This window comes from Pongo abelii, chromosome 3 (assembly GCF_028885655.2).
Source record: "Pongo abelii isolate AG06213 chromosome 3, NHGRI_mPonAbe1-v2.0_pri, whole genome shotgun sequence".
Classification (NCBI taxonomy): domain Eukaryota; kingdom Metazoa; phylum Chordata; class Mammalia; order Primates; family Hominidae; genus Pongo; species Pongo abelii.
In genome coordinates, this window is record NC_071988.2 from 52,377,126 (window position 1) to 52,449,214 (window position 72,089).

At 37.4% G+C, this 72,089-nt stretch overlaps 1 long non-coding RNA gene across 1 annotated transcript; it reads right to left on the reverse strand.

The window, feature by feature from the left end:
• Nucleotides 1–5,873: 5,873 nt before the first annotated feature.
• On the reverse strand, nucleotides 5,874–48,318 carry LOC112133091 (uncharacterized). The gene is made up of 3 exons (XR_002914758.3): nucleotides 48,038–48,318; nucleotides 20,514–20,694; nucleotides 5,874–15,997 (listed from the first exon to the last, which is right to left on the reverse strand). It is a non-coding gene; the product is annotated as an uncharacterized LOC112133091 (long non-coding RNA).
• Nucleotides 48,319–72,089: the final 23,771 nt, after the last annotated feature.

Here is a 72,089-nt window from a genome sequence, read left to right on the forward strand (position 1 = left end):
TTTCTCGATTTACTTCTAGACACTGGGCTTTGTTGATTGACAGGCAGTGAAATTATGTATCCTATTGTTTGTCAATGCAGGATTTGAAATATTTTCATGATAAAATATATTTTGGGTAATTTTTCTGCATAATTTCAAAGAAAAGGACTATGAAATAATAGCAATAAGACTATAATTGTGATTTTGAACAATTTTTTTTTACTCCTCTTTGTTAAGTGACATTAAATAGCATATTTAACCATTTGTACGTTTAATTTGCTTGTTTGTATAATATGAATAAATGTGTAATGTGTCAGAATACGTAGTATATCAGAGCCAATTATATATATTGTACACAAACATATTAATATATACATACAGCAAATAAAACAATTATTTATATATATTAGTAAGCTCATACACTGACACATGCACACCCACACACGCACACACACACGTGCGCACTTATACAACAAACCCGTACCACCTACTGCTTATATCATACTGTGTATGATTCTTTAAAAATTCCATCCATATATTATGTTTAGGGATATTAAAAATAATAGATCTTGTTTAAAATTCCCAGAAATATACCCATATTTTTCATAGTGTGATCTATGGGGATGGTCTACTGAAAATCCTGAGCCTGTTTTCCAACTGCTTGGGGAGATGCTAACGGATTATGTTTTGATCTTAGTGTTTGACCTACATGATTGACTCTTTCACTTCATGAATTTTTCTAAGGCAAAAGTAATAGCCTCAACCACCTGCTGTTTAAATTAGAGTACATTAAAAGGACACATGTTAAAACTTAAAACACGATTCTCAAGACCCCTTAACATGGGCTGAGGTCCCAGCTGTGAGAGCAGTGGATACCATCAGGGCCTTCCTGAGCAAACTCCTTCCTGTCACTGCTGTACACTCCTATTACCTAATGCATTCATGGGAAGGAAATCAGAAGATCTTGCTCTTCTGGGAGGCCACCTTTCCTAATGTCTCTTTCTTTGCAACCCTTTTATGTAATCATTCATTTATGAAAATAAAATATGCTCACTGGAGGCGTACTGTGTTCTTGGCAACATCTGAAGGCATCAGGAATAGAAAAAAAAAGTGGTTGCTTTTATGGATTATACTGTATCATAAGAGAGAACATCCAATATGACAGGAAGATGAGTAAAACAATTGGAATTTTTGATAAATTCTATGACAGAATCCAATTAAAGTATGAGACAAAATTATAGGGATGAGAGATACTGGAATAGATGTGGAATGGAGTAAACCAGGTATTTTGGATCTTTTCCTTGTTTCCGCAGAAATAAAAGCCTCCAACTCTAAGAGGGTTACTCAGTCATTCATTGGCCAATCTAACCATTGTCATATAGTGTAGGTGGACAGTGTGGCATCTCCTCAGCTATTGACTGGATCTTAGGGAAGGTCCGGAACAGTTTTCACCTGCAGCCTCTGAAATGGATGAGCTCAGGTGCCATGGGAGGCAATAGAGAATTGATTGCCAAAGAACACAAGGGTTAAGTAGTGGTACACAATGTGGATGGCATATTAGAATCACCTGAGGAGATTTTAAAATCCCAGGACACAGAAAAAAATGGTTCAAAATTCTCTCATTACTCAGGTATAAGGTAGGTTGAGTGTCAAGCCTTTATACTATCAAGTGACAAACCTAAACATATGTTTGTTTGTGTGTGTTTATGTATATGTGTACGTTTAGTGACAGCATATAATTTAGTCAATATGTTTTGAACAGTCAGACCAAAGTTCTTTGGAAAACTGACCTGTTTCAAGACGTAGAGGTAATTGCTGATTGGTGAATATAAAGGAGACTTATTGTTACCAAACTTTTGGGAAAAAATAATCTTTGAAGAAGCATTGAAAATGTTTTAACTTCTTAGTTACTATATTCAGAATGGAAAACAATATTTTCCAAATCTATTCTATCTATAATACATTTGGTTTTCATTAAAAATATGAAAATATGTGTAAGAGAATATGAATGTATTTATCCCATTTTCCTAAAATGTAAACATCTTTTTTTTTTTTCAAATGTGCAAGTGAAATGCAAGCTGTCATTGAGAGGAACATCCTTCTGAGGCACTAGCTAAAATGAAGAGCTCTGAATTTACTGATATTCATTCTCATTTTCTCTGACACATGTGTATTTTGTTATTATATTAAATCTTATTAATGGCTTTATATTTTTGTTATGATTACTCTTTATTGCTTTTCGAAGAAGATAATATCAAATGGACTTAGAAAATGTCAGATTTTTGCTATTATATCCAGAGTGTCCTTTAAAGTTTGTTACTAAAAGATTTTTGATAAAGATATATTGTCTAAGTCAGAGAATTTTAATGTGCTGATTTCAAATATGATTTTATGCATCTATGAGAATTGAGCCAAAGGACTATAGGCATTCTGAATACCAATATAATGTATTGTGTATCTTTTGGATTTTTTCACAGTTTCAGTTTATTTTCAGAATGCTGTAAGTCTTTGTTTTCATTCAATATTGCATTATAGGTGACTGATAGTAGCTATCAGAACATCTCTTTCTGAATATTCATGAAGCATTTTTTCATTTTCCCTGGCAAGAGAAAAAAAAGAGAAATACGCTATTGAAAAAGAGGCCTTGTTGAAATAGGTTAGGTGATTTAACAACAGTTTTCACAGACAAAGAATTTGCTATTCTCTTCAGTAACAAGAGAAAAATGTCACTGAAGACTTCTAGACCAAGAAATATGGTATGGAAAAGATAAGAGTACATCAGGGAGGCTTTGTTTTTCCTTAATTTCTGAGAAGCAACTTAGAATACTTGAAAAACTATTTTAAATACTTGATCTTTAAATAACACATACTTGGGTTGAAATTCATGCCTTAGCACTAATGAGATATGTGAACTCTGACAAATTATTCAATTTCTCTAAGTCCTTGTTTCCTCATTTGAACAATGGAAATAATGACATCAGCCTTTCAGGCTTGTTTTGAGGCTCTGAGAGAGCATCTGGCATATAGTTAGGATTAAGTAAATATTAGTTCCCTGCCTGCATGCTTTATTTAGTCCTTTGCCTGTTGATAAGAAAAATAGCTGAAAGCGATTGCAATAGTACCACCACCCTAGCAATGCTATTGTCAGTGAGGCAGAGGCATCTAAATCCCTGGTCATTAGCATCAATTTCTTGTTCTATGAATCCATAGAGTGTTGTAGAATTGCTTTAGCTACCTGCCTCATATGCTACATCCCTATATTCCTTCTGTTAACTTTATTTTCTCTGCCTCTTTAGCCTTAAGCAATAAGAGGAATGGGGAGAAGCTAAATTTTTATCTTGTAAAGAATGGTTCATTCTATCCACTTTTACACTCAGATTCACCACACGGGGAGTGAGGGATTGGAATTCTGTTCAGTTTTGTGTTTGAGAAAATTTAAAGGACAGAAATGATCTAATGAATGAAGCAAAGTCATATACTAAAATGATAGCAAACCAATCTTCTGCATAAGATAGTTAACATTTTGAAAACAATTTATCTGGCAGCACTACGGCATATAATCATAAACCAAGTCAAACAAGATGAACATATGCACATTGTTGAGCTGAGTGGTGGAATGGTTCTTCCAGCAGCAACACACCTGTGTAACAACATAATTGCCACATAAATAGCTGTTTTATAGCTAATTAGAATTGAGTTTGAGATACTGTTTTGAAGCTCCAGTCAAGGAGCACAGCTATTTGCACATCCTTGACTGAAGAATCATGTTCCTTAGAGTGGGAAAGGTCATTCTTGAATTGTCTTTTGTTGTCATCACACCTGCTGATAAAAAGAACAGTCATGGAAATAGTTGCCTTGACCCTCAGCAAATAGGGATGTTCAATATCACTACCAGATAGCCCCCCCATGGGCAGTCTCTTACTCAACTTTTCACAAAGAGAAATTCATTATTTAGTGTGCTAACTGTAGACTTTGAGCAAGGACTGGCATAATAGATTATAACATAAATTTACTCACTCTTCTTACTAAATACAATCCATGGGATAGTTTCTGAGCTACGAAGAAAGCAGTTATGAAACACTCATTCTACCTTTGATCTGAAGTCCTGATTCATGTGTACTTTCAGGGTTTGAACGAGAAATTTAAGGAGCAGTGAAAAAATAAGACAAGCAAAGGGGCTTTTAAGCACTATTGGTTTGAAATCAGTTGGCATTTAAATCTACTCCACAAAGAAACAGTACTTTTATCAAAGCAATGCTAGCTCAGAGATGAATCAGATGCAGTATGAATTAACTCTTGTTCTTTACGGTTTTCTTCACAAAGAGGATATACCAATGTTAGGGGAAAGAATGGGGGGAAAGTCAAAGGAACATCTCCAAGTATACCTCCTCAAACTCTTTGTTTAACATTTCAAACAACTGAGAGAGTAACTGAGAATATATTGGTTTCTGTCAATTATACTGCTTGGTTAATTAGTAACAAATTTGTAATGAGAATTCTTGTCTCCTCTTTTATACTGCAAAAGATCTTTCACACATTGCACTGCTAAACTTTTAAAGACAACAAAAGAATAAACATTTTTGGCCGGGTGTGGTGGCTCACGCCTGTAATCCCAGCACTTTGGGAGGCCAAGAAGGGTGGATCACCTGTGGTCAGGAGTTTGAGACCAGCCTGGCCAGCATGGCAAAACCCTGTCTCCACTAAAAAAATACAAAAATTAGCCAGGTGTGGTGGCGTGTGCCTGTAGTCCCAGCTACTCGGGAGGCTGAGGCTGGAGAATCGCTTGAACCCAGGAGGTAGAGGTTGCAGTGAGAAGAGATCGCATCACTGCATTCCAGCCTGGGTGACATGGTGAGACTCCGTCTCAAAGAAGAAAAACAAAAAACAAACAAACATTTTTTCTTAGTACATACCTTGTTAAATATTTTTAGCCAAGCACTTGAACAGAATGAAAGGCAAAACCTTTCACAGTCAGTACAAAAATAAGAGAAAATTTGGAGGATTATTCTAAAGAGAGGCTATTCTGTTCCCCAAAATTAAAGAATCTACGTATGGTTCAAGAGCATCCTGTTTTTATTCACAACTTCCACAGTGCACTATTCTTTGAAAACTGGTTACACCTGAAAAATATTACTTATCCAGACAAAATCATAATTACTCAAATAGCATGTTTTGCTTACTAATATATCATGGTTCATCTCCACTTATTTTTTATGTTGGTCCATCTTAAAACAGTTTTAAATACTTGTGGCTATAAAAATTACAGGTCGTAAATTCTGCCTTCAATTGACAGTCTCTAAAATTTGAATTTTAATAATGTAATGCTGACATAAGGGAAACAAAAACATATTACTGCTTTTATTGTGGGAAGACTACCCTCTTGTGGCTTTAATTGGTACTTCCACTGTCTGCTTTTTTCAGGTCTGGATTCCTACAATGAGACTTGGAATAGTCTTGACAGCTAAAAATTACCTTAACAACAGTCTTAGAAATGATCTACTAATATAGCTTCATTTTCCATACATTAAACTTGATTCCTGAGTGTTGAGTAACATTGGCTTACAACTCCATTGAGTTTTTGCTGCCTTAAAAAACAGAACACTACTTAATCTTTTAATATTTGGAGTTGTACATCATCTTCACTAACCTATTATAGCATTCATTAACTCTTAGATTTTAAAGCCATAAACTTATTGAGCATGCAACTTTACAACTTATGCCCACATTAGCCTCCTTATAGCTACAAAAACATCAATATTAGCAATTACTAATTTCAGCTGTTATAAACTGTTCAAAAGGTCACCAATTAAATTACAGATTTTATGTGAGTTGAAAATATAACATAAAATTATCTATTTTTCTGTTCAAATCCAATGATGCTTTAGAATACTTGGTGAATAACAGTTTCTTATTACTAAATGAAGAAATAATAACTAAGTCAGAATAAGTCAGGGAGTTCCTCAATATAAATTTAAACTATGCTGGGGCCTGGGCACATTGGGGACTCATTATATTATTCTATGTATGGATTAGTTTGGATATTTCCATAATAAAAAGGTTTTAAAGATTCAAAAAAAAAATTAAACTATGTTGCAAATTAAAAATTTGAGGCCTCTAGAACACCTAATTTGGACCAATTATTACACTGGTAAAGAAAAATGCTATGTTCTTGCAGTCTGTTCACTACTGAGAATGGGGCTGGTCTACTTGTGCGCCATCTTCTATTTGTGCCGGTGGCTATGGCTTCATGTGGTTGCTGCTGCTTCCCTTGTGGGTACAATCTATGTGCATTTACACTGATAAGAAAAACAATCAGAAGTAGTGAAGGTAGGATAAAAGGTACATATGGACTACCTTTAAGTGCCAAAGGATGCTCAAACTTTTATTTTTGTTCTCAGAACTATTCATGCATCCCCATGGGAGGAGTATACTTACTCAATCCTAGATATTGGGTTTCACAACATGAGTGACTTCAGATAACAGCACGTCTTCAGACACAGCAGGGATTAAATTTGCAACGTGCTTGTGAATGTTTGTAAGTTGGTCATTTTTGATAGTGACAATTTTCCTTTTCTGCGTGGTAGATGTCTGATTCACAGTCATAGAGAGGTAGTGTTTACATAGCAGTTCAACCAATTTCCTTCTTCAAAATCTTTATGAGGCTCACTATTTTGCTTTTTGAGATCAAATAAATGTCACTTTCTCAGAGTGCTCCTTCTGACTACTTGTCTAGAATATCCTTCACCAAATAAATACTTACATAATCCATTTGTTTATTGCCTTCCCAACAAGTAATATTTTTAATTGTCTTATTAATTTATCCATAAGGCCCAATCAGATATAAATTATGTGAAGGTAAGAATCTCATCTTTTTGATTCCTGCTACATCTCCAGTCTCCACTTCCTAGAATTCTCTCATTAAATATTTTTGAATGAACAAATGAATGATTCATTCAGTCTATTAATAGATCAATCAGTTCCATCATCTGATTTGGATAACTCCTACTTCAAACATCACCTTTTAAAAAAATAAGTCCTCATTAGTTTTAATTAACACTATAACTGTTCTTTAAATTCACCTGTGTGTCAACTGTCAACGATTCCTTAGTTAACTAATAACAAATTATTCTCATTTGACTTGCAGCTCCACGCTCTAGGTCAGGCAGTTTTATTCATATACTTTATGTGAGTTGAAAATATAACATAAAATTATCTATTTTTCTGAACATATATATATACATATATATACACATTCAATTTTTTTCAACTATTTCCATCACGATTATGTTCCTTCTCCATCTAATTATATTAAATGTATAAGGCAGGAATTCTCCTTAACCTTTACATCAAGCTTATATTTTTAAAATCAGAAACCTAAAATTATTTCATCATGATGTTCTGATATTCCTTACATGGGCTATTATGAGTCAGTCCTTATAGCAACGTGTGGATGACTTGAAGACAGAAAAAGTTCAGTTGCCAATATTTTGTATTTATTTACTTAACAGTGAATATTTATTATAGTAATGGATGTAACTATACATAAGACTCAGATCACATCCTCAAGACCTTGCAGCTTTCATAGGAGATAAGTACTGATTATTCTGAAGTGAAAAATTTGGAGGGGAGTTAAAGTAGGTCTTATGAAGAACATTACATAAGGGCAATAATTATGATTCAAACTTCTCTGGAGGTTTTCCTGATTCCATTGTTTAAAGGAAACTGTATTGCTGGAAGACTACATTAGCATTAGTTTTAGTAGTACTCTGGACAACAAATGAACACAATAACTAAGCAGAAGAAACTGTTACACAATCATTGGTTTGTAGACCAGAATTTAAATGAATGTTATTGTACCTGAGGGTGATAAAAAATTGTAATTTAGAGTTTTCTATTGCTATAATTATTATCACCAAAGCAATTGTTTTAAGTAGTATTTCCAGATAAATATAATAGCTAACCCTTATTTGTAATAGTAACAGACAAGAAAAACAGCATATGCTTTGAAAATATGTGTTCTCTACACCCTTTCCCCTGTATCTCTCAACATATTACATGTGAAGAAACAAGAAGAAGGTGACCATCTACAAGCCAAGGAGAGAGGCCCTTCGAAAAAGCCAACCTGCTAATACCTTGATCTTGGGTTTCTAGCCTCTGGAACTGTGAGGAAGTTAATTTGTTATGGTAGCCTTAGCAAAATAACATAATATTTAATAACTATGTTTCCAAAGTCATATTTTTAAACAAAGAACCAAAGTTAAACATTAGAGAATAGCTTTTCAGAACATATAATCCACCAGCATTCATTATGAATCTCTAAAAGATCAAGTACTATTTTTTAAAAATTTCTAAAATTTATTTAGCCATGCTACATTTTTTTTGTGTGTGTGATGAAACACTGGTTCACCTCTCACATGACAGAATGAACCTCTGAAAGTAATTAGGTAACTGTTTCTTCATAATTTTGTCTTGAATGGTGCCATTCCCATAAGTTTCCAAATATAATTTATGTTTTATAGACAACCAAATTCACATCCCTGTGATCTCTGTTTTGAACTCAAGAATTGGATATATTAATTCTTTAGTATTGCTTTCTACATATTGCTACTTGGATATGCTGCAGAAAAGTGTAATCTAAATTGAACTAATATTTTATTTTTTCCTGACATCTAACTCAAGCTTTCTTAAGTCTATGGAGAGTTAGTCGAACTGTGAAGTTATTGGCACAGTCCTCCAGATGGCCAAGTAAGTTCATGATGTCTGACTCTAACTTCAAGAAGTTGAGTTCCAACTATAAAGTCAGAGGGAAGGGTCCACATAAGATCACCCTATATTATGACACCAACTGTAAGTTCAAGAGTTTCCCCAAATCATTCTCAGGTTCAATAATTCTCATTACAAAGACTAATGAATTCTTCCAAAATTGATTAGTTCTGAAAGACAGGACTCACTAAAACCTATTAGACTAGTGGCTACACTTATTACAGGAAAAAGACACATTAAAAATCAGTCAAGAGGCTGGGGTAGTGGCTCACGCCTATAATCCTAGCACTTTGGGAGGCCGAAGCAGGTGGATCACAAGGTCAGGAGTTAGAGACCAGCCTGGCCAACATGTTGAAACCCCATCTCTACTAAAAATACAAAAATTAGCCGGGCATGGTGGCACAAGCCTGTAATCCAAGCTACTCAGGAGGCTGAGGCAGGAAAATTGCTTGAACCCAGGAGGTGGAGGTTGCAGTGATCTGAGATCACGCCATTACATTCCAGCATGGGAGACAGTGCAATACTCCGTCATGAGGAAAAAAAAAAAATCTCTGTCTCTTGAGGAAAAAAAAATCAGTCAAGGGAAGGAACACAAAGGGTGCAGTCTGGAAGGGTTCCCAAAGCAAAGGTTCCATCTTTCTGAAGATGTATTATCCTCCAGCCATTGATCTGAAATGATATGCATAAGACATTACAAACCTGTGCAGCTCACCTGAGCTTCGGTGTCTCAAGTTTTATTAAGAGTTTATTATCTCTCTATGATCAATTGATTTATTGTATATGTACTTGAACTCAATATTCAAAAACTCCTGTACAGAGATTGGACTGATATGATGTGGCTCCAGGAAACCCTGAGTCACCTGGTTAGCATCAACTACCTCCTGTGGTCCAAGGGGCCCACCATGAATAACAAAAACACTCTCTCACTTGGAAAATTCATGAGTTCTGAGGTTACCTTCCAGGAGCATGAATAATGGCATTATACCTCTTCTGGCAATTACACATTCCTGACTACACAATGCCCCATTTGGTGATATGGTGTTCACCTTGGCTGTCTGTTTAACTCATTAACCCACAGAAATGCCAAGAGGCTTGCTCAAATTGAGATATTTGCAACTGTCTTTATTTTACCTGTAAAATCTCAGTATTGCTAGTTAGCATAAGCTTTAATCCTGTCATGTTTAAAGATTTCCCAGACCCCTGACACATTACTTCATCTCGTTTTTTGTTGTTAACACATAACGTTAATCAAATTTTATAACCTTCCTAAGGCTCTTGTTTTCTCACCTGTTAAATGGAGATAACTACCTTTTGCGGGGGATAAACGCTTTATCAAAAGTTTTCAAACTTTGCTTCATTTCCTCTTTTTTAATAGATTCAGCGAAAAAATAACAAAAGAAATGCTGTAAAATTTCGCCAACTTAGCTTTCCTCCTACAAGTTATGGTACCATCTCAAATACCCTTTTTGACCCTTCTGGGAGAGAAGAGAAAAAGGGACTGTGTTTGTCAGCTCAGGCTGCAATTACAAAATGCTGCAGACTGAGTGTCTTAAACTACAGAAATTTATTTTCTCACAATTTTGGAAGCTGGAAATTCATTATCAGGGTGCTGGTCAATTCATTTCTGGCAAGGGTTCTTTTCTTGGCTTGTGGACATACACCTCCTTGTTATGGTTTTGCATGGACTTTCCTCAGTGTATGCACAGGGAGAGAGAAAGGAAGCTCTGTGGTGTCTTTTCTCATAGAGACACTAATTCTATCAGATCAGGGGCCCTCCCTTAAGGCCTCATTTAACTTTAATTGCTTCTGTAGAGTTCTCATCTCCAAATACAGCTACACTGGGTGCTAGGGCTTCGACACATGAATTTGAGGAGGCACATTTTTCCATAACGGGGGTCATGACACAGCAATATGTTCAGTAAAGATTCATCATATTATGGTCTACTGGTTGCAGAATTACAGAGTCAGTGATCTTCTAGCTGACCCCTCATGGTCAGAAGAGAAAAACAGTAAGGTTAAGGAAGAAATGCAACGTAGAGGACCCTTACTGCCTTTGCAAATATCTCGGCCTCCCATGCCCCTCATCTTCCCTTTTACTCAGTGATGAAAGCCCAATACTGTTTATACTGAGCCATCTGCTGATTCACATTGATCCACAGCAGCTGAACGGTACTGGAGAAAAATTACAGAGCTATGCTTGCTAATTTCACAGTAATACTGCTTGATATGAATCATATCACTGCTTCAGGAAATTCCCTTTCCCATTCTGAAGAATGACTACACATTTCAAAAAATGTCTTCCCCATTTAGTATCAGTGGATGAATTTGTTACATAATTCCTACAAAAATGCATACAATACCACATCAATTAATTAACTTAACGACAGTTTCATCTACCTGCTTGTACTCTGTCACCCCTTTTGTGATAATGAAGTGCTCCTGTTTCTACATGAGGCCTGGTTCCCATACGCTGTTGTACCCTAAAGGACTTCACTTCTTCAATTATCCCATTCTCTTCTACATGGTTAATTTATTCTTTTCTACCAATCACAGTTTGTAAACATGTCTCGGTATCACTAATTTTAAAGAAATACACTAATGAACAAATCAAACACTTTGCTTTTTTTTTTTAATCCTCCACTAATCTCCTGCTCAAATTACCTTCTCTCCTTTATAGGAAACATGTCGACAAAACTGTCTACACTTACTCTTTTTGCTTCCTCACTTTTCATTAACTTTTCAGCACACTCTTCTCAATTAGTAAATGTCACCAATAACCTACATCTTGCCCAAATCAATGATCATGCTTACATTTAATGTTCTTTTTTGTTTGTTTGTTTTTGTTTTTGAGACAGAGTCTCACTCTGTCACCCAGGCCTGAGTACAGTGGCGTGATCTTGGCTCACTGCAAACTCCGCCTCCCGGGTTCACGCCATTCTCCTGCCTCAGCCTCCCTAGTAGCTGGGACTACAGGTGCCCGCTACCACACCTGGCTAATTTTCTTTCTTTTTTTTTTTTTTTTCAGTAGAGTCGGTGTTTCACCGTGTTAGCCAGAATGGTCTGGATCTCCTGACCTCGTGATCTGCCCACCTCGGCCTCCCAAAGTTCTGGAATTACAGGCATGAGCCACTGTGCCCGGCCACATTTAGTGTTCTTAACTCCTCAGCAGTTTAGTGTTTGCCACTCTTTACCCCTGAAATGCAGAAATCTCTGGACTTTTTGATATTACCTAAAGCTTATTTTCTTTCTCCTTCACTTGCTTTTGTCACCGTCCTTGATTCTTTCTTTCTCCATTGCCTGGCCTCTAAATGTCAGATTACAACATGGCTTGGTTCTGAAACACTTTCTTGTCTAACATACTTTTTTCATCATAAATAATCACGTCAGTTTCCTTATTTTTAAATGCCATTTATTGGCCCATAAATCCTAACTAAAAAATTCTAATCTAGCATTTTCCCTTGACTTATAACCTTTAATAGCCTCTCCACCTAAAAGACATTCAATAATTTAACCGTCCAAAATGTAACTACTAATTTATCTCTCTACATTTGTTCTCCAAGTTTCCTTGCCACAGTAAATAGCATCAACATGCATTCCTACCTTAGCAGTCATCATAGTGTCATCTTTCCTCTTCACAACCTATAACCAATCTATTCATAAGTCGTCCATGTTCCATTGCTGAATTATATCCTGAATCCAACCATTTCTCACCAATTCCAGGCCTTTCGAGTTTCGAATCTCTAACTCCTGGATTACTGAAGCAGACCATTAATGGTTTCCCTGGCTTTACCCTCAACTCTCTTCTGCTTTTCCACTCCTGACACTGTAGTCCATTCATTGCTCAGCAGCCATCGCGTGGTTTTCTATTTTCTAAATCACAGAGCACATCATGTAATCTTCCTGCTTATGCCTCTCTTGTGGCTCTCCATGGAAAACAGAATAAAATCCGAGGAGGCCCTACTGAACTGGCTTTTACTACCTTTCCTTGCTTCATTGATCCATTTCATCTGGCAGCACGTTTCAGCCACAGCCACAGTGACCACCCCAGCCCTGCCTCCTATTTCTCAAAAGTACTAAACGCCTTTTTTTTTCTCAATGATATTACACTAGATTTTATTTGATTGGGACTGCCTGCCTCTATACTTCTGGTCACTATCTACCTGTTATCCTATTTTAGTTTCTTCATATGTGTTTAATTTCTGTATTGCTATGGTTTTGTTGTGTCCCTCAAAAAGCATGTGTTAAAAACTTAATCCCCAATACAACAGTGTTGGGTGGTGGGGCCTAATGATAGATGTTTGGGTCACAAGCACTCCACCCTCATAAATGAATTAATGCTGACTATGAAAGCTCTGAGACTGCACATTCAATCTTTTGCTCTAGCTCCTGCCCTCTCTTGACCCTTCCACCTTTCACCATGTGATGATGTGATGCAAAGATCCTCACCAGATGCCATGTTTGCACTTCCTAGCCTCCAGAACCAAGAGCCAAACACATTTCTGTTCATTATAAATTACCGAGTCTGTTGTATTCTGTTATAGCAGCATAAAACAGACTAAGACACACGTCATCCTCTTTTATTTTGGTTTATTATAATCAGTGCCTAGAACCTTGCTGCCCAATACTGTAACCATTACCCACATGTGATCACTGGGCACTTAAAATGTGGTTATTCCCTATTGGGAAGTGCTGTTAGTATAAAATCCATGCCAAATTTTGAATACTTGCTATAAAAACATGTAAAATATCTGAATAATTTTTGTCTTAACTAGATGTTAAAGTGATAATATTGTGGATATATTTGTTTAAATCAAATATGTTATTACACTTCTTTTTACCCACTTTATTTTACTTTTTATTATGGCTTATAAAAATGTTAAAAAAATTATATGGGTGCCTCTAATTAAGTTTCATAGGTTGACAAAGAAATGGTTATAATAATCTATGCCTATTTCGTGAAGAAAATCAAGAGAATGTGTTTAATCAGACAGAAAGGAAAAAGACAGAATTTTTAAACTTGATAAAAGGATTGAGAAGTTTATATGTGAGAATAACTGATAACACCAGTCAAGGAACATTGAAATAGGAGAAGAAAAGACAACTTATACAGCTCAATATGAAATCAGCTCCTAAATTTTCAATAAGCATAATAGCATAGCATGTAGTTGGTACAGGAAAAAATATAGGATGAAAACTCTAAATAATAGAAATGCATCTATGTAAAATTAAGTAGGTTATAAGAAAAATTTCTCTTTAAATATTGAAGAAAAATGGTTATTCAGTATATGAACTTAGAATTATTGCTTAAATGGGGAAAAATGCAAAAAATAACTGTAGATATATGTCATATGTTTTAACAGTGAAAATCTTTAGCTGAGTAGAGTAGTTAGTGATTTTAGAAAATCTGCCCTTTCTGGCATTTTCTTATGTTTTCTGCAGAGTACACACTATTTTATTATTAAATATGTATATTTATTTCATATGTTTATAATATATATGCAGTATATATTTTTAGAAAACAAAACAGCAATTATTAGGCAATACTAGGCACATAAAAACAACAGCTAATGGAGAAAAAACAATTTTGTGTCTACGAAATTTAGTAAAGGCCTAAAAATTAATCACCTTTAGTATAGTCTCCACATTTCTAATAAACATTAATAATAATAATTGATACTTACAGATGTGTGTGTGCCCCATTTCTTACAGTGCCAAAAATCTCTTTTGTCTTACCCATATATATTATGGTTATTAATCCCTTGTCAGATGGATAGTTTGCAAATATTTTTTTCCATTCCATGGGATGTCTTTCCACTTTGTTTATTACTTCCTGGGCTGTGCAGAATTCATTCTCTTATTTTAAATAACAAGATCCAGAACCAGAAAACAACAACTATAATAATAACAATAATACTTGAGCTTGCAATTACATGGAGCAGCAGCTTTAATTTCTTTCTCTCTTTCTTTTTAAGTAACTATGTGTACTTTGTTCCTAAGACATTCTATACTTTGATAGAATTATTCCTGTTAAAGAGGCAAAGAATCCTCTTAGCAATAAATTGAAAGGTGATCATTAGAATATTGTGTGGCATAATGGAGAATGCATTTAAAAACTCTTTTGGGGTACAGTGAATTTTTTCCTTAATAGTATATTTTATATTAGACTTTTATCAAAGCTGAGAGTATATCAATCTCAACTTTTGAAAAAGCATTCTTTGTTTCAATTACCTTTTTTTGTACATATGCATATGTATGTTATGTAGATATACATGTACATACATATACATGTATATATGAATATGTATTTCATGTAGCTATACAGGTACATACTTATATATCTACATTCATGTAGACATATGTATATATTTATACGTAAATATAGATATATATGTATTGTACAAGAACTTTTCTTGGATAAAACTTTTATATATGGCATTATTTTAGAGTAAATATAATCTTAACAAAAGCATTTTGTTTCCACCTATGTCCTCCCAGTATCAATCACCTCTGTATTTTCTTTGCTGAGTAAAAGAATAACCTGCTGCAGCTTGCCATTCATCAGGTTCCTGAAACGAAACTTATTAGAATAAGAACATGATGAATTTTCCCATTTCTGTATGTCCAATCAGTCTGTTCATTGTCTGAGAGTGCACCCGATGACTAAAGATGTCAGTTGTGTCTCTCCAGGTTCTTCCAGTAGCCTTTTGCTTTAATCCAGCTGCTGCTTTGCATTTGAAAACTAAATCAGCCTCAGTATTTCACAGTCTTTTTGATCTTGGGTTTTATGATAATGAGATTTTGGCTACAGAAATCATCATTCACAGAATTCAAACAGATTTTAGCACCTGTTAGCAGGTGTTAAAAAATAAGTGTCTCGTTTAATTTCTTCCATTCTTTTGATTTAACTCATCTTTAATTAAAAACATTTTGTCATGAAAAGAGTTCTAGAAAATGAAGAAAATCCTTATGCACTTTTATTTCTATTTTATTATTATATCTTTCTTGAATGGTAAATCCTCAATTTGTCCTTCTCCAAAATGGGGAAAGAATATGAGATAATTAGTGTTTTTGCTGAGTCACCAGATGAACATTTCCGAAGTAATAAAAATAGCCAGAAATATGTTTGACCTAATAGTGTCACTGATGCAGTTAAAATAAGAGAGGTTGTAGTCCATGGAGCAATGTCCATGCCCAGTTTAAGGCTTAGTTACCAGAGGTGTTACAGGAAACTGTATCATATTCTGGTTTTTCTCATCTGAAAAAAAAGAAGTGGTTATGCTTAACGATTTCCAAGGCTGCTTTTGTAGCTAAAATAACATATATCAATGTTATAAACTTGTATTTAAAAGTTTTTGAGCTACACAAATACATGGTGTGTTATTATTATTTATGAAAGATCCCAATAAATAAAATTTTGCTGAACTTATTAACTATGGGAAAACCAAGGATCCTATTTTGTCTCTTTTTTAAATGTTGAGTGGATAGTTTTTCACTAGAATTGCAATACAAAAGTATATGTATAATATGATTTTAAAATTATGAACATTTAAATATATTCAATGCACCTTCCATAAATGAAGTAATAAAATACTTCTTTCTTTTTGATGCTTAATTTAATAGCAACTTGTAAACAAATGTCAAATTTACAAGTACATCTAAAGATACATAGCTATGTTTTGAAAAATGCTCTGATGTAAGAAATCTTCAAATTGGAAGTCTGTTGGGGTCTATATGACCACATTTACCTTGGCTATACAAGCCTGTTTAAAGATTCCCTACATCTTTGTTTACACAATATGCTACTACTTCACCCTGTCCGTCAGAGTTGTCTCTCAGACTTCTTTACCGATTCTTTAGACTTCAGTTTTCAGCTTTCTTTTCTCATTCTTCTTATTCTCTAAAAGATATTGCATTTCATTCATTCATAAAACTTTAATTGTTACTATTTACAGAATAGCCTGAATTTTGCATTGTATTCAGGCTTCTGAAGCCATCCAGAATATAATACTTTGGTATAAGGATTATTTTGAGCCAAAGGTACTTGAAAAACAGAAGATTTAAACAATATTTTAATCTACTATTTTTTCTTGACTACAGGAGATAAAAGGTCCCATATGAAAGACACCCTCCCTGTACCAGGAGAAAAGAAACATTCTTCTATGGGGAGTCATAGCTGAGAAAATTCTATACAAAAAGACCAAGTTAAAATAATTCTTATCTTCCTTTAGCTTCCTCATATAATTTAGTTACTTTTCTGTAATTCCCTCTCTTTGATCAATCTAATATAAAATCATATGGATTTTCCCACTTCTTTGGGCCTCATTTCCTTATGAGGGCTTCTATGTCACATAAAACTTAATATTAAATTGGTATTCTTTTGTCCTTTTAATCTATCTCATGCCTATTTAACTTTTGGGCCAAATCAGGGACCCTAAGAGTGTAGCAGTAAAGTTTTACCTCTCGTATTTACTTTATATTTTATATTGGCCTTAAGTTTTTATGGCTGATTTCAGGGTAAATTTGAGTACAAACTCTATTTCAGATTCCTTTGTCACAAAACAGGGAAAAGAACATATTTGCAGAGTACATTTAAGTATTAGGACAAGAATGATATCCCTGACATTTGAGAATGGTTGAGAAATAGTGGATATTATCCTCAAGAGGAAAAGAGTTCTAAAGATATAACAGCAACATTCAAACATTTAAGTAAATGGTTTTAAAAGGAGGATAACAAAGCATGTATTCCTCTTAAAAGTGCTTTTAAAACTGGAAATAGAATAAGAAACATATCGAATTTATAATTTTTCATCATACTAACATATTGTGAAATTTAAGATGTTAATAAAATGACTCAGAAGATTTTTGTTGTTTTTGATTATTGAAAGTGGGCATAGGTTTAAAGAGTTTGAGATACCTGACATATGTTATTGAAAGAAGAACTTAAATTTTCTACACTTCATGAAAGTTTGTACCTAAAATCTATGTTTGGAAACTACAATGAGTAAGATTTTTTATAAGTAAAATGATAAATTCTCTAACAATCTAAATGTTTATTTTATTAGATATATTTGGAGCACCCTCTTTTATAAAAATAGTAATCCAAATGCAAGACTATATCACTTTTGGTATTATAGAGACTATTACTACCCAGAAAACTATGAAAAAGCAGAGGTGGTGATTCCCATTACACTATACCCTCATTTAAAATTTCTTTTTTGATATCTGCAAAAGACAGATGAGTCTTGGGAGAAGAGAAAAGTAATGTACGTCATACCAGATGGTATCTTCCATTGCAACTGCTATTCCAGATGTGGTCTTTTTATTGGATTAAATAAATATAGTCTCTGGAACTTGTTATTCAGCTATTATAATTACTGTGTGATAGACTATTATTGTAATGGCCTCTAATAAATCACCTCTCTCTCCATCTATTCACTAATTTAATCTCTTCATTCATTAACTCTGGGCTTAGCCATGTGACTTGCTTAGGCCAATGGGATTGTAGCAAAAGTGACCCAAGAGGCTCAAAGAGTGCTTTTACAATAGGGCTTGTCCTCCTTTGCTTGTTGCTTTTGGAAATCAGTAACAATGCAAACAAGCATTGGCTAGTCTGTTGGAGACATGTGGCCAGACAAAAGCTGGTGAAAGTTCACAAATAAGAAAGAACTGCAGAAGAGAAAATTCCAGGGAATGTTCAGTTAAGTACTGGTTACCAAATGATATGGTTTGGCTCTGTGTCCCCACCCAAATCTCATCTCAAATTGTAATCCCCAGGTACTGAGGGAGGGACCTGGTAGAAGGTGATTGGATCATGGAAGTGGTTTCCCTCATGCTGTTCTCCTGATAGTGAGGGAGTTCTCATGAGATCTGATGGTTTTAAAAGTGGCAGTTTCCCCTGTGCTTTCTCTCTCTCCTGCCACCTTGTGAAGAAGGTACTTGCTTCTCCTTTACCTACCACCATGATTTTAAGTTTCCTGAGGCCTTCCCAGCCATGCAGAACTGTGAGTCAAATAAACCTCTTTTCTTTTTAAATTACCCAGTCTCAGGCAGTTCTTTACAGCAGTGTGAAAATGGACTAATACACAACACTTGTGTGAGTAAAATATTCAAGGCTGAGAAAAAAACTATCTGACAGGATTATGGCAACATTGCTTGGGGTATGCAAAGGGTGAAGAATAGTGCCTCCTTCCAACAGCACAAAGTAGAAAAACTCATAATTCAGGGAGTACTTTAATGGAATGGTCTTCTCTTAGTAATAGGGGAAAAAAGGAACCCTAGACTAAATGTATTTCTGAACCCATCTTCCAAAGATTAAAACAAGATGCTAAAATATCAAACTGTTTCCTAGTAACTGTCCATGTCTCACAATAAAATCCTAATATGATCGGAATGCAAAAATATTCAGCCCCCAACAGAGTAAAATTTGCAATGTCTGACCTCCAATCAAAAATTAGGAATTAGCAAAATAAAATCCAAAAGAAAGAGCTTTTTTTCTTAGCACCTCAGAGTTGATCAGTTGCTTCAAGATGAAGCTGAATATTTTCTTCCCAGCCACTGGCTGCCAGAAACTCATTGACATGGATAGTGAACATAAATGTTGTGCTTTTTATGATTAGCATAAAGCCATAGAAGTTGCTGCTGTTACTCTGGGTGAAAAACGGAAGGGTTATATGGTCTGAATCAGTAATGAGAATGACAAGTGAGGTTTCCATATGAAACACTGTGCCTTCACCTATGGCCATCTTCATCTGCTATTGAGTAAGGAACACTTTTGTTATAGATTCCGAAGAACTGGCTAAAGAAAGTAGAAATCTGTTTGGAGTTGCATTGTTGGTGCTAATCTGAGTGTTCTCAATTTGGTTATTGTAAAAAAAGGAAGAGAAGTATATTCCTGTACTGAATAATACTACAATACCTCATCAGCTGGGGTCCAAAAGACTTAGCAGAATCTGTAAACTTTTTTCATCTTTCCAAAGAAGAGGATGTCTGCCAATATGTTGTGGGAAAGACCTTGAGCAAAGAAGGTAAGATACCTAGGACCAAAGCGTCCAAGATTCCACATTAGTTACTCCACATGTCCTGTAACACAAACACCAGATTGCGCTGGAGAAATAGCTTACAAAGAAAAATAAGGAAAAAGTCACAGATTATAGTAAACTTTTGGCAAAGAGAATGAAGGAGGCCAAAGAGAATGAAGGAGGCCAAAGAAAAATGCCATTACCAATTGTCAAAAGACACAGGCTGACCTCTTTAACAGCTTCTACTTGTAAGTCTGAGTCCAACACAAAAATAAGATATTTTAAGAATAATAAATAAAGGCCAGGCATGGTGGCTCACACCTGTAACCCCACACTTTGGGAGGCTGAGGTGGACAAATCACTTGAGGCCAGGAGTTCAAGACCAGCTTGGCCAACATGGTGAAACCCTGTCTCTACTAAAAACTCAAAAATTAGCCAGGCGTGGTGCTGTATGCCTGTAGTCCTAGCTACTTGGGTGCCTGAGGCAGGAGAATCACTTGAACCCAGGAGGCACAGGTTGCAGTGAGCCAAGATTGTGTCACTGAACTCCAGCCTGGGTGACAGAGCAAGACTCTGTCTCAATATTAATAATAATACAGAAGTAAATAAGACCAGACCTCATATCTTTAAAAAAATGAGGAATCAGCAAAATACAATATATAATAAGGGGTAAAGCCAATTTTATTAATTTTCTAGGTCTGCTGTAACAAAGTACTACCAACTTGGTGAATTAAAGTAATAGAAATGTATTACCTCTGAGTTCTGGACATCAGAAATATAAAATCAGGGTATTGGTAATGTTCCATGTCTCTCCTCCACCTTCTCATGATGATCTGTAATTTTTGGCATTCATTGGCTTGTAGACTCATCACTCCAATCTCTGCCTTCAACTTCATATAGTGTTCTCTCTGTGTATTCACATGGTCATTTTCTCCTAAGGACAGAATTAATTTTGAACTTGGGGCCTAATCTACTCCAGTATAACCCCATCCTAACTAATTACATCTATTAATACAGTAATCATATTACCAAATAAGGTCACATTCTGAGGTTCTGAAGGTTAGGACTTCAACATACATTTTTTTTTTTCACGGGGGGAATGTCACAATTCAACTCATAAAACCATTCTATAAACTAACTCAGAAATTGTACAGTTATAGATTTAGTAGATATAGATTTAGTTAAAGTTTGGAAACTTTAACATTAATTATTACTATATCATATAAATTTAAAAACGTATGGGAAATATTAAACATATGGGAAACATTAAAAACTTTAGTCAAGTTGAGGAGGATATGCTTAAAGGGTCATGAGTGAACAATTAGATGTAAAAACTCTAATGTGTGAGAAAAAATACAGTGAATTTACTTAATGGTAAATTACCTGTTGCAAAAAAAAGAGAGTGAACTTGAAGACATGACCAAAGAAATTATCTAAAATGAAACATAGAAAATGTCTAAAATTAATATATCATCAGTTTGGAAACAATTTCAAGTGGGAAAACACACACGTTTTTGGAGTCACCAATTTATACAGATGAATTGGGAATAATTACAAAAATATTTTAGAAAATAATAGCCAAACATTCTTAGATGTCAGTGAATCTTTAAAACCACTGTCAGCCATTTTAGCCTGCTATAGTAAAGCACCATAGGCTGAGTGGCTTATAAATCATAGAAATTTATTTCTCACAATTCTAGAGGCTACAAGTCTGAGATCAGGATACCAACATGGTTAGTTTCTAGTGAGGGCACTCTTCCAGTTGTAGATTGCTGACTTTGTAATGTGTCCTCATGTAGTAGAAAGACAGCAAGCTAGCTCTCTAGCTTCTTCTTATGAGACACTCACTCATGTTATTCATGAGAGCTTCACCATCATGACTTCATTACCTCCCAAACACCATCACAATGGGGATTAGATTTCAAAATGTTAATTTTGCTGATACACAAAAATTTAATCTCTAATAACGACTTACCCAAGAAGCTCAATAAACCCAAAAGAAGAAAAAAAAAACATATAGCAATCTACACCAAAGCTTAACAAACAGAAAATCTTAAATGCAAGCAAAGAAAAAAATAAAAAGCACCTTATATGCATTGAAAAAAAGATTTGTTGTTTAAAACAATACAGGTTGGTGTGGTGGCTCATGGCTGTAATCCCAGCACTTTGGGAGGCTGAGGCAGGTGGATCACCTGAGGTCAGGAGTTTGAGACCAGCCGGGCCAACATGGTAAAACCCTATCTCTACTAAAAATACAAAAATTAGTCAGGCATGCTGGCATGCACTTGTAATCCTAGTTACTCAGGAGGCTGAGGCAGGAGAATTGCTTGAACCTGGAAGGCAGAGGTTGCAGTGAGCCAAGATCACCCCACTGCACTCCAGCCTGGGTGACAGAGTGAGAATCCATCCCAAGAAGAAAATAATTAAATAAATGAAAATAAAACAATACAAATAAGATTTCATGTAATGGTAACCACAATGACAAATATAAAAGGTAATATTATATTTTGGGTTTGTAATTCATCCTTTTTTACTATTTCATTTAAAAGATAAATGTGTTAAACACTAATTATAAGTCAATGCTAATGGACAAACATTGTATAAAATGTAATTTATGACAATAACAACATAAAGGGGCATGGAGCTGGATAGAAACAGAGTGAATGTATTCTATTTAAGCTAAATTGGTATCAGTTAAAAATAGACTGGTATAAATTTGGTATGATAACTGCAATCTCCGTGGTAACCACTAAAAAAAAACTTAAAAAACAAAAAAGAAAATAAAAGAGGAGTCAAATGGTACAGTGGAAAAATTCAATCAAACATTTACAAAAGCAGTATTGGAGAGATTCACTGCAATTCCTACCAAAACCCAAATGTCATTTTCAGCAGAAGTAGGAAAAAATATACTAAAATACACATGAAATTTGAAGGGACTCCAAGTAGCCAAAATAATCTTGGAAAAGAAAGCCAAAGTTGGTAAATCTATACTTCTCAATTTCAAAACTTACTGTAAAGCTAGAGTAATCAAAACACTGTGGTAATGACATAAGGATAAACATATCAACAAGTAAAACTGAACTGACAGTCTAGAAATAAACCTAGACAAACTGATTTTTGATAAGGGTACCAAGGCCATTCAGTAAGGAGAGAAATCTTTTCAACAAATGATGTTAAGACAACTGGATTACCACATTAAAAAAAAAAATGTGGTTGGGGCCGGGTGCAGTGGCTCATGCCTGTAATCCCAGCACTTGGGGAGGCCAAAGCGGGTGGATCACGAGGTCAGGAGATCGAGACCATCCTGGCTAACACAGTGAAATCCCGTCTCTACTAAAATAATACAAAAAAATTAGCCGGGCATGGTGGCGGGCGCCTGTAGTCCCAGCTACTCGGGAGGCTGAGGCAGGAGAATGGCATTAACCCAGGAGACGGAGCTTGCAGTGAGCCGAGATCACGCCACTGCACTCCAGCCTGGGTGACAGAGGGAGACTCCATCTCAAAAAAAAAAAAAAAATGTGGTTGGACCACTACCTCACTTGTACACAAAGAATTGACTCAAAATGGATTAATTATTTAAATATATGAGCTAAAACTATAAAACTAATAGAAGAATGTATTAGAATAAACTGTTACCCCCTTATATTTGAGAATGACTTGCCAATTCAGCAACAGAAGCATGAGTAACAAAAGAAAAACGATAAATTAAACTTCATCAAATTAAAAAGCCACTGTGCATCAAAAGACACAATCAAGAAAGTCAACATGAGATAAAATATGTGCAATATATATATCTGATAAGGGTTTAGTATTCAGAATATATGAACAACTCTTACAACTCAACAACAAAAAGGGAAGCAGTTCAAATAAAAAATACAAAGAAATCAAATATACATTACTCCAAAAGAAATATAAAATAAACCATGAGCACATTAAAAGATGTTTATCATCATTGGTCATTAAAAGAACGCAAATCAAAACCACAGTAAGATACTGCTTTACACCTGTTAGCCAAAAAGTGACTAAGATGGGAGTCTCAATCAATAGATGTTTATTGAACTAAAGTTTGAGGATGCACCTGGGAAAAACACATGTCACATTTGTTACCTGTGCTTTTCTATATATGGTTTGTGGAACTCAGTATTTAAAGGGGAAAGAACGAGCAGTATAGAGAAAAGGGAGAGAGAGAAGACAGTGAGGCAAATGGTTACTTTCTAGTAAGGATCTAATAAGTGCTCAGTGAATTTACATTTTACACAAGATAAGGGAAGATGAAAAAAGAAAGTAGAAGAAAAAGTCAATTATGCTTCCATCTCAAGGTACACAGAAGGATGATTTCTGACCCTGCCCTTGTTCTGTATCTGTGAGGATAAGCTCACAATCAACATATAATCAGTTTGAGATTTAACAGAACTCTGACTTAGAGCTGGTTTATAGAGGAATATTTATCCTGGTAGACTTAGGGGCTCACAAGGAATTTATTTGTGAATAACGTGTGAGAGAGGCCATCTGGGGGAGGCATATGACTTTCTATCCCTTTGGGTACCTGGCTTAGGCATAAGGTAAGGCTATGTCATTGTGAAATTACAGCTATCTGGAGAAGGCAGTACTGCATGACTCAATTCCCAAGCTTAACTATCTCCTTGGCATAGTGAGTTTGCAGTCCCAAGATTTTATTCTCTTTCACACATCCCTATGACGAAGGGATATATATATGAAGGGACTATAATAAAGATAAAACTAGAAAAAATAAAAATAAAAAAGTATTGGTGAGGATGTGGAAAAATGGAAACCCTCCTACATTGCTGATGGGAATGTTAAATGATGTAGGCATAGTGGAAAATGTGTTGGCAGTTTTGTAAAAAGTTAAACATTGAATGACCATGTAACTTGGCAATTCCACTTCCAGGTATGTGCAAGAAAGATGAAAACATATGTTCACACAGTAACCTGTACACCACTGTTCACAGCAGCATTACTTATAATAGTTAAAAGGTGGAAAATACCCAAATATCCATCAATGGACAAATGGATTAACACATTGTGGTATATACATACAATGAAATATTATTGTTATAAAAATGAATGACATACTAATACATGCTACAACTTGAGTGAACCTTAAAAATATTATACTAAGGGCAAGAAGGCAGATAGAAAATGTCACATATATGACTCCTTTTATGTGAAATATCTAGAGTAGGCCAATCCATACAGACAGAAAGCTAAATGAGTGGTGGCTACGTGCTAGGGATGTGGTAGTTGGGAGTGATTACTTAATGAATACAGGATTTTTTCTGGAGTGATAATTTTTTTTTATTAGAGGGAAGATGTTGAATAACATTGGGAATGCATTAAATGCCACTGAATTTAATATTTTAAGATAGTTAACTTTCTGTTATATTAATTTCACATAAACTGAAAAACAATCATTTAAAAAAGAATAAAAGAATAGATTTTGCCATATACCATACAGTTATTAAAGACATAATAAAGAATAGGGTAAATGATTTTATGGCAATAAAGTGTACATCTTTGATAAAATTAATAAAACTGTTGAAAAGCACAAGCTGCCAAATGTTATGTAGAAAAAATTAACATTTTATGTTAAGAAATTGAATTCTTAGTAAAAAGAAATTGCTGTGATGAATACTTCTGGCCCAGATAATTTCACAGGTAAATTATATCATTTATTTAAGAAAAAAATAATACCAATTATACATTCTGGAACATAAAATATAAAAAAAACTTCAACTAATTTTTGTAAGAATAGCATTAACATGACATCAAAGTCAAACAAAAGTCTTACAAGTAAATAAAATTAAAGACCGACATTTTTCTCATGGATGTAGATAGATACCAACATTCTAAATACAAGTATTACCAAAAATCCACCTACTTATCAAATGTTGAGGACATCATAAACAAATTCAAATTAATCACAGCAATTTATGATTGGTTTATATATTTAAGAAGTCAAAGTAAATTAAATGATGAAAAACCATGTGTATATCAAACAAATGCAAGAAAATGCATTTGACTAAAATAAATGCCTATTCAAGATACAAACAGTAAAATAACAGGTCAAATTTCTCTGTCTAGTACCGGGTATCCCCACACACATAATAAAACCTGTAGCTTCTATTCAACTGAGGAACATTCAATAATTTCTCCCTATGATTGGGAATAAGGCAAGTATATGTTTTCTCACTGCTTTTATTGAATGTTTTACTTTAGGTTCTAGTCAGTACAATAACGCAGAAAAAAAATAAAATGCATTCAAATTGGAAGGTAAGAAGCTAAACTGACTTTATTCTTAGATGACATATATTTGTAAAAAAAATTCTATGACATTTATGAGAAATACATTAATTTTGAAAGGTCTCAAGATATGCAGTCAATATACAAAAGTCAACCATATTTTTATATAACTTAAAAAATTGAAAACTGAATTCTATTTAAATTAATATTAGTATCACTCACAATAGCATAAACATGGCATGCTTAAATCTAATGTTATATATTTTCAAGATCATTACACTGAACACTACAACACATTGTAGAGAACAAATACAAACGAGTTAAATAAATGGAGTAATGTGCCAAATTTATGGATTTGAAGACTCAAAATTGTCCTCAAGTTAATATATATATTTAAGATAACTTCATCATTTTTTCTCACAAAATCTGACTAATACATGCCATCTTCTACTACTTTTTGGAATGCTTTCTGGATGATTAAAACTTTCTTCTAGAGTTGAGTGTTCCTATCCACATATAAAATTATTGTGTTGTGTCCTATGATCTGACAAGTCTGCCACAGATGTTTGGTCCCAGAAAATCAGTTAGCATCTTAACAGGCTATTCTTGAAGATTTTATTAAGCTAATTATAAAATACATATGGCAATACAATGCACTGAAGGATAGCTAAGTTTTATTAAACATTAAAATTGAGGACTGATACTACCAGATTGCATGATTTACTACAAATCTTCCACAATAAACCTATTGTGGCCCTGACAAAAACATTGGCTTACAGATCAATGGAACAAAATGAAATATTGAGAAACAGATGTATATATTATCAATTGATTTTCATTAAAAATTTGAAGATAATTTAGTGAGGATGTGATATAGGAAAACTTCTAAAATGGAGCCCAATAAACTCTATATTTTATATTCCCAAACCTGTGTAATTCACTTACCTTAAACAGGGGATGAACTGAGTGACTTGCTTCTAACCAACAGACTATGACAAAGTCAATGGGTGTCATTTCCAAGATTAGATTATAGGTGTTACAGTTCTGTTAGAACTTACCTAGGTTTTCCAGTTTTCACTGAAACCTCTTGCCCTCTCAAGGGGGAGAAAACAAAAAGCTTTCAATTTGTCTTGACTCCTTTACTGGCTTTAATAAGGAAAGCTGCCATGTTGTGGGCTGCCCCATGGAGACCGCCACATGACAAGCTATTGAGAATGAACTCTAACTTTATTCTTAGATAAAGCCAGTAACAAACAGAGCCATTGTTACAAGATCTCTAGGGCGTCGATTTTTCTGTCTTGAAACCTCTGTGTCTGCTGCACCTTTGCCCAAGTTCTTGTCCTCCATCCAAGAAGAACAATGTCCTGCATCCAGGAAGAATGAGGTAGCAGGCAAGTGAAGGGTGAAAAAGAAGAAGAAGAGTGAAGGGTGATGAAGAAGAAATGTTTTATTTAGTGTCAGAACAGCCCAGAGGAGTGGGTAGCTCCTCTCTGAAGGCAGGTAGCCCCATCTAGTATTCAGTTCTCAGCAGAGAGGAGAACCTGGAGAGGGTAGCTCCTCTCTGCAAGTCATTCCAAAGTCTCTGCAGGTCTCTTAAGCTCTCAATAGAGAGCATAGCACCTCTCTTCCGGCAGGTTGTCTCTGCAGCTCTCAGCAGAGAAGGTACTCCTCTTTGCAGCTTTCATTGTCCCATTGTCTACAGCTATCAGCAGAAAGGGTACTCCATGCTGCCATGGACTGGCTGGAAGAAGAAATGAGAGTTCCCATTCTGGTCTGCGGGACTGGCAGCTTGGCCTGGATCATTCAGGTCCTCCCTGGCTCACAGGTGGGGCCTTACTGGGCACCCGCCTCCTTCACTCAGGAATCAATCTGCCTCCAGCTGCCATTCATGACCCCCAGGCTTGGCCCCATCTCCCTCTTGGAGATTAGAGTAGGCACTGGGAATGGAGAGAGGTTAGGCCAACACCCCCGAGCCTGCAGGGATTAGCATCCTTCCTGGGGCACCCAAGGGTGCAGGCTGCAGAGACACCCAGCCACTGCCATCACCATGCACCATCATTACAGCAAATCTTGAGCCATGGAATTCTCACGCAGTCACATAAGAGAGCTTGGGAGTTGCTTGAAGTGTTCAAATAAGACCCATTTTTTTTCTTTTTTGAGACGGGATGTCACTCTGTTGCCCAGGCTGGAGTGTGGTAACTTGATCATAGCCCACTGCAACCTCAAATTCCTGGGTTCAAGCAATCATCCTGCCTCAGCCTTCAGATTAACTGGGACTAGGGGTGCAAGGCACCACTACTGGCTAATTTTGTTTTTTAGTAGAGACATTCTTGCTATATTGCTCAGGTAGGTCTCGAACTCCTGGCCTCAAGCCATCCTCCCACCTTCCTAGTTGCTGGGATTGTAGGTGTGAGGCACCAACAACACCTGGTTTGGGCCAACATCTTAACTGACATTTTGTAGAGAGCCTGAAGCAGAGAATTTAGCTAAGTTATGCCCTGACCCCTTATCCACAGAAACTATTAGATAATAAATGTGTGTTCTTTTAAGCTGTTTGCAATTCTGAGTAGCCAACTTCTTCAGCTTCAAATCTAGAACATATGAGGCAAAAAGAAAACCCAAAGATCTCATCTCCATGTCCTTTCTAAGAACCTAAGATCATTAACCAGTCTGTCTTCTCTCCTGCTATAATCTTCTCAGGTTTGTTTCATATTTAATATCTAGGGTTTCTAGGTGTGCTTATTGTGGAAAAGCACAAGAAAAAGTGAATCCATTGCTACAGAGTTGGCAAGAAATGAATGATGGGTTCTGAACAGAAATATAATTATAATTAAGCAATAAACAGGTTGCTCTTTGACCTACTTCTCTGTTGCTAAAAGTGACACAGCACAAAATACTGACCATTTGCATCCCCGTTTTTCCTATAGGTAGAATTTCTGACATTAGGGTGATAAGTATGTTTAAGAATTTATTTCCATCCCCATTGTCCAAATACACAAGATCTCTGACATTAAAATCATAAGACTTTTATTTAATAATCGCTTAAGATATTTTTCAGATCCCAAATTCCAGCAACCGCTTTGAAGACAATTATAGAGGAACGGGATCAGAATTAGAATGCAGCTTCTTCATTTCCCTCTCCCGTGATTTCCCCATACACTCTTAGACCAACTGAAGATCTCCACACTTTGGTCCACTCTAAAACCCTTAAAAACTCAAGGCCCAAATTCTTCAGGGAGATACATTTGAGTTTTTCTCTCATCTCCTTTTTAGGTGATCCAATAATTAAACCTCTTTCTCTATTACAACCTGGTGTCTCTGAATATTGACTTGCTATGTATATTGACCAATGAGCCTATTATGGTTACAATAGTGCATGTAATCCACCTTCTAGAAGCAGAAATATGTATTTTTCTGTGATAGATAAAATTATAAGTCCAAATAAATATTTGATCACATTGACCCCTGTCCTCATTAGAGCTTGTTTCTAAATTCATAATAAATTTTAGATAACTGTTATATAATATTTAAAACTCATATCTGTTGAATTTCAACTGTAACATGATTAAACACTACAGGTATAATAAAAAGCAGATATAGATTTTGGCATTACACCTACTTAATGTATATATTCTTACCAGCTTTAGATTTTATCTGAAAATTGGAAGTAATTAAAAGAAACTTAGAGATAGTTTTGAATCTGGAAGTATTATAGAATAAAGGAATAGAATAAGTAAACCTAGTTTGAGTTAAAATACTGCCTTGATTTTTCCTATTCTGTGACCCTGAAAAAATTATTCAATTTTATTTCTTCATCTCTAAAAAAAAGTGGTGAGATTTGCCATAGTAACCTCGTTGTGTTATTTTATCTACAAATTTTAAACATTATGTAAAACATTATTCATTTATACTAATCATTATAATGTTTCCTTTTAAAATCCTAAATTCCTGAGTCTATATTGGTCTAAGTTGACTGACTGATAATTTTTAGAAAGAAGAACATAATGCACATGCAATCTATCTGGACAATAGAATATAATTTTGTGGACATAAAATATACCTGATGATAATAACATAAATTACGAGATTCAAAAGTTTAAAACATCTCAAGCAGGATAAAAACAAAACCAAAGCTAGGCACTAAATAAAGAAATAGCTGCAACATTATTTTTAAAACAAATTAGGAGTTTAGCATCCAACATATACAACTAAGCTCCTAGCAAACTGACTCTCCTGCAGAAATGAATTTTAAACCCGGCATATAACACAAATAAAAACCAAAATCTACTCACATGCTTTTGTTGGCGCTAAGGAAACAATACCCCAAAATATGGTGCTTTGGCAAGTTAAGTGCTTTGAACTAAAAGAGATTAGAAGGCCTTGGGGAGGAAACCAACGGCCAATGACTTAGTCAGTCATGCCATTGTAGTAGAATGTTCATAAAACCCTAAATGAAGGGGTTCAAGAGTTTGTGAGTTGACGAAAACAAATATAACCACAAGCCAGGAAGGAGACATACCCTACATCTGTGGGGACAGAGCTCCTGTGTTTAGGTCCCTTCCAGACCTTGCCTTATGTACCTCTTTGTCTGGTTGTGTTCATCTTATTCTTTTGATAAACTGAGCTCTGCAGGATGGCTGACTAGATGCAGACAGGAGGAACATCTACTATCAAGGGACTGGGACATAGGGAAGTTTGGCACACTCCTAGCAGACTTTCAGAACGAAGTCATTGAGAATGGACAGATGAAAGACACAGAGGCTGGGCTTTAGGCGCTGGAGGCGTGGAACCCAGAATGGGACTACCACCCACTAGGGCTCTGGACCCCCAGCCACTCCTGCAGAAGGGGTAAGTTAAACAGGCAAGGAGTAATCCGCTGTTGCCACATGCCTCTGGAATCCCAGTGTGAGGAGCCCACTTGCCCGTCATGGACACTTGAGTTGCCAGGGAGTGCTGCTTAGAGAAGCAGTAGGGGCAAAAACTCCAGCCAATGGAGAGCCCAAAGGTTTTGGTGTGGGCGCATCTGTAGTGGAAGACAGCCAGGGACCTCATCTCCCTAGGTTTACCTCGCTCCCATAGGAGATTTAGCCCTAGGGGAACTGTCTGACCTGACCTATGCAGGGTAGTCTTGCCCATGAGATGGGGCCTGTCCGATATGAGCACCCCTAGATCTGCTGGTCTCTCCCAGGGGCCCAACTTGACCATACCTGCTTGCAGTGCAACCCCCAGGTACCTCCTTGTGGGCCCACATTATAGCTCCTGTGCTGGTGGACTATGACTGACCGGCAGAGTGCTCCAGCAGAGTAGCCCTGCAAACATGCACCTCACCACACTGCAGCCTCCCCCATCCAACATTGCCTGCATGTGTACCTGCCCACGGCTACCCACAAAATCGCTTTGCTGGCGCAGGTGTGCATGGACGAACCTTGCCTTCCCTTCCCCAGCAGCGCACCTGTGCGTGTGCACTCTGCAATGCCACTGCTGCCTGTGTGAGTGCATCGTGCACCCCTTCCACACTGCCATTCTCATAGAAACGTTGGTGGACACAGAGCCCACCAGCCCCACCCCCACCAGCACCCTAACCCTGTGCCAACACTGCCACCAGTGTGAAACTAGGTATGGAGAACAGCGGGCACGACCTTGCCCTGAGGAGCCATTGCTGCCCACGTGAATATGCACAAAGTGCCCGGGCAGTCCTGCGCGCACCATTGCCCCACTCCTGTGCTAAGGCCACTAGTAGGGCAAACATACACACACAGTCACCGACGAAGTCCCTGCCCTGCCAGCCATGGTGCCACTGCCTCTGCTGCAAATGCATGCATGGAGGCTGGCATCTTGGCAACTGCTAGCACCCTGACACAGCCAATAAGCATGCACCCCGCCACACTGCCACTACCACTGCTGTTGGCACTTGTGAAGGAGGCTAGATCCCTCTGCCACCGCCCTATGAATTGCTTTGGCTGGCACTACCCATCATATTATTGTGACCAGCGGTCTGGGAGCACCTAAGATCCTCTAGCACAGCAGGTTCTTAACCTCAAGGAGCGGGATAACAAAGCCAAGTCCCTAGAGTAGTTTCCCAGAGTTCGAACACACAGTGCCGGAGTCCTGAGCTCAGTCTTGGCCCCCTAAATCTTCCAGACACAAAACCAATTGACAAACCCATCTTACACCACAATAAAACACCCAAGGTCATCAAACAGGATGAAAAAACAATAACAAAACAAAACAAAACAAAAACCCACCCAAAGGACGGCAATTTCAAAGACTGAAGGAACTCAGCCCACAAAGTTGAGAAGAAACCAGCACAAGAACTCTGAGAACTCAAAAAGCCAGAATGCCCTTTTTTCCCTTTGAACATCTGCACTAGTTATCCAGCAAAGGTTCTTAAACTGGCTGAGATGGCTGAAATGACAGAAATTGAATTCAGAATGTGGGTAGGAATGAAGATTATCAAGATTCAGTAGAACGTTGAAACCCAATCTAAGAAAGCTAAGAATCACAATAAAATGATACAGGAGCAATCCTAACTTCAAGAAAAAAAGACTTTAAGCCAACAAAGATCAAAAAAGACAAAGAGAACATTACATATGGTAGAAGATTCAGTTCAGCAAGAAGGCCTAACTATCTTAAATATATATGCACCCAGTACAGGAGCACCAGATTCATAAAGTGAGTTCTTAGAGACTTTCAAAGAGACTTAGACCTCCGCGCAATGTTAGTGGGAGTTGTCAAAAACTTACTAACAGTAATAGACAGACCATTGAGGCAGAAAATTAGCAAAGATATTCAGGACCTGAACTCAGGCCTGGACCAAATGGCCCTGATAGTCATCTACAGAACTCTCCACCAAAAAACAACAGAATATACATACTTCTCATTGCCACGTGGCACACACTTTAAAACCAAGCACACAATTGACATAAAATGATCCTAAGCAAATGTAAAAAAAGAAAAACAAAATCATACCAACCACAGTCTCAGACCACAGTGCAACAAAAATAGAACTCAAAATGAAGAAAATTGCTAGAAACCATATAATTTCCTAGAAATTAAACAACCTGCTCCTGATTTACTTTTGGGTAAATAATGAAATTAAGGCAGAAATAAAGAATTTATCTGAAACTAATGAGAACCAAAATACAGCACACAGCTAAGGCAGTGTTAAGAAGAAAATTTATATGCACTAAATGGCCAAATCAAAAAGAAAGACTTCAAATTAATAACCTAACATTACAACTAAAAGATCTGAATAATCAAGTGTAAACCAACCCCAAATCTACTAGAAGAGAAGAAATAATCAAAATAAGAGCAGAACTGAAGGAGACTGAGATATGAAAAGCCATTCAAAAGATTAGCAAATACAGGAGATTCTTTTTTAAAAATAAACAAACAAAAAACGACAAGTAAGATAGATAGATTGCTTGCTAGACTAATGAAGAGAAAAAGAGAAAAGATGCAAAGAAATACAACTAGAAATGACAAAAGGGATATTACCACTGACCACACAAAAATACAAGAAAAAAAAAGAGACTACTATGAACACGTCTATGAACACAAACTAGCAAACTAGAAAATCTAGAAGAAATGGATGAATTCCTGGACACATACACCCTCCCAAGTCTTAACCAGTAAGGAATTGAATTCCTGAATGAGCAATAATGATCTTGGAAATTAAAATAGTAATAAATAGCCTACCAACCAAAAAAAAGCAAAGGACCAGACAGATTCTCAGTCGAATTCTACCAGTTGTACAAAAAGGCTGGTACCATTTCTACTGAAGCTATTTTGAAAATTCCAGAGCATGGAGTTTTCGCTAACTCATTCGATGAGTCCAGCATCATCCGGCTACAAAAACCTGGCTGATTCACAACTAAAAAAGGCAACTTTAGGCCAATATCCTTGATAAACATTGATGCAAAAATCCTCAACAAACTACTGGCAAATCAAATCCAACAGCACATCAAAAAGCTAATCCACCATTATCAAGTAGACCTATCCCTGGGATACAAGCCTGGTTCAACATACCAAATCAACAAATGTGATTCATCACATAAACAAAACTGAAGACAAAAACCACCCATTTATCTCAATAGATTCAATAAAATTCAACATCCATTCATGTTAAAAACTCTCAATAAACTAGGTATAGAAGTAACATACCTCACTATAATAAGAGCCATATATGTCAAACCCATTGCCAACATCATACTGAATGTGAAAAAGCTAAAAGCATTCCTCTTCAAAACTGGTATAACACAAGGATACCCTCTCTCACCCCTCCTATTCAACACAGTGTTGGAAACCTTGGCCAGAGCAATCAGGTAAGAGAAAAAAATAAAGGGCATCCAAATAGGAAGATAATAATTCAATCTATCCCTCTTTACAGATGACATAATTGTATATCTAGAAAACCCCAGAGTCTTGGTCCAAAAGCTCCTTTACCTGATAAACAGCATCAGGAAAAGTTTTAGGATACAAAATCAAGGTACAAAAATCACTGACATTATTTTACATTAACAAAAATTAAGCCAAGAGCCAAATCAGGAATGCAAACCCATTCACAATTGCCACAAAAAGAATAAAGTACCTAGGAATACAGTAACCAGGGAGGTGAAAGATCTCTACAATGTGAATTACAAAATACTGCTGAAAGAAATCAAAAATGATACAAATAAATGAAAAATCATAATAAAAAATAGGAAAAATCATTTCATGCTCATCAGTAGGGAAAATCAATCTCACTAAAATGCCCATATTTCTCAAAGCAATTAAAGATTCAATGTTATTCCCACTAAACTAACAATGGAATTCTTCACATAACTAGAAAAATTATTTCAAAATTCATATTGAACCAAAAAAAAAGAGCTGGAATAGTAAGGCAATCCTAAACAACAAAAACAAAACTGGAGGCATTACACTACCCATCTTCAAACTATACTAGAGGGCTACAATATCCCAAATAGCATGGTACTGGTACAAAAACAGACATATAGACCAATAAAACAGAACAGAGAGCCCAGAAATAAGGCCACACACCTACAACCATCTGATCTTTGACAAAGCTGACAAAAAAAACAATGGGAAAAGGACCCCCTATTTAATAAATAGTGCTGGGATAACTGGCTAGCCATAAGAAGAATATTAAAACTGGACTCCTTCCTTAAAACATTTACAAAAATTAACTCAAGATAGATTAAGACTTAAATGTAAAATCCAAAACTATAAAATCCCTGGAAGACAAGATAGACTATACAATTCTGGACACAGGAACTGGCAAAGATTTCATTACAAAAGTAATCACAACAAAAGGGAAAATTGGCAAGTGGGATCTAATTAAACTAAAGAGCTTCTGCACAGCAAAATAAACTATCGACAGATTGAAATGACAACCTACAAAATGGAAGAAAATATTTGCCAATTATTCATTTGACAAAGTCTAACATCCAGCATCTATAAGGAACTTAAATTTACAAGAAAAAAGCAAACAACCCCATTAAAAGTGGGCAAAGGACATGAACAGCTACTTTTCAAAAGAGTACATACATGTGACCAGCGAGCATATGCAAAAAAGCTCAATATCACTAATCATTAGAGAAATGAAAATCAAAACCACAGTGAGATACCATCTCACATCAGTTAGAAAGGCTGCTATTAAAAAGTCCAAAAATAACAGATGCTCTGAGGTTGCAAAGAAAAGGAAATTCCTATATAGTGTTGGTGGGAGTGTAAATTAGTTCAACCACTGTGGAAAGCAGTGTGGTGATTCCTGGAAGAGCTCAAAACAGAACTGTCATTTGACCTAGCGGTCACATTACTGAGTACATACCCAAAGGAATATAAATTGTTGTATCATAAAGGAGCCAAATGATAAGACAACATGAACACATGGAGGGGAACAACAGACACCTGAGGGTGAAGGGTGGGAGGAGGAAAAGAAGCAGGAAACATAACAATTGGACACTAGGCTTAGCACCTGAGTGATGAAATAATCCATACAACAAACCCTGTGACAAGAGTTTACCTGTATAACATACCTGCACATGTCCCTTGTACCTAAAATAAAAGTTAAAGAAAAAAAAAAAAAAGACCTTGGAAGCAGTGTCAGAAGCAACGTTTCTCTCTGGACTTCTGTCTTCCTCTTTCCCTTTCTTGCCCCCCAACAAAGACAAGCTATAGAAAATAGAATTCTTTTCCCTCTGGGCAGGGATAGAAACTAGGACATTTCTCCTTCAAAGCTGTCCATAAAACCTTCCCCTATCTTTCTATGTAAGTGCTGAGTGTAAATAAACTATCTGACCTACCTTGTCAAATAGTAGGTCATAAAACCCTTATTCTAGAAGGGATCCCACTCAAGGTTTCAGAAGGATTGCCACACAAAACAGCCAAAAAAAATCGAAAAAGACATGTCTTGTTGGATTTCCCTCTTCCTTTATTACTATTAGATCATATCCATTTTGTACAATTACATTTCTACCTTACTGTCTATTCTTTGTGTAACATAAAAACAAAAATTGATAGTTCCTTGAGTCTTTAGGTTTTCATTTCTCAAGTCTTCTATGTCATGTGACACTTTTTAAAAATCAATTTGTCTTACTTTTCTCTCATTAATTTTTCTTTTGATATAGTAGTGGTGGCCATGACCCTTACGATGGGGAGGAAAGATATCACACCTCTTCTGCTCCTATATTCTGGAGTATAAAACAATGCAGATATGTTTTTGCATGTCAGCTGCCATTTGGAAGAGAAGAGTAACAACGTGAGTGTCTTTTTGTTGCCATGGCTTTTGGCCGGAAGGAAACTCACACCTCACTCTGTGTAGGATATTGGCAAGTTTGAAAGAAAGAGAACTCACAGTCTTTCTGGTGTGATGAACTAGAAAGCAGAGTACAGTATATTGCAGCCAAGGAAAAGTGTGAAGTGAATTTTAGAAGAAAGAAAACCAGAGAGAAAATGCCGATATCCTATATATAAAATGTCCAAATATCTGGAGAATACCTGAAGCATGTGTTAAAATGCAAGCAACCAAATTATAAATGAAGACAATGAAATCAGATGTCAGCAGTTTTCCAAAAGATGGAGTTTAAATTTCAAATTTAACCAATTTCCTGTCAAATATTCCAACATCCTTAAAAGAAACCTAACAGAATCCTTACTATCCACACTATGACTACATTCAAATATAAATCAGAATAACTCAACATATAAAGAACCAGAGAAATGAGACCCATTCTCAAAAATAAATGACAATTAATAAAGACTGGCCCAGATTTTGATATCACCAGTGAAGGGTTTTAAAAGACCTATAATCATTATGCTCATTAATATGAAAGAAAAATTTTTGTAACAAATAGAGTGATATGTAATATTAAAAGAGATTTTGAAACCTGAAGAAATAAGCAAATGACAATTCCCCAAGTCAATAAATACAATTTCAAAAATTAAGTTTCACTGATTGTTGTGGACAAAGGAAAGAATCAACAAAATTGAAATAGATTAATACAACTAATTCAATATAAATAATAGAGAAAAAAACACTAAAAAATATTAGCCCAAGATTAGGTACCCTTGATAAAATATTAAAACACCTTAAATATCTGTTATTGTAGTAGCAGAAAAAAATAGAGTAGACAAATGGAGTAGGAAAAATAGTATTTGATGAAATAGATAAAAAATTTTCCAATTTGGTGAAATATATAAATTTAGTAAGTAAAATACTTAATGGATCCCAAATAAGATAAATGTTTAAACAATTAATAATACTATAGACAAGTTACTACAAACCAAAAATAACATGAAAAATCCTGAATGAAGCCAGGGTAACATGACAGGACAATATGTGACTTCTCAAAAAAACCTATGGAGGCTGAAAGACAGTGGAATAATATCTTTAAAATGCTGTGAGAAATAAATTAAAAATATTTGTCAGTTCAGAAATATTATATCTTGTACAAATATCTTGTAAGTGAACTAAACACATTTTTAGATAAAAGTACTGATAAATTTATTGCCAGCAGAATATAATATACAGAATACTACAGCAGAATAAATATACTAAAAGTAACTTAGACTGAAGGAAAATGATACCAAGCAATTTTGGAGAAGAAATAAAGAGCACTAAGACTTGGATAAATGTAAAACATTGTGTTTTCTTATTATCTCTAAAATATATATCATGTTTTAAAGCAATATGATACAATTGTCTTGTAGGCTTTAAAATATAATGCATATTGTCATTATATCTTTGAGACTGAAAAATATCCTCACATGCTGCAATGTTTCTACATTTTACCCACAGTGGTACAATATTAAACATAAGTAAAATGTTACAAGAATAGGTACAAATATTTGCAGTAATAATTGCTATTGGGTTGAATGAGTTAGATTATTTTATATGTATACATATACACACATAAAATCAGAGAATTTGGAACAAATAAGTTAATTGATGAAACATCAAATGCAGGTGCGACAAATGGAAAACTGTGTCTAAGATAGGTATTCAATAAGAATACCCACTAAAAGAAAACTATTCATGAAGAGAACTGCCAGGATGACAGACCACCTAAATTAGCCAGAAAGTTTGCATAAAAATCCTGGATTTCAGTGTACTAACTATAAAGATATCAGGATACCTCATCAAATTAAAACAAGTTAATTCAAAAAACTTACTTCAAGGATATCAAGAAAGAATGTAGAAGTCTAGCTCATAGGCATTATTGTACTGATATTAAAGATCCTTGTAAATGAAATTGCTTGACATATTTTATGACTTGTCTACTGTCTATAGATTCAACCTACTAAGAGCATATTAACTTTATAATGAATAAATAAATGCCACAATTAGGTATGAATCTTTGTGAAAAATAAATATGTAAAATAAAAACATATAGGAATGCTTCCAATAATCACAGAACAGATACATATAAGTATATATGGAGAGGTGTGTTTATATAGATAGAAGCATGTATATATATGTGTGTGTATGTCATGTATGTATGCATATAGTTACATATATTTTAATATATTACATATAGCTTATATAATATATTACATATATTTGTAAGCAAATTCTTATGAATATAGTATATATAAGTGAGAAAAGAAAACTGGCTCAGATTAGTCTGAACTCTGTGAGGTACCCAGGACCAGAGAGACATGAGTATGACACCTCAGTCATTCCTCTCCATACCCATGCCATACCCATGCCTGGGGGCGATTATTTAAAATCATTACATTCCTGACTAGCTGCCTCACCAATTACCTTCATCTTTCTGGAATTGATGATACAAATAACTATGTATAATCAATCAATAACATATTATTTTACCAAAAATTTTTGGTGAACAACTTAGAAATTTTCATGCGTGTCCATGTGAAGAGACCACCAAACAGGCTTTGTGTGACAAATAAAAGCTTTTAATCACCTGGGTGCAGGAAGGCTGATTCCGAAAAGAGAGTCAGTGAAGGGAGATAAGGGTGGGGCCATTTTATAAGATTTGGGCAGGTAAAGGAAAATTACAGTCAAAGGGGGTTTGTTCTCTGGTGGGCAGGAGTGGGGGTCACAAGGAGCTCAGTGGGGGAGGTTTTGAGCCAGCATGAGTCAGGAAGAGGACTTTCACAAGGTAATGTCATCACTTAAGGCAAGGACTGGCCATTTTCACTTCTTTTGTGGTGGAATATCACCAGTTAAGGCAAGGACTGGCCATTTACACTTTTGTGGTGGAATGTCATCAGTTAAGGTGGGGCAGGGCACATTCACTTCTTTTGTGATTCTTCAGTTACTTCAGGCCATCTGGGCATATACCTGAAAGTCACAGGGGATGGATGGCTTGGCTTGGGCTCAGAGGCCTGACATTTCTGCCTTTTTATATTAATAAGAAAAGTAAAACAAAACAGTGTTGAAGTGTTGGGGTGGCAAAAATTTTTTGGGGGGTGGTATGGAGAGAGAGAATGGGTGATGTTTCTCAGGGCTGCTTCAAGTGGGATTAGGGGTGGTGTGGGAACCTAGAGTGGGAGAGATTAAGCTGAAGGGAGATCTTGTGGTAAGGGGTGATATTGTGGGGTTGTTGGAAGAAACATTTGTCATATAGAATGATTGGTGATGGCCTGGATACCATTTTGGATGAATTGAGAAACTAAATGGAAGATACAAGGTCCGAATAAAAGAAGGAGAAAAATGGGTATTAAAGGACTAAGAATTGGGAGGACACAGGACATCCAATTAGAGAGTGCCCAAGGGGATTCAGCATAATTACTTGTTTGGTTGGCAAGTTTTTGGGCTCTATCCTTGAGTTTTTTTATGTTGTCATACACCAAGCCAGATTGATTTAGATAAAAACAATACTCTTCATTTAAGAATATACAGAGTCCTCCTTTTTCAGCAGTGAGTAAGTCAAGGCCTCGGCAGCTTTGGAGGACAACTGCAGCTAAAGAGTCAACTTGGGCCTGCAGGACTGATAAAGTTTGTGATATGTCTGTGATGCTAGCAGAGAAGTCATTAGACAGGCTACAGAAGGTCGTGACAGAGGTTGAAATGCCTGCTATTCCAGTACTGAGAGCAATAGTGGAGGCAGAAAGTCCTAAACTGACCATCAAGGGAATTAGTGGAATAACTCTTTTTTGTCATGTCAGTGTCATGAGGGGAACAGGGAGCTCTTCAGTCCCATTTGCAAATTGAATTTTGGGGGTAAGGAAAACTAGTGTGCCTGTGCCTCTCCAATTAACAGGTAGACACATGTAGGTAGAGGATCCACAGAGGAAGAAGAGACCTTGTGTGAGGCAAAACTGGAGATGTAAAGTAAAAAGGTGAGAAGGAGTGATGAAAGGGGTGTCTTGTACCCAGACTCCTAGGGATCCAGCTAGGGCGGCAGCTGTCAGAGGTTGTAATGGGGACTGATGGGGTAACTGCGTAGAGGAGGAGGTTCAATTTTCATGGTGTATGAGAAAAGTTGAGTATCCATGAGCAACCTTTCACTGTTATTTTTGGGGCTGGGTATAAGTAAACAAGAAGAGGGCCTGGGAGAAGAGTCTGACAAGCAAGGGGAAGGTAGCCAAGGATGGAGTGAAATACAGGGTAAGTGTCTTCCTAAGCAATAGTTACTGCTAACGTTTCTAAGTTTGTCCGTATTGATAGAGGGCTTGTCTGTAACATGGAGCTGGAAGGCTCCAATTATTTCAGTGATGTGTGTAGTTGGGCTTTGGAGATGAAGAGTAAAGGAACATCAAGAAGGAGAAATATTACCTAGGGGAATTCCAGTGGGTCTTTGCTGAGAGATACATAAAGGAGCGGCCATAGGAATAGTAGTTTGTGTTGTGAGAGGTCCAAATATGGGGGGAGTAGAGTTGATATAAGGAGAAAGGTTTTTTAAATAAATGCAGAGGAGGGCGGCAGCTTGCTGTTGTGAAATGTCTGGGGAAGTCTTGCTGGACCTGTCTAGAAAGTAAATGAGTTCTTTAGGAGGGTAAAGGTGAGGGCTGTTAAAGGAAGTTTGGAGGTGTAAGGAGACAGGAGATGTTGCCCAGTCTGTCTGTAAGGTGGGGACAGCGATGTAGGCATTGGAAGAAAGGGAAATACAAAGCCAGCAGTTGTTCACTAAGGAGGGATTAGAAGCAGCTAGGAGAGAATGGGTAAGGTTGATAGTGTGGTGGAGATAGCTGGGGAGAGGCAAAGGGTGGCATAAGAATGGGAATGAGATAAGAGTGAGTATAAAAGTAAAGAATAGAACTTCATCAGGGTGGAAGTATTGGAGGGTGCCTTGCCAGCAAAGATCATCTACCCACTCTAAGAGGGAATTAAGAGTGGCAGTTTGGGGATAGCACCAAGAGATATCAGCTATGATGGCCTGAAGAAACGGTGCAAACCATCAGTGTAAACAAGAGTAGGGCATTTATAAGTAGTTGAGAACAGAGAATAGGAGTATGACTAGACAGAAAATAGTAGGGATGACAAGTTTTTTGGGGCTCAGCCTAAGTGGTGGGGTGACTTTGTAAAGCCCTGTTGCAAAAAGTAGGGTAAGGATGAACAGACCTAATAGAATGAAGGGATGTATTAGGCTTATAAGGGTTATTACTGTTCTTCAGAAATACGAGTGTGTTTAAGGGAAGTAGGGGAGAGTACTTGCAACTTCCAGGAGGAAGAGGAGGGAATAGGCTGGCTGTCTGATGGACACAGCTTTATTCTGAAATGGTGAACCCAGTGGGGAGGATCCTGCAGGTGGACGGCAATCGGGGTACTATAGATGACTAAGTAGGGTCCGGTCCATCAAGGTTGTAGAGTTTGAGGGGTCAGATTCTTAACAAGAACTGATTATCTAGCTAGGGTGTCTTCATATGGCTGGGGATGTGGAGTAGGCAAGAGAAGATTAGCAGCCTGGTGAATTTCCTGTCTAGCCTGTTGGAGGACAGGAAGATAGTCGCCTAGAGGGCTGGTGTCTGGGATGAGGTTGGGGCCAAGCAAGAAAGTGTGTCCATATAAAAGTTCAAATGGACTGTGCCCTGTAACATCTCAAGGACAGGCTCTAATTCTGAGAAGGGCAAGGGTAAAAGTACTGTCCAATCCTTTTTAAGTTGGAGGTTGAGCTTGGTGAGGTGTGTCTTTAAAAGATCATTAGTCCGTTCTACTTTTCCTGAAGGTTGAGGATGGTAAGGTATATGAAGGTTCCACTGAATACCAAGAGCCTGAGAAACTGCTTGGGTGATTTGACTAGTAAAGGCTGGTCCGTTATTAGACTGTATAGAGGTGGGAAGGTGAAACTGAGAAATTATGTCGACAGAAGGGAAGAAATGACCATGGTGGACTTCTCAGACCCTGTGGGAAAGGCCTCTACCCATCCAGTGAAAGTGTCTACCCAGACTAAGAGATATTTTAGTTTTCTGACTCGAGGCATATGAGTGAGTCAATTTGCCAGTCCTGGGCAGGGGCAAATCCCCAAGCTTGATGTGTAGGAAAGGGAGGAGGCCTGAATAATCCCTGAGGGGTAGTAGAATAGCAGATGGAACACTGAGAAGTGATCTTGAGGATAGATTTCCATGATGGAAAGGAAATGAGAGGTTCTAAGAGACGGGCTAGCAGCTTGTAACCTACATGGAAGAGGTTATGAAATGACAACAAAATAGAATGGGCCTGTGAGGCTGGAAGGTGATATTTTCCTTGGTCTAAGAACCATTTGCCTTGTGTGGGAAGAGATTGATAGGTGGAAGTTTCAGCAGGGGAGTATGTGGTAGTGACCGATGTGAAGGAGAAAAACCGGCAATGAGGGACAGAAGTTGGAGAGCTAGCTGCTTGTCTAGCCACCTTATCAGCATAAGCATTGCCTAGAGCAATGGGATCTGACACCGTTTGATGCCCCTTGCAGTGAATGACCCCAGCTTCCTTTGGAAGTAAAGTGGTCTTGAGCAGAGTTTTTATTAAAGAGGCATTAATGATGGAGGACACTTGTGTAGTGAGGAAAACTCTTTCAGCCCATATGACGGCATGGTGGTGCAGAATGTGAAAGGCATATTTAGAATCAGTATAGATATTGACGCGTAGTCCTTTTGCAAGAGTGAGGGCTTGAGTTAAGGCAGCTAGTTCAGCTTGCTGAGAGGTAGTGGAGAGGGGCAGAGCAGTAGCCTCAATGATAGACGTGGAAGATACTAAAGCATAGCCTGCCTTTGCTGGTGAGTGGTGATTAGGCCTGGTGGAACTGCCATCAATAAACCAAGTGTGATCAGGTTGAGAAACAGGGAAGAAGGAAATGTGGGGAAATGGGGTGATCATCAGGTGGATCAGAGAGATGCAGGCATGAGGATCAGGTGTGGTATCCGGAATAATGTGGGAGGCTGGATTGAAGTCCAGGCCAGGAACAATGGTAATTGTGAGAGACTCAACAAAGTGTGAGTATAGCTGAAGGAGCCAGGGAGCAGAAAGTATATGTGTCAGGTGTGAGGGAGAAAATAGATTTTGGAAATTATGAGAGCAGTAGAGAGTGAGTTGAGCATAGTTTGTGATTTTGAGGGCCTCTAAAATTATTAGGGCAGCAGCAGTCACTGCATGGAGACATGATGGCCAGCCTAAAACAGTAAGGTCAAGTTGTTTGGACAAAAAGGCTACAGGTTGCGATCCTGGTCCTTGTGTAAGAATTCTGACTCCACAGCCCTGCACTTCAGCTGTGTGTAATGAAAGGGGTTGGGATGAATCAGGGAGAGCTAGAGTGGGGGCAGTCTCTAAAGCTGTCTTCAAGGAATGGAAAGAGGAGTGGGGAAAGGATTTAGGATCTATGGGGTTAGCTAGGTTTCCTTTTCTGAGTTTATATAATAGTTTTGTTAGGATGGCAAAACCAGGTATCCAAAGGTGAAAGTATCCAGCCATGCCCAGGAAGGAAAGAAGTTGTTGTTTTGTAGAAGGGGTTGGGGTTTGAGAGATTAGTCAGACACGATCAGCAGGGAGAGCATGTGTGTTTTTATGAAGAATTATGCAGAGGTAGGTAATGGATGAAGAAGAAATTTGAGCTTTGGAGGCGGATATCCAATATCCTTTGGAGAATAAATGCTAAAGGAGCAGAAGTGTGTCTTGTTGAGAAGATTCAAAGGAGGGGCTACAAAGAAGAAGGTCATCAATATATTGAATAAGGTGAGAAGCAGAGGTGTGGAAAGAAAGTAAATCATGAGAAAGAGCCTGGCTGAAGTAATGAGGACTGTCCCTGAAACCTTGTAGCAGCACAGCCCAGGTAAGCTGCTGGGACTGATGGGTGTCAGGGTCAGTCCAGGTGAAAGCAAAGAGAGGCTGGGATGAGGGGTGCAGGGGAATAGTGAAAAAAGCATCTTTAAGATCAAGAATGGAATAGTGAGTTGTGGAGAAAGGTATTGAGGACAAAAGAGTGTATGGGTTGGGCACCACAGGGTGGATAGGCAAAACAATTTAGTTGATAAGGTGCAGATCCTGAACTAATCTGTAAGACTTGTCCAGTTTTTGGACAGGTAAAATGGGGGAATTGTAAGGAGAGTTTATAGGTTTTAGAAGCCCATGCTGTAGCAGGTGAGTGATAACAGGCTTTAATCCTTTTAAAGCATGCTGTGGGATGGGATATTGGCATTGAGCAGGGTAAGGGTGATTAGGTTTTAATGGGATGGTAATGGGCATGTGATCAGTTGCCAGAGAAGGAGTAGAGATGTCCCATACTTGAGGGTTAAGGTGTGGGGATAGGAGAGGAAGATGCGAATGAGGCTTTTGGTTAGGGAGAAGGGTGGCAATGAGATGTGGCTGTAGTCCAGGAATAGTCAGGGAAGCAGACAATTTGGTTAAAATATCTCAGCCTAATAAGGGAACTGGGCAGGTGGGGATAACTAAAAAAGAGTGCATAAAAGAGTGTTGTCCAAGTTGGCACCAGAGTGGGGGAGTTTTCAGGGGTTTTGAAGTTTGGCCGTCAATACCCGCAATAGTTATCAGGGTGAGGGAAACAGGCCCTTGAAAAGAAGACAATGTGGAGTGAGTAGCCCCTGAATCGATTAAACAGGGAATGGACTTACCCTCCACTGTGAGAGTTACCCGAAGCTTGGCATCCCTGATGGTCCAGGGAGCTTTGGAGGTGATCGGGCAGCGTCAATCTTCAGTCGCTAAGCTGAGCAGATCTGGAAAGGAGTCAGTCAGAGAGCCTTGGGCTAGAGTTTTAGGGGCTCTAGGAGTGGCTGCCGGGTGAGCTGGGCAGTCTGCCTTCCAGTGGGTCCCTGCACAGATGGGACATGGCTTGGGAGGAATCCCAGGCTGTGGGCATTCCTTGGCCCTGTGGCCAGATTTCTGGCACCTGAAGCAAGATCCTGATGGAGGAAGTCTTGTAGGAATGCTTGTCTGCTGTGGCTTAGACATGTGCAGCTTAGGCATTTTGAAGTTCCTGTGTGCTGGAGGTGTGGCTGGGCTTTGTCTCACAGCAGAGGCAAATAATTGTAACTCAGAAATGCATTGCCGTCTGGCTGCTTCATCTCTATTATTGTACACCTTGAAGGCGAGGTTGATTAATTCCTATTGTGGGGTTTGAGGGCCAGATTCTAATTTTTGAAGTTTTTTCCTAATGTCAGGAGTGGATTGGGTGATAAAATGCATATTAAGAATAAGGCGGCCTTCTGGTTCTTCTGGGTCTAGGGCGGTATAGCATCTAAGGGTTGCTGCTAAGTGGGCCATGAACTGGGCTGGGTTTTCGTCTTCACCTTGGGTAGTTTCTTTAAGCTTGTCATAATTAAAAGCTTTGTAAGCTGCCTTTTTAAGCCCTTCAACTAGGCAGGAAATCATGTAATCTCGCCTAGCTATACCTGGGGAATTTGCCTGGTAATTCCATTGGGGATCCTCTCAGGGAACTGCTCTAATGCCTTCCTGGAGGTCTGGCTCGTGAAGCTGGCAGTTATCAGCTTGAGATTGGGCTAGAGAAAAAACTCTTTCCTGTTCATCTGGGGAGAGGGTAGAAGTCAGGATGACATTTAAGTCACTCCAGGTTAAATTGTAGGACAGAGTTAGATATTGGAATTCCTGTATATATTTAGTGGAGTCTGAAGAGAAAGAGCCTAAATGCTGACTGATCTGAGAGAGGTCTGATAGAGAAAAGGTACATGTACCCTGACTATGCCTTCAGCTCCAGCCACCTCTCTAAGAGGAAACTGTTGGGCAGGTGGGGAAGAACTAGTCATGGAACTAAACTGTAAGCCAGACCAGGTATGAGGAGGGGAGGTGGTAGAAGGATTATACGGTGAGGGAGCAGAGGCTGAGGAGGAATTGGGACTTAGCTCGGCCTGGTGACAAGCAGCCTGGGGAGGAGGGGAAAGGTCAGATGGGTCTGTAGAAAAGGAAGACTGGAAAGACTCAGTGACGCTTGGGGTTGGGACTGAGGGGACAGGTGGGAGGGAAAGAAGGAGGATCTGGGAGGAATCACCTTGGGAACAGAGACTAGGGAGGGAATGAAGTGTGAAAAGTACCTGGACACAAGGCATCTCAGACCATTTGCCCATTTTTTGACAAAAATTATTTAGGTCTTGTAGGATGGAGAAATCAAAAGTTCCATTTTCTGGCCATTTAGAGCCATTGTCAAGTTTGTATTGGGGCCAAGCAGTGTTGCAGAAGAAAATAAGGTGCTTAGATTTTAGGTCAGGTGAGAGTTGAAGAGGTTTTAAGTTCTTAAGAACACAGGCTAAGGAAGAAGAAGGAGGAATGGAGGGTGGAAAGTTGCCCATAGTGAAGGAGGCAAGCCCAGAGAAAAGAGAGAGTAGAGACAGGGAGGGAAGGGGTTTGGGGGTTCTTACCCTCCAGAAAAGCAGGAAAGGGGTTGGGGCACAGAGATATGATGTCAGGGCATGGAAATAAGGGAGCAGGGCACAGAGATATTAGGGGTTGGGGCACAGAAATAAGGGATCAGGGCACAGAGATATAAGGGGTTGGGGCATGGAAATAAGGGGTTGGGGCACAGAAATAAGTGATCGGGGTACAGAGATATAAGGGGTTGAGGCATGGAAATAAGGGATCGGGGCACATATATAAAGGGTTGGGGTGCAGAAATAAGGGATCAGGGCACAGAGATATAAGGGGTTGGGGTACTTGCCCCTCCCCTAGAAAAGCGGGACTTGCCACTAAAGGTGAAGGAGAAGGGGTTGGGGGTTTCTTGCCCCCCAGAAAGGCAAAGAAGGGGTATAGACACAGAGAGAAGGGTTTGGGGTACTTGCCCCTTCCCCAGAAAAGCGGGACTTGCCACTAAGGGTGAAGGACCAAGACAGGTGTCCTGAGTGGTCTGACACCTCTGAAACCTGGGCAAATAATCAGAGAGGCATCCCAGCAATGATTAAGCACCAAAGGAAGGCTGCTTTCCCTAGCCTGTGACTGGCACCAGAGTTTTGTGTCCACAGATAAAACGTGTCTCCTTTGTCTCTACCAAAAAATGAACAGAATTGAAATTAAGAGAAGGGAGAGATTGAAGTGTGGTGCCAAGATTGAAAGGAGAAAGATGTTGAGGGATAGTGAGGGAGGTTGGAGAAGAGAGCAAAAAGAGGCTGCTTACCGGATTTGAAATTGGTGAGATGTTTCTTGGGCTGGTTGGTCTAAGGACCTGAGGTCATAGGTAGATCTTTCTCACGGAGCAAAGAGCAGGAGGACAGGTGATTGATCTCCCAAGGGAGGTCCCCCAATCCGAGTCATGGCACCAAATTTCATGCACGTCCATGTGAAGAGACCACCAAACAGGCTTTGCTTTGTGTGAGCAATAAAAGATTTTCATCACCTGAGTGCAGGCGAGCTGAGTCTGAAAAGAGAGTCAGCGAAGGGAGATAGGGGTGGGGCCGTTTTATAAGATTTGGGCAGGTAAAGGAAAATTACAGTCAAATGGGGTTTGTTCTCTGGTGGGCAGGAGTGGGGGTCACAAGGTGCTCAGTGGGGGAGCTTTTTGAGCCAGAATGAGTCAGGAAAAGGACTTTCATAAGGTAATGTCATCACTCAAGGCAAGGACTGGCAATTTTCACTTCTTTTGTGGTGGAATATCACCAGTTAAGGCAAGGGCTGACCATTTACACTTCTTTTGTGGTGGAATGTCATCAGTTAAGGTGGGGCAGGGCACATTCACTTCTTTTGTGATTCTTCAGTTACTTCAGGCCATCTGGGCATATATGTGCAAGTCACAGGGGATGCAATGGCTTGGCTTGGGCTCAGAGGCCTGACAGAAACTACCTCTTCTTTCCTCTTAAAAACCTACTTGTACTTGTTAATTGGAGTGTATATTCAGGGCAACTTGAATTTGTGCTCTGAAGTTGCATCCCTGAAACTTGCTTCAAATAAACTCTCTACATATATTAATCTTGCCTCAGCATCTTTCTTTTAGGTCGACATAAGATATATATTCTAATATATATACACAAACACACACACTATTAACTGTGTATATTTGTACTTTGTAGAGTCTGGTGAGGGAAAGACTATTACAAACACATCCCATTCACATTTAAATAAGGCCGATGTTGCAGGTGCTAAGGTTAGGAGGGCACACCAATCAACACAGCTGCCATGTTTTACTCTAATTTCCATCGCTGTTGCTCTTTTATAAGGAGTCCACATGCTGTAAGAAATAAATAGATGATTTCAAATCTACTAATTATTATCATGATGTTATTAATTTAGACGAAGATAATAAGATGGTGACTGCAAAGAAAGACATCATTACAGAATTAATTGCTTCGATTAGGGTCAACACAGGAGAAAAGATTTGCATAACATTTAAGAAACAATTACATTGATGGCTATTCAGGAGCCAAAGACATGCAAATTTAAAGAAATAATTTTACAATTTCCCCCTGTTACATTCAGATGCTAAGTTCTCTGATAAACCCTACTTGTTCAACAGAAAATTAAAATCACTGAATTGAAGAAGATCTAGGTAATGGTGTATTATTGATGTATTCTATAAATGTTCAAATTATTCTTGGCTCTATTTTTGAATTTATTTCATAGAAACAAAAAATGGCATTACAAAGTCAATTTTAATCTCAGTGTTGATGTTGTGGCTGTTTTACCTTAATAGATGTCGATAGAAGTGGATTATAGTTATCTTTATTAATTCATTGTTACATTTTTTATTCTCATAGTTTTTGACTGGGCAGCACATATGGAGTAAAAATGTTCTCTGTGTTTAACACCTGCTTTTAATTCTTTTCCTAAAAATGAAACCTAATTCTTTTGTTTTGCTGTTAGTATTTTTATTGTATTTTTCCCTTTAATAAGAATTTAAACTCTATTTGAAAGAAAGCATATCTCAGCCATACCTGTCATATAAGAATACATTCTTCAGGAAGATGAACAAATTGACAATGGATTTTGCATTTGGCATGTATATATAATTTTGTTTTCTTTCTCTTTCTCTTTTGCTGTCTTGGTTGGTTTTCATTGCAATGTTTCTTTGAAGTGAATGACAGGATCATACTCAGGGTAAGCTTTGACAATTACAATTTGGAAAAAGTCCTAAGGCTAAGTCAAGATACTTGACTCTGACTGAATATTACATAGAACTAAAAATAGATTTTCAATTTTTTTTAAACTTGCTTTATATTGAAAAATGACCATTAACCAAATGACCATTAACCAAATAACCAAATGTTTTCTTTTAAAGCATCCAAGTAAATATTTTTTCATTATTTTTAATTATACTCTCATATCAATGAAATAACTTACTTGGGAACAAAGAGAAAGTGTAAAAATTTTGGAAAATAAAAAGAGAAGTCAGGCATTTTAATTAACAACAATGACAATAAGTAACATCTAGATGATATAGTGTTCCTAATTTTTCTTTCATATATTTGTTTCATGGTCAAATGAGACTGTAATTACCATGTTCTGGGTAAATTTTCAACAAAACTTTTCAAATTCAGCATCCACAAAGCCTTGAGTAAAAGTGTCATTAAACTTAAAGTGCATCTATAGGGATTTGTTTTTATTTTTTAAAGTAGATTTATTTTTCAAAAAAGGGAATAGTGAAATAGTAAGTTAAAATTTGAGCTGCTTGCAGAGAAGAAAGCAAAAGTTAAGGTTGTTCTTTTGTCTTAGGTCGCTTGTCAAAACCAGAACTTCTGAATGAGAGTCTTACACCAAGCTTTGTGCCATGCAGTGTGATTAAATATAAGCTTTCTAGGATGCTAGAAGCTTCAAGATGAGCTACAAACTTAACAAAAGAGGTTACAAAATTCATGTTTAATAGTGTTCAATGACTTTCATCCAAGCAAATCATACCTAGATGTTAATGGTGGAGGGTGTCCAGGTTCTTGATGTCATGAACAAAGAATTGGACAACTGCACAAAGCAAGGAAGGAACAAAGAGATTTATTAAAAAGAATAATATACTCCACAGTGTGGGAGCTTGCCTGACCATAGGGGCTCAAAGGCCCAGTTACAGACTTTTTGGGAGTTTAAATACTCCCTAGAAGATTCCATTTGTTACTTGTGTATGCTCTACGTTAATGCAGAGAATGAAGTAAAGCTACAAAGTCATTTATGGTGAACGCCCTACAGAGAGAATATTTCCTGTTATACCTGAAGTGTAAATCAGCATTATATTCCCTGCCTCCTGACATTATTTTTCTGCCTCATCTCCCTCCTAAGAAATGTGATCCCCATAAATTTTCATGGGAGGGAGAGGGACTGATAGTCTTTTTCTGTAACTGCTTCATGTTGGCTTGGGGTGTAGTCCCTACCTATTGGGGATCACAGAAGTCATCCTGCTTTATCTAGTAGGGACAAGGTAGCTTCTTGATGACCAGGGTTGATGTCTTCACCTGGAACTGACTGGAACCTTTGTTGCATAATCATATGAAACTTGAGGGTCTCTAGGAGAGAGAAAATTAATTTGGCTAAAAGATTTAATGGGACTTCAGGGGCTGCACACCTATACTGTCAGAAACGTTTGTTATAGAGATTTTCAAGAGAAAAAACAAAACCTGGTTTGTCCCAGAATCTATGTGTTTTCTTAAAGTTTTAGCACAAGTGACTCAATTTTGGTTTGGTTTGGTTTGGTTTGTTGGGACCTAGTGCATGAGCTTAGTCCAAAACAATGGCCTCCCATAATTTTGTTTGAAAACTTCCCCCTTTTTGTTCAGGCTTTCACTTATGTGAGAGCGTAACCAAAATGTAGGGCCTCAGTGCAACTCGCAGTTACCATAATTTTGGGTTTCTGGTCTCAGCACATCATTTATAGGTTATGTGTGTCCTCATAGTTGCACATTTCTTTCAGCTCCTGTTATTCCAGTTGAAGGGAGACCATAAGATACTCTAGATATGGCTGCATGCAAGTGTTTAAAACCTCTGAGAGAATGCAGCACACCAGGGAGACTATTATTATAATTACTGGGAGGATAATACCAAGAGTTTAGAGTATTCTCCCTACCCAAGGTCCCAGTAAACAAAACCTCCTTTCCACTTCTATTTTTCATAGAGGCCTAAGCAAAAAAAAGAAAAAAAGAAAAAATCAAAGATAAATGTTTCATGACAGTAGAAGTCTTAATCTGTGAACTTAGGAAAAGTTGTTTGCATCAAGGATGCCATCCTTTTTTTGGGAGAAATTTCCCTGGTTAGTTTTACCTTAAGCATTCCAGTGGGTGCATAACCTCCAAGAGCATGGAAGTACCTTTCTCAGTTGTGATATTATGAACCCAAAGTTCAAGTTTTCAAAGTTTTGTTGTAGTATTGGTAGCAAAGACAGTCTTTCTCTGATGTTTCCAGAATGTTCAAAACATAAAAAGCTTTCTTTACCTGGTGAAAATACACTGAGCATAATAATCTACTGTTATAACATCAGCCCTCCTGCAAGGGAAAGCTTTTATAGAACAAGAAAGCATGAATTGAAAACAACAATGGAATGAAATCCCTTTACAAATTGTTTTAATGGCCAACCAGGTAACTAAAGTTACCTGAAGCCATAATTGTTTTCCCAGGGATATGGGATCAAGCATTGGTTATAAACTGTTTTAAACAATTTCAGTATTGGCTGATTTAACATAAAAGTATTTTCTTGATATTTAATTTTGTTGTTGTTTTACTTGGGTGAGCAGTTTTATACATGAAAATTTGGTTATTTCTGTGGTTTACAATAACTTAACATAATAACTATAATTGCGATTTGCAGCATATACTTTAGACATTAGAGTGTTAGAAATTTCTTGGCTTAGGATTGACTTGGCAATGTGGGCCCTTTTTTGGTTCCATATGAACTTTAAAGTAGTTTTTTCCAATTCTGTGAAGAAAGTCATTGGTAGCTTGATGGGGATGGCATTGAATCTATAAATTACCTTGGGCAGTATGGCCATTTTCATGATATTGATTCTTCCTACCCATGAGCATGGAATGTTCTTCCATTTGTTTGTAACCTCTTTTATTTCATTGAGCAGTGGTTTGTAGTTCTCCTTGAAGAGGTCCTTCACATCCCTTGTAAGTTGGATTCCTAGGTATTTTATTCTCTTTGAAGCAATTATGAATGGGAGTTCACTCATGATTTGGCTCTCTGTTTGTCTGTTATTGGTGTGTAAGAATGCTTGTGATTTTTGCGCATTGATTTTGTATCCTGAGACTTTGCTGAAGTTGCTTATCAGCTTAATGAAATTTTGAGCTGAGAACAAAGCTGGAGGCATCAAACTACCTGACTTCAAACTATACTACAAGGCTACAGTAACCAAAACAGCATGGTACTGGTACCAAAACAGATATGTAGAACAATGGAACAGAGCAGAGCCCTTAGAAATAATACCATGCACCTACAACTATCTGATCTTTGACAAACCTGACAAAAACAAGAAATGGGGAAAATATTCCCTATTTAACAAATGGTGCTGGGAAAACTAGCTAGCAGTATGTAGAAAGCTGAAACTGGATCCCTTCCTTACATTTTATACAAAAATTAATTCAAGATGGAATAAAGACTTAAATGTTAGACCTAAAACCATAAAAACCCTAGAAGAAAACCTAGGCAATACAATTCAGGACATAGGCATGGACAAGGACTTCATGTCTAAAACACCAAAAGCAATGGCAACAAAAGCCAAAATTGACAAATGGGATCTAATTAAACTAAAGACCTTCTGCACAGCCAAAGAATCTACCATCAGATTGAACAGGTAACCTACAGAATGGGAGAAAATTTTTGCAATCTACTCATCTGACAAAGGGCTAATATCCAGAATCTACAAAGAACTCAAACAAATTTACAAGAAAAAAAGAAACAACCCTATCAACAAGTGGGCGAAGGATATGAACAGCACTTCTCAAAAGAAATTTTTTTTTTTTTTTTTTTTGAGATGGAGTCTTGCTCTGTCACCTAGGCTGGAGTGTAATGGTGAAATCTCAGCTCACTGTAAGCTCCACCTCCCAGGTTCACACCATTCTCCTGCCACAGCCTCCTGAGTAGCTGGGACTAAAGGCACATGCCACCACACCCAGCTAATTTTTTGTATTTTTTTTAGTAGAGACGGGGTTTCACTGTGTTAGCCAGGATGGTCTCAATCTCCTGACCTTGTGATCCACTGGCCTCAGCCTCCCACAGTGCTGGGATTACAGGCATGAGTCACCATGCCTGGCCAAAAGAAGACATTTTTGCAGCCAACAGACTCATGAAAAAATGTTCATCATCACTGGCCACCAGAGAAATGCAAATCAAAACCACAATGAGATACCATCTCACACCAGTTAGAATGGGGATCATTAAAAAGTCAGGAAACAACAGGTGCTGGAGAGGATGTGGAGAAATAGGAACACTTTTACACTGTTGGTGGGACTGTAAACTAGTTCAACCATTGTGGAAGACACTGTGGCCATTCCTCAGGGATCTAGAACTAGAAATATCGTTTGACCCAGCCATCCCATTACTGGGTATATACCCAAAGGATTAGAAATCATGCTGCTATAAAGACACATGCACACGTATGTTTATTGCAGCACTATTCACAATAGCAAAGACTTGGAACTAACCCAAATGTCCAAAAACGGTAGACTGGATTAAGTAAATGTGGCACATATACACTATGGAATACTATGCAGCCATCAAAAAGGATGAGTTAATATCCTTTGTAGGGACATGGATGAAGCTGGAAATCATCATTCTCAGCAAACTATTGCAAGGACAAAAAATCAAACACAGCATGTTCTCACTCATAGGTGGGAACTGAACAATGAGAACACTTGGGCACAGGAAGGGCAACATCACACACCAGGGCCTGTCATGGGGGGTGGGGAGGTTAGCGTTAGGAGATATACCTAATGTAAATGAGGAGTTAATGTGTGCAGCACACCAACATGGCACATGTATACAGGTGTAACAAACCTGCACATTGTGAACATGTACCCTAGAACTTAAAGTATAATAAAAATATATATATAAAATTTTAAAAAAGAATGTTAGAAATATCATATAATTTTGGAATATATATTAGTATTATTCACAAAAATAGAACCTAAAGAAGATTGAACATCATTTTGGCAATCCCATGTACATAAACATGTCAAATAATTCTGTTTACCTCTTTTCTGAATGTTTTCAGGGGCCCTCTAATCCATCAAGAATGCTAGGCATTAGGAAAGACAATTTTGAAACTGAAGTTTGGTTTTGGAATTCCAGATTACCATAATTATTTATTTGGCCAAAATGATGACTCAGAAATTGTAAAGAAGTAAAAACCTGTTATAACCTTTTACAGAAAAAAACAAAAACAAAACAAACAAACAAAAAAACCTACTGTTTTTACACACCTTGCGTGTAACACTCTTTCTAGTAGTCTTTATTGAATGTTCCAGTGGTGACTCTTGGCACGTTTACCATGAATGTAAACCTTGGTAAGTTATTTTCTGATCAGCTTAGACGGTTTCCAGCATAACAAGGGCATGGCTAATTCCACATGTCCCCAGGCCTTACCTAACTAGAGTGCAGGCAAGTTAAACAATTTTCAAAAGCCAAAGCAGTTCATGACCTGAAAGCATTTAGGAAATCTAATATTTGAACAAAATTTAGAACACATGTTTACATTTTGAAGACAATTGTATTTTACCAATAATCTTTAAAACCGTCTTTATTTCTCAAAGATTGCTAAAGTCACAAGAATTAAAAGGCATTACAATTTCTACTTTCCTGACAAAATATTTGATTTAAGCACTTATTATTATTAAACTAATTAGATAAAACTTTACGAAGAAGATACACACTGACTTTCACTTTATTTTTAACCAGTTTGCACAGAGAGAAAGAGGCCAGAGACTGACTGGTAAGAAATTCTTACCCTTTTGCCAGCATGCCAGATTTCTGGGTTCTCTCTCCTTGAACAGCCCTAGCAACCCTGCTTGACCATATGCAAACAAACATATTGTCATGAATTAAGGATATTCACAAATACTTTGCAAATTTTGGAGAAACTAGGCAGAGAGAGAAAAATGACTCAAATTGTGTTAATGAAAGTACACTTTACATGTCAAACATGTCCGTGAAAAGAGACCACCAATCAGGCTTTGTGTGAGCAACAGGGCTGTTTATTTCACCTGGGTACAGGGGGGTTGAGTCCGAAAAGATTCAGTGAAGGGAGATAGGGGTGGGACTGTTTTATAGGATTTGGGTAGGTAATGGAAAATTACAGTCAAAGAGGGTAGTTCTCTGGCGGGCAGGGCTGGGGTTCACAAGGTGCTCAGTGGGGGAGCTTCTGAGCCAGGAGAAGGAATTTCACAAGACGATGTCATCAGTTAAGGCAGGAACTGGCCATTTTCACTTCTTTTGTGATTCTTCAGTTACTTCAGGCCATCTGGATATATATATGTGCAGGTCACAGGGGATATGATGGCTTAGCTTGGGCTCAGAGGGCTGACATTACACACTTAAAGTATTAGAAAGCTTAAGATCCAAAAAGTTAGTTTATAAGAATAAAAAGCTGGTGTGCTCCATTAATTCTTGTGGCCTGACAAAGGTAGCTTAGGAATTCCATTTCTCTGGAATTAATTAATTCTCCCTTAATTCCTTTGGCCAGACAAAGGTAGCTTAGGAATTCCAGAGAAATGGAACAAATGATGACTTGCTAGAAATGCATAGGAAGCAAAATAACCATTCACAAAATCAAATAAAAGCCTTCCACTAGAAACTAAAAAGCATCATGGTTTTATATAGAGAGACACACAACCAAAGCCAGAGGAGAATAAACAGCAAACAAATGAAAACTAGATGCAAACACAAATAGACAAAAAATCAACTCTAAATTTTCCTACTCAATTTACCCTGAAAGTTACATTGTTACCTAGGGCCCCAGAAAACCCACATAATAAATAATTTATTGAAGATACACAATTCAATATCTTTAAGGTAACTAATATTATTATTCATCCTGTGCAATTAAGAAATTCACTTCAGGAACATGACCAGTAAGTATTCCAGCACTATCTAAACCAAATGATAAACATAGTGTGAAGCTATGCAAGCATGTATGTGAAATTTGGCTCACTCTAAACCCAACTTCACGCTTAACTATATTGAAAAAAGAATTGCCAAACTGCCAGTGCATTTTTACAATACTTAATTTAATCAAGACTAAGAGCTTTAACTATGAAAAAGTTAATTAGCGAAATGTCTCCAGTTGTTTGTCAGGCTTTAGAGAATTTTTTTATCTAAACTTTTTCCACATCTTCCTTGCCTACTTAATGATTCCTTACTACATTGTTTCATAAATACCCTTTTCAAATTTGTTATTTGAACTAACTTTTAGATAACTTCCAAATTAGACAAAATGATTCTATTTCTTTCCACTAATAATTCTTTCTGACACATTTTGTATACAGAATTATTTGTTAACTAAAATTTTATTGTTAGTAACCTAAAACCTTAGTGAAACCCTAAAATACAAGAAATCCTAAACTATTAGAAATGAGCATTTATAGATAAGAACAATTCCACAATTTTAGAAACATATTTCTCCACATTACAACCCTTTCTTAATTGGAAATGACCCAGATATCAAATAAGTTTTAAAAAATAACTTTAAGATTTTAATTTACACAAAAATTTTACCTAAAACACTCATCCCGTTCACTGAATTTTATTTTTGTTTTACTTTTAACAAGGGAGACATGAGACATCAATCAACATATGTAAAATGAACATTGGTTTGGCCTGGAAAGGCAGGACAACTTGAGACGAGGAGGCTTGGGGGCTTTCAGATCACAGGTGGGACACAAGTGGTTACATTCTTTTGAGTTTCTGATTAGCCTTTCCAAAGGAAGCAATCAGATACACATTTATCTCAGTGAGAATTTGAATAGAATGGAAGGCAGGCTCGCCCCAAGCAGCTGCCAGCTTGAATTAACACTGACATCTTAAAATATCTAACAAAGACAAACATAAAATTCAGACAAAATTGTATGGTGACAATTACAAAGGCATTTCTATTTTTATTCCACCAAGAATTTTAAAGCTAGCTTGTTTAGTAATGTTATGCTTTAAGTCACATGAACTTGAAAATTGGTTATAAGGGAGGAGACCACCCCTCATATTGTCTTATGCCCAATTTCTGCCTCCAAAGAAAGAAAAAGTAAAAACTAAAAGGCAGAAATGAAATCCACAAGCAGACAGCCCAGCGCCACACTCTGGGCCTGGTAGTTAAAGATTGACCCCTGACCTAATTGGTTATGTTATCTATAGATTACAGACATTGTATAGGAAAGCTCTGTGAAAATCCCTATCCTGTTTTGTTCTGATCTAATTACCAGTGAATGCTGCCCCCAGTCATGTACCCCTGCTTGCTCAGTCGATCACTACCCTCTCACGTGCACCCCTTAGAGTTGTGAGCTCTTAAAATGGACAGGAATTGCTCACTCAGAGAGCTTGGCTCTTGAGACAGGAGTCTTGCTGGTGCCTCTGGCCGAATAAACCCCTTCCTTCATTAACTTGGTGTCTGAGGCGTTTGGTCTGTGGCTTGTCCTGCTACAGTTAGATTTATTTACTTAATTTATGAGCACTCTTTTACTTATAAGCCAATTTAGTAGACACAACATATAGTGATAAGTGTACATACAAATAAACACATGTAGATGTGTATACACACACATAAACAAAGGTCCAATAGCTTGGAACCTTAGCCATGAGATAGCACTACAAGCTTGCTGGTTTTACTTTGCCCCAATAGATAACCCAATAAAGTCTCTGAAGCAAAATTTTCGGTAAAGCAGTCTCCATGGAGGTTTGACTCTTAAAGGAAAAACCTCCCCAGACTCCAAAGAGCACTGGTGCCGAACTGTACCAAGAGAGTGCGCCACACATTAACCAGGCCCCCTGTTTACAACCACAGCACAAAAGCCTGTATATATGCAACACCATTCTACTTTCCCATTAGACAGAAAACTCCAGATTCCAAGCAATGTTGGGGCCAAGAAGCATTGCAACTGTGAGAGGAAATACTAAGGAGGCCTAAGATCTCAGAACCTCAGAACCTCTGCCAAGAGCATCCTCTTTGGAGTGGTTGGGGTTCACAGAACCCATGGAACGTCCTCCTGTGGGGTCCAATCCAGACATCTCTGGCCTTAGGGGGTGCCACATGCAGGTTTTCTCCTCCAGAGCATTCTATGAGCTTTACATGAATAGCTGTGAATTGCAATGTGAACTGGATGCCAAGTGGGCCTTTTTGTTCCTTAGCGAGTTCAGTATCATGAGGGAAGAATTTAGCACATGAAAAGTTTAAGTTGCCTGAAACATGTGCAAGTTTGCTCCAAGATGCCCCACACATACTGATCAGGGACCATGCATGGAAAAGATTTAAAAAAAAAAGTCCTCCCCTCTTTGGAACATGGAAATTATTCCCATTTATTCCTAGGCCTAAGCCAATTGCCCTCAATTTCCAAGAAGCTACTAGAAAACAACTGCTGAAAGGCTGAAAGAAAAAAAGAAAAGAAAGGACCATCAAAAAGACCCAGGTTCCTTAAGGGAACTGGATGGTGGTAGTCAGACTTCTCCACATTGAAATCCCTTAGTTTCACTGGCCATGGCCAGAAACCTGCAGGTGCTTCCATGTTTAGGCACTGCCCACAAAGAGTCCTGGAACAAAAAGAGAAAGAGAGAGAAAGAGATTCCCCTTCATGGAGCAGAAAGGAAAAGAGGAAAGGAGAAGAATAAATCCCAAACTTTGGGCTTACCTCTTCCTCCTGGCTGATTCACCAAAATATGTTAATGGTGGAGGGTGTCCAGGTTCTTGCTGTCCTGAACAAAGAATTGGACAAAACACAAAAAGAAAGCAAAGAAGGGATGAAGTCATTTGTTGACTATGAAATGAAAGTACACTCAACAGTGTGGGTGTGGAACTGAGCATAGGGGCTCAAAGGCCCTGTTACAGAATTTTTGGGAGTTTAATTACCCCCTAGAATATTCCATTGGTTACTTCAGGTACACCCTATGTAAATGAAGAGGATGAAGTAAAGTTACAAAGTCATTTATGGTTTATGGCCTATGGAGAGGATATTTCCTGTTATAGCTGAAGTGTTAATCAGCTTTATACTTTCTGCCTCCAGACTCTATTTTCCTGCCTCATAGAGAAAAGGACTCCTCATTCAATACTTTAAGAATCATATTATATTTACTTAGATTAGTTATAAAGAATATGAGCTTAAATATAAAATTTCCAGGCCCACCTGAACAAAAATGCAACTATGAATAATTAGAAACAACCAACATAGAGGCTTTATATATATATTATTTATCAGATTTAGAATATAATGTTATTATAAAAATTATATACTGAGTAATAATAAATTACTATAATTATCTATCAGATTTAAAACAAACAATTTTTAGAAATAAAGTTCTTCTAACATTAATTTAGTGACACTGTTAGAATATTAGAAATGGTTATTGAAAAAAATTCACAAATTAAAATAATCTAAAGACATTATACATCACAAAGATGCGTCAAGGATATAGAAAATAAAAAAAAATAGATGTAACACAATATTGAGAGATAGGACTAGCTGGATTTCCTAGGCCTACTAAGAATTCCTAAGCCAAGCTGGGGAAGGTGACCGCACCCACCTTTAAGCATGGGGCTTGTAACTCAGCTCACACCTGACCAATCAGGTAGTAAAGAAAGCTCACTAAAATACCAATTAGGCTAAAAGCAGGAGGTAAAGAAACAGTCAATCATCTAACACCTGAGAGCACAGGGGGAGGGACAATGATCGGGATATATAAACCCAGGCATTCCAGCTGGTGGTGGCAAGCCCCTGTGGGTCCCCTTGCTTTGTATGGGAGCTCTGTTTTCACTCTATTAAATGTTGCAAATGCACACTCTTCTGGTCCGTGCTTGTTCCAGCTGGAGCTGAGCTTTCACTCGTCATCCACCACTGCTGATCACTGCTGTCACAGACTGCCACTGACTTCCACCCCTCTGGATCCAGCATGGTGTCCACTACACTTCTGATACAGGGAGGGGCCCATTCCCACTGCCAATCAGGCTGGAGGCTCGCCATTGTTCCTGCCTGGCTAAGTGCCCGGGTTCGTCCTAATGGAGCTGAACACTATTTGCTGGGTTCCACGGTTCTCTTCCATGACCCACAGCTTCTAATAGAGCTATAACACTCACTGCATGCCCCGAGGTTCCAAGGTTCCATTCCTTGTAATCTGTGAGGCCAAAAGCCCCAGGTCAGAGAACAAAAGGCTTGCTGCCATCCTGGGAGCGGCCCACCACCATCTTGGGAGCTCTAAGAACAAAGACTTGCCAGTAACAATATGGAAAATACGATGAAAACGTCCTACATCTAACACATATTTCCAACTAAATACTCTGGACAAGAGAACATAGAGATGAAGGAGAAAGAATATTCAAAGAAATATTCTGTAAATTATGCCAAACTCATCAAATATCATATATATAGGAAGCACAACAAATGCAGAGAAAAATATATACAAACAAATCAACAGATAGTCACATAGTATTTTTATTGCATTTTGTCTTTTAAAGAGTATTTAAACTCAATTTGAGAAAAAGCATATCTCAGCCATATCTGTCATATAAGAATACATGCTTCATGAAGATGGACAAATTGACAATGGATTTAGCATTTGGCATGTATATGTAATACAATATTGTTTTCTTTCTCTTTCTCATTAGTTTTCTTGGTTTTCACTGCAATGTTTCTTTGAAGTGAATGACAGGATCATACTCAGGGTCAGCTTTGATTGTTAACATTTATACAAAGTCTTGAGGGTAAGTCAAGATATTTGACTTGAGTGAATATTATAAAAAACTAAATATAGATTTTCATCTTTTTTTAAAAAAACTGGCTTTATATTACAAAATGACCATTAGCCAAATGATCATTAATCAAATAACCAAATGTTCTCTTTATAAGCATACAAGTGAATATTTTACTTTCATTTATTTGACTTTAGAGCACCAAAGTCAAAAAGATGATCTTAAAAGCAATATGAGGGAAAATGCAGGTCATTTATGAAAGAACTATTAGTTTAAAATTAGATGGCAATGGAATAATATTCTCAAAACATTAGAAGAAAATGAATACTAACTTTACATTTTGTAGCCAAAAATTATCTTTCAAAAATGAAAACATATTATAAACATTTTCAGATTTAAACAGGGAAACAAACAAAATCTAAAATGCCTTTCTAAAAGAGGCAATATTGCAGAATCTTATGAAAATGCACTCCTGCAAGAAGTATTGAAGTTCTAATAAGAATATGAGTAAAGGAATTATTGAGGTATAAGTCAATCAAAGCATTTATGGGCTACATAAAGTAACAACAAGAATAACAATGACAAATATAATAATAATGTCTAGTTTGGGGGTGAAGATTCAAAATTAAAATAGTGGACCTCTATCTTATCAAGGTTCTTCAGATAAGCAAAATCAATAGGGTATATGTATATACATATAATAAGGTATTGATTCACATGAATTTGGATGCTGAAAAGTCTCATGATCTGCCGCCTTGAGCTAAAGACCCAGGAAATCTGCTGGTGTGGTTTAAAGCCCAGAGAGCTACAGAGCCCATGGTGTAGATTCCAGTCCAAGTTTGAGGGCCTGAGAACCAGGAAGGGCAAGGGGAAGAGATCAATGTTCTACCTCTAACAGTCATGCAGAGGAGAGGTGAATCCAACTTTTCTCAGCATTTTTCTTCTATTCAGGCCCTTAATGGGTTGGACAATACTCACTGGCATGGTGAGGTTGACTTTTTAATCCACTTGCTAGTTCAAATGCTAGTTTCTCCTGGAACATCTTCACAGACCCATCCAGAAATAATATTTAATGAGATATCTGAGTCTCCTCTTGCCCAGTCAAGTTGACATATAAAATTAATCATTACAATCTCAGAAGATAGTAATTTAGAAGGAGGAGGAATGTAGTTAAAGTATTCCTAAGAGTGTTTGCAATGAATATGTCATCATAGTTACAAGTAAAATCTTCCCATCTTCCAATGACTTATACCTCCTTGTATCCACAGTTACATGTAGTTTTCTCTTACATTGGTTCTGGACATAAGCATTTTATTTTTTTACTCAATGTTGAAGCAGAATTTTTTTTTAATGTTAATTAAGGTGTCCTTCTCTGACTTCTAGAACTGTTTTTCCATCAAGTAATGAACACTGGGCTAGCCTACTAAAGGAGAAGATTATCTGGAGTAGAAACAAACCCTCTTAGGTGAGGCAACCACTAAACTAGCCCTCAGCCAATTGGCAGGATGAATGAATTTACATGTAATACTCTGTAGAGGACAGCTGCTCAAATTGCTGACCTTTATGATAGTGAGAAAATACAATCAATGTTTTAAACCATCAAGTTTTGGGGGCTAGTTTTATTTGACAAAATTTAAATGAATATAGGTGCTGTAAAGTTATATAAGAAAACCACAAAGAATAGAAATAGAACCCATAATTTCTAAAACAGCACAATGAAAAAAAATCAGCAATTTGCAAAAGGGTAATAAAAATAAAAAATTCAGTGAAAACAAAAAAAATTAGTTGAGAGAAAATGTTTATTATTTTCATTCTTATGAGAAATATCAAACTCACCTATTATAAGATCAAACTCACTTATTATAAGACAGATTGTCAGATTTTATTAAAATAGTTAAGAACCAACAAAAATAAAAAAGACTTTCAAAGTAGGAGAGTAAAAGTTGAGAAAAGAATTAATCAAAGAAATTGGGTGTACTTCAATTTTCTTTTCTACAATTATTTTTTCTTCTTGACTGCAAAAATTCCAGCTTTGCATAGATACAATGTTATCAAAAGGAATGTAGTGCGATATATAGAGCTGACATTATCAATTACTTTACGCTAGTAATTTGTGGTTTATTAAGCATATATTGCTTACCTTAAATATTCAAATTTTAGTACAGTCACTAGCACATATTTAGCATGTAATTAACATGTGCTAGTGAATTAGTTCATATTATATATGGACCTAAACACAGTTTTTATATTATGAAATAGGCAGCATTTATATTCATACTTTACATCCCATCACTACTAACAATAAACAGTTGTTTTAAAGCTTAGAAAATTTATAAAGTTTATTTTTCTCTTAACTCCTCCAGAATTACCTGGGGTAATTACTATGCATGTCTTAATAAATTGCTACCAACTTTAATCCACCTGGATTAGAACTGACTGATGTCTGTCCTTGTCTCCATTCTTAATGCTCAACAGTCTGTTCACTACTTGGTGGCTAAAATGAGGTTTCAAAATGTTAAATTGGATTATCACCTGACTTGTACTGCCCAAATATCTTCCCAGAGATTTAGGGTGAAATCTAAATTCCTCACTGAGATGGTTAAGATATTGCTATTGGCATTATCAATGGATATCAATGGCTACAACTGCTACTTGATACTTCTGCTTCTACTTGGCACTGTACACTCTGATACTCTGCTGCCATCAATTAACACTGTAATGTTTTGTGTTCTTCCTTTTGCAACACTTGCTTTACATTAGAAATTCTGAGTGGACATTCTAATCAGCTAAGTCTATATCAGGTAGCTATGTCCTACTTGTCTGGATGTGAGAAGAGTGGGTAATTGCCCCCTTCTGGTTCACAGTGAGAGAAACTTTGTCTCCAAATGAAAAAACACAAAAAGTACAGCTTCTAATTAAACTGTTTTCTTTCATTGTCAAACTTCTTTTTTACCCTACTTATTTACTTACACTTAAAAAATAATTTTGCCAGAGAAAATGAAGACATAATTTTTAAACCAAATGTACACCAAATTCCTCCCCTAAATCATATATTATCAACTCCAACTGAACATGCAAGATTTCTGAGTGATAACTTCTATAATTTAGGATTATTTTGTAATTTACTGGGCTAAATTTACAGGTCATCAACAATATCTATATCTATATATAGTAGGTGTGTACATGTGTATGTGTACATACATGAAAAGGGAGGGATCATAAAAATAATTGTTAAAATATGCAAATATATATGACAGAAATAAAGAATGAGAACATTAGTAGATATTAGCATTCTCATTTTTAGAATTGGTTTGTAGCCATTGCTGGTACTTATAATTTTTATTTTTTACTATCTGTATCTTGTGTCCTAGTTTCAGATTTATTTAAATTAGATTTAATTTCTTCAAGAAATTAAAGTCATTTCTCTTCTAACAGAAAGCAGCTTGAAAAACCAGACAGGCAGTCATTATTATGCAAATGCCAGGTTGCTAGAAGACAGGTCCACCCACTATGGTGGTTCCAGCTGTCTTCTCCTTGTTACCACATGTGCCAGGTGTCATGGCAGCCTCCAGATAAGGCCACGTGTATAAGACATCATGGCTACCTTCATTTGCATCATGAGACCCATATATCTCATGATGCTTGGTTGCTACCACTCTGGGGTGATATAATATAATGTAATATAGTGTACTGGTGAAAAACACAGATTCTAGATTCAGACAACATAGAATTAATAAAGGAGTTATTAAGAAATAATTTCTATGGGTAGAGTTTGTAGTCAGTGTTTCAGCTACTCAGAATCCTGCCTGTAATTCTGTTTTTCCTTCTAAGGAACCTTGAGTTCTTAGTGGGACACTGTACTTCCTATACATGGTTAAAGCGGCAATCTATTAATTTTATTGCTAGATATGGTGGTATTAAAAAACCACACATCATTAGTTGTCCTTGGTTTGATTCATATACTTTCTTGTCCCTATTTTTATAGAACTAACAATATTTCCCCTAAATATTTAGGATAAATCACCTCACACTATAAAGTCTCCTTTTTCCAGTTTGGCTAATAAAATGCCAGGCCAAAAATTATTAGATAATAATTTTATTCCTTTTTAGATTGGGCTCTTTTCCACTGAATGGAACCTTAAAGGAAACATTGTTTTCTTAGGTCCTAAAATATCCGAATCAGTCTAGGCTTACAGAAAGTGGAAGAAACAATATGAAGAGTGAATCATTCGGTGGAACTATGAGATAGTCCATCCTAACTTTAATTTGTTAGATCACAATCTGTTTGGTGAAGTGTGGAAAAGCTTCATCTTATAGTCTAGTAGTATCACAGTATGGTCTTTCTTTTCAATGTCTAAATGTGGGAGGACTACAGGTTTTTAATAATATAGACAAACATATAGCTTCTATTTATCATATGTGAACTTGTTTATGTCATACAGTTTACATAAAGATTCTCAAGTGGCTGCCAGTTTTTTTCAATCCTAGGAAAATAATAATCTTGATTCCAGATATCTCATGATGCTTGGTTCCTGCCACTCTGGGGTGGTATAATATAATGTAATATAGTATAGTGGTGAAAAACACAGATTCTAGATTCAGACAACATAGAATCAATACAGGAGTTATTAAGAAATGTTTTTATAGGCAGCTAGAAAGGGTGAAAGTTCTTGGTGGAATCTTCCATTTATAAAAAGCAACCCCAAACCATTTCTTTTCTAACAGAAAGCAGCTTGAAAAACTAGACCAGCAGGCATTGATATGCAAATGCTAGAGGCTAGAAGCCAGGTCTACCCAATATAGTGGTTCCCGCCCTCTTCTCCCTGCCACCACATGTGCCAGGTGTCATGGCAACCTCCAGATAAGGCCACATGTGCAGGACATCATGGTGACCTGCATTTGCATATTAAAACGCTAGGGTGGGAGGGCCAGTTTTTTCATGGGCTATGTGAATGACACATCTGGTTAAACCAATCCCCTGGGCCTTATGCAAATCAGACATCACCTCCTCCAGCCCCTCAATATAACTGACTGTTTTCCACCACAAGAGATATTTCCCAGTGGTGCTCTCCTCCTTCTGTACAGGACAGCTATCTTCTTCTTTTTTGTTTATTCAATTTTCCCTCCTTAAAACCACTCCACATGTGTCCATGCTGATAATTTTCTTGACACAAGACAAAGGACCCTGGTGTTACTCCAGTCATTGAAGCCGTATCATTCTTGGTGTATTGGCTGGAAAACCAAGGTACAACATTCACTGGAGTGGTAAATAGAGGAGTGAACTCAAAATCTGCCCTATCATTCTGAGGCTCTTGGCCTGTATTTTAAAAATCAAAATGAAATCAATTAATGGGCATCTGTCAGCCATCTAGATAAACTTTTCATGGCTGCTGTTCTAAAGACTCAGATGTCAGGTTTGCTGGTGAGAACAAGGAAAACGCCTCAGTACCCACGGGTCATTGGGAATGTTGGCCATGCTTTAAATCAATTTCTTTTCATGGGGAAACTTAGTCATCATACAAGGCTAGGAAAATTTCTGAAGCAACTGAGAATTTCTGGCCAGGACACTTGCTGGTGCTATTCAAAGGCTTCTGGACTGAACTCAGCCTCTGCCAGCTTGCTCTGGGTATTGGTAAAAGACCCCCAGCTATCCTGTCACAAAACTTTCCTTCTTTTTCTGTCCATGGTGGTTGTGTCTTTTACTCTCTCTGTTTGCTGAAAGTGTGGGAATTTTTACAGCCCAGGGTAGTAATCCTATTAGGCAAGATCAGGAAATGCAGTGGTAACTGGGTATAGCTCAGGAAAATGCCATTGCAATCTTCTAGGAACAGAGGTCTCCCTTTCCCCAACAGTGAGGTTACTCACTAATATTCTCCTTGTGAGCACATGGTATTTCTAAGCCAACATTGCCACATAGTGGAAATAGAAATCCTTTTCATAAGACACATTGTGGTCCTCTGTAGTATATGGCAGCTTCCCAATTTTTCCTTTTTGTGCCTTTCTACTAGAAACCAGGCTTTATGCTTCTACTGTGAATGGGAAAATTCTTCTTTCAACTATTAGGAGTAAATGTCCTCCACACCTGAATGTTACTCAGTACTGTCCCATCAGCAGGAAAATCACCATTAGGTTCCTGTGTCCCTTTAAGGAACCTATTCTGTCTCCCCTTAAGACAGTACTTAATTAGTAAGGGGATTTTAAGTCTGGAAGTTAACCAAAATCATTTTTTTAAAGGTAAATGCTTTAGCATCGGCCATAATATCAGGCAATCTAGCACACTCCCTCCCTTAAAGGAGCCTTGCCTTTTATATAGTCTTTCCCAAGATTCACTTTTTTAGGGAGGCACACAGGTCACACAAGTCTAGGAAGACAAGGGAAATCAAAGGCAGAGGACTAGAGCTACTGGGGTGAGCATGGCTTAGTTCCTCTGGTGCCATGGTTTGCAGGGTCATGCCTACAACCATGGGCGGCAGATTTAACTGGGTGCCAGAACCCAGGAACTAAGGAGGGAAAACAGTCAGGGGCACACTCCCACTGTCTTCTTCTCCACCTTAGGTCACACAGAAAGGAAGGAGATGAAAAGGAAACTTCTATTGTCACTTCTCTTTCTAGATGGGTAACAGATTATTTTCAGCTTGCACTCTGGAGTGCATTCTGAAACACTGGAACTTCTTTAACCTTAGGACTTTGAAAAGAAAAGTGACCATTTTCTTTTGCACAAGAGCATGGCATTTTTACTGAATCTTTGCAAGCATTGTAACATCAACGTGGCTCTTTTTGCAGTCATATTGGGAAGGCCCAAAGAGAATAATTTCCTAAAATTAGAGAAGCAACTTTCAAGGGAACCATCTAATTATCCCCATCATTTGGGACCCCTTCAACTTCTCTTCTCATTACAAGACCTTAGGCAAATAAAAGGAGACCTAGGTCAATTTTCTGACAACCATTATAGGTATATAGAAGCCTTCCATTATTTAACTCAGGTGTTTGACCTCACAAGGAGAGATGTTATGTTGCTCCTAAATCAGACCCTCACTGCAGCTGAAAAGCAGGTAGTTCTTCAGGCAGCAGAAAAATACGGAGAAGAGCAACATGTTTCCTATAGTGGACCGAGGAGAAAAGAGGAGATACAAAAGGTGAAGAAGTAGTGGAAACTCCATTCCCCCTAGGAAGAGAAGCAGTTCCAGTAGACAACTCTAATTAGAACCCCAATAACTCAGGAGATGAAGGGAAAAAGAAGTACTTCTCAATGTGCATATTAGAGTGTTTATAAAAAACCAGGACTAAACCTCTTAATTATTCTAAACTGTCCATGATAGACAAAATGCCAGATGAGAATCCTATAGCCTTTATGGAAAGGCTAATTGAGGCACTAATAGAGTACACCTCCTTATCCCCTGATTCAGTTTAGGGACAGCTCAGTCTGCAGGATAACTTTATGACAACGGCATCTCCCTATATTAGAAGGAAACCACAGAAGCAAGCTATAGGACCAGATAGCACCTTACAGAACCTACTAGAGATGGCCACTTTGGTCTTTTATAATAGGGACCAGGAGGAGGCCTGAAAGAAAGAAAGCTCAGGAGAAGGAAAGAGCTCTGGTAGTGGCTTTGCAAGTTTACAACATCTAGGATCCCTGAGGTGCCTCTGCCAGTTGTTATTGATGGGGCAAGCCAGGACATTTTAAGAAGGAATGCCCAAACAGCCACCTTGATCCTGTCTAGCCCATGGTGGAGACCACTGGAGATCAAACTGCCCCCAGAAGTAGAAGTCACTGGGTTCAGAACCAGTCTCACAGATGGTCCAGTGACTGATGCATCTCAGGGCTCAAACCCTGGCTCTAGTGGCTCAAACTGCCATTACAGCACAGGAGCCTTGAGTGATTCTGGAAATTAAAGGAAGGAAAGTAAACCTCCTTCCAAACACTAAAGTCAGTCTCTCTCTTTTCTCCTCTCTAATTCAGGCCTCCCCTCTTCCCATAGCAGGACCATAAGGGGCTTCTCAGGAAAAATTCTAATCCAATATTTTACTCAACTTCTTAGTTGCAGTTAGGAGGACCTGTTTATGCATGCTTTCAAGCCATTGTCATGATAGCTCTACTAGTCAGAAAGCCTCCATATAAACCTTGAAAAGTAATTTAACTGTTTTACACCCCACGTAATGTGGCAGAATTACTGTCCTCTAGGGAGAGCTCTTAGCTAACAAACAGCCAGTAAATCAAGAAATACCTAAGGCAGGATAAACAGTAGTCACTCTAAATAAACTCTCTCTCTCTCCAGGCACAAGCTCTCAATTAGCTAAGCTAATAGCTCTTACAAGAGCCACTGAATTAAGCAAAGGAAATGTAGCTAACATTTACGCTGACTTCAAGTATATTTTCCTGATTCTCCATGCTTATGTTGCCATTTGGAAGGAAAGGCATTTTCTTACCACTAATGAATCTCCTATAAAATACACCAGGAAATTAACAAGTTATTATCCTGTTTTCCTTCCATGAGAAATAGCAGTGATGCATTGTAAAGGACATCAAAAGGGAACAGATGAGGTAGCCAAAGGAAATACATTAGCTGATCAGGCAGCTAAGTCAGTGGCAAGGAAGCCTCAAGACATTAACACAATTCAAACCCCTCTTATATGGGAAGGTTCCATAAGAGAAATTAAACCTCAGTTTACTCCTACAGAAATAGAATGGGCTACTTCTCTAGGATATACTTTTCAGCCCTCAGGATGTCTACAGTCAGATGGCAAGCTCCACCTGCCAGCATCCAGCCAATGGAAAATCTTTAAAATTCCCAGGCTTTTCACTTGGGAAAGGATAAAACTTATCAATGTGCCCAGAGATTGTTTTCAGGAGAGAACTTACTGAAAACAATCAAGCAATTTGTTAATGTTTGTGAAGTCTGTCTTAAAAATAATCCCCCAAATAGGCAACTCCTTCCTCTTCAAACCCAAAGAATAGGAAGTTGTCCACGGGAATCTGGCAGATAAGACTACCCACATGCCAAAGACAAAGGGCATTCAATACCTGCTGGTATGGGTAGATACTTTCACTAACTGGGTGGAAGCATTTCCATGTCACACAGAAAAAGCCTCTGAGGTAACAAAAGTGTTAGTTAATGAAATAACTCCTGGGTTTGGTCTACCTAAGTACCTTCAAAGTGACAATGGCCCCTTGCTTAAGGCAGCTGTCACATAAGGGATCTTAAAACCACTAGGCATAGAATATCATCTCCATTGTGCTTGGAGACCCCAGCCCTTAGGGAAGATAAAGAAAACCAATGATATTATCAAGAGACATCTCAGAAAATTATCCCAAGAAATTCATCTTCCTCGGGTCACTCTTCTTCCCATGGCCTTACTACAGATAAGAATACCCCTTAAAAATTAGGTCTTAGCCCTTTTGAGATGCTAAATAAATGGCCTTTCCTTTCCAATGATTTTCTATTAGATTGGGAAAAATCTGAGCTGGTTAAACATGTAACCTCTCTTGCTCCCTTCCAACAAGAATTGATACAACTATCAGAAGCCCAACCCCAGGAAATAGGACCACCTTTATTTAACCCAGGAAATTTGGTATTAGTGAAAACCCTCACTTCTCTCCTTCCCTAAGCCAAACTGGGAAGGGCCCTACACTGTTTTCTTTCAATCCCCTTGGCAGCAAAATAACAAGTATCAACTTCTGAATACATCACACTCAAGTCAAAGCCTGAAAAGCTGAGGGAGCAACCCCTGAGAGCCAGAGAAAGGTCATGAGTATCAATGTGAAGAAATAGGAGATCTTAAGCTGAAAATCACAAAAGATAAGTAACTAAGTGAGGGCTACTCATCTTTCTCAGTCTCACTACTACCTCACCAGATACTTTTTATTATTTCTACCCTTTCCTCTAAAAATTTGCCACCAAATATTAGAACTTCTTAATGTATACTTGCAGAAATATTTTAATTATTTATGGAATTACATTTGTAACTTTGTAAATCCCCAAATGGAAATATTATATATTGGCAAGTAAAATTTTAAATGGAAATTATTTACTACACCACTCTTGTGGGAATTGTTATAGTCACACTACTATTTGCAATAGAACTGTACACTGTGGCACCCACAACATGGAATTCTGGTTGTAAAATTCTAATTGCTGTAATATTTTGCCTAATTTTCATCCTTGTAACAAGATTAATAATTGCAGAAAAGATTTCACAAAGGTTGTTTTGCTTATAGCAGAAGTAATAGTCATGGATAAGAAGTGAGCATGAAAGTTTTACTATCATGAAGTTTGATTGGACTTTTTATTGAAGATTTTAATATGGTGCACTCTAAGCTATAGAAAGATTATAAAGGAAGAAATTTTATATAAGAAAGGATCTTGTATGGTAAATTCTTGT